The sequence below is a fragment of the Martes martes genome (assembly GCF_963455335.1).
Source record: "Martes martes genome assembly, chromosome: 4".
In the NCBI taxonomy this organism is placed as follows: domain Eukaryota; kingdom Metazoa; phylum Chordata; class Mammalia; order Carnivora; family Mustelidae; genus Martes; species Martes martes.
This window is the reverse complement of record NC_137891.1, coordinates 41,997,732-42,069,820: the sequence shown is the minus strand read 5'-3', so window position 1 is coordinate 42,069,820 and position 72,089 is coordinate 41,997,732. Positions and strand designations below refer to the sequence as shown.

General features: G+C 42.5%; 1 protein-coding gene and 1 long non-coding RNA gene across 6 annotated transcripts; one reads left to right on the top strand and one right to left on the bottom strand.

Annotated features, from left to right (window-relative positions):
• Positions 1–15,322: 15,322 nt before the first annotated feature.
• Positions 15,323–24,311, top strand: PDP1 (pyruvate dehydrogenase phosphatase catalytic subunit 1). Of its 3 annotated transcripts, XM_080800467.1 has the most exons (3): positions 15,329–15,486; positions 16,309–16,343; positions 20,204–24,311. In XM_080800467.1, exons 2-3 carry the CDS (start codon positions 16,313–16,315, stop codon positions 21,859–21,861), a joined length of 1,689 nt encoding a protein of 562 aa, XP_080656593.1. In that variant the 5' UTR covers positions 15,329–15,486; positions 16,309–16,312; the 3' UTR covers positions 21,862–24,311. The 3 variants fall into 3 exon arrangements, with proteins under 3 accessions (XP_080656594.1, XP_080656593.1, XP_080656592.1); XM_080800468.1 differs by lacking the exon at positions 16,309–16,343 and having other exon boundaries at positions 15,323–15,486; XM_080800466.1 differs by lacking the exon at positions 15,329–15,486 and having other exon boundaries at positions 16,242–16,343.
• Positions 24,312–51,718: 27,407 nt separating this feature from the next.
• Positions 51,719–55,496, bottom strand: LOC308340953. 3 transcript variants are annotated; one of them, XR_013966649.1, is made up of 5 exons: positions 55,357–55,496; positions 54,645–54,752; positions 53,276–53,372; positions 52,999–53,105; positions 51,719–52,393 (listed from the first exon to the last, which is right to left on the bottom strand). It is a non-coding gene; the product is annotated as an uncharacterized lncRNA (long non-coding RNA). The 3 variants fall into 3 exon arrangements; XR_013966648.1 differs by having other exon boundaries at positions 51,719–53,105; XR_013966650.1 differs by lacking the exon at positions 52,999–53,105.
• Positions 55,497–72,089: the final 16,593 nt, after the last annotated feature.

The following is a 72,089-nucleotide window of genomic DNA, read 5'->3' as shown; positions in this document are numbered from 1 at the left end:
TGCACCCACAGAGTCTCACGCTCTGGGTATGGAAGGGACCTTGGACTTCATTTTGGTTCATGGGTCCCTCCGTGTGGCCCAGGCCTGTTTGGGGGTTGGAGAGACAGGAGTGGAGAGTCTTGTAGAATGAATTGTGCCCTTCTCTCCAAAGAGATGTCAAAGCCCTAAACAAACCCCAGTTCCTGTGAAAGCAACCTTATTTGGAAATAGGGTTTTTGCCAATGTAATCAAGTTTAAGATGAGGTCATCAGGGTCATTAGAGCCCTGATTCAGTATATGTGCTGTCCTTAGGAGAGGAGGTACTGGGAGAGACACACAAGGGGAGTACACCATGTACCACGCCGGAAGAGAGGAATGTGCTGTGACTGCAAGGTGAGGGGTGCCAAGGATGGTGGGAGAACCCCCAGCAGTGAGGGGGAGGCAAGGGAAGGGTTCTCCGCTCCGGGCTTCAGAGGCCACCTGGCCCTGCCAACCCCGTGAGTCCCCATTTCTGGCCTCCGGAACCGTGAGAAAATACATTTCTATTGTTTGAAGCCACAGAGTTGGTGGTATTTTGTTACGGCAGCCCTAGGAAACGAAAGCAGAGTTTAGGCAAACTGCCCGCAATCACAAGGCTGGTGATGATAGAGGACACAGAGAACATAAGCCCTGTGATTCGCACCGCAGAGTTCCGCCCACTGTCCTGGGCTCCATGCCTAAGTTGTAGGCATGTGTGCTTTCTTGCATCTTTTGGGTTTGTTCCAGATTTCTGTAATCATTGCTCTCAGATAGACTTTCCTTGTTTCCTCACTCTCCCTCTGAAAAAAATGTGAAACCTACAGATCATTTGAAAGAATAATACAGTGAACGTATGTATTCCCTTTGCCTGGACCCACTGATAACCATTTTGCCATGTTTGTTTCTCTTATTTTTGTCTTAAACCACTGGAGAGCTGCAGACTTTAAATTTCCCACTCAAAGCTTTCAGCGTGCATTTCCAGAGAAATGCGTAACACCAAGATGAAAGGATTACATAATAAAAAGACTACATTCCACTTTCTCCAACTTTGTCCCAAATAACATTTACAGATATTTCCCTCGTTCCCCCCACAGTCACCCTTGCCCTCTCCTCTTCTCTCCTCCATTTTTGGATTCAGCACTCCATCCCTCAGCTGTCTTGTCTCTTCGGTGTCTTTTAATTCGGAGCCTGCTTTCCCTTTTTGGTTGTCGTCCCATCATGGCATTGATGTGTTCGAAGAGTCCAAGCCAGTTGCCTTGCAGAAGGCCCCATGGTCTAGATTGGTCTGTTCATTTCCTCATGGTCAAGTTACACATTCTTTGGTGGGAATACTTATTTCTGAGGTGATGCTGAGTCCTTCCCATCGCCTCTCACTGGGGAGAACATGTCAGTCAATAATCACAATCATTGATGATATTAGATCCATTGAAGCTGGTGATCTCTGCCAGATGTCCCCATTATAAAGGTACCATTCTCCCCATTGTAATTAACGAATAATCTGTGGGGGCTATTTGAGAGAAGACTCATTCTTAACTACCTAAGAGAGTACATCCAGAGCTAAAAACAAATGTTGACTGGTATTAGATATCACTCCGTAGCTGAAATATAACACCTAACATGTCATGCTTGATTTACCACAGGTTTTTTACTTGGGTCGTAGGGGGGTTAAGGTTAGAAGAAACTCTCCTTCTTTACAAACCACCAGCCTACAGAAATCTGAAGGTCGTTCTCGTGGCTTTACCAGCACATGTAATATGATCCAGGCTTTGGCCTCAGTCGAAATTTCTTATTAATACTTACACTGAAACTTAAGCAAGCATACCAAAAAAGTTAAGTATATCAAAGAGTAAAACCCTAGGTAAGTAACCCCAGTGCTTCAAGTACAAAACTGCATTTGATAAGGATTTGCTTCTCAGCATGTCAGTTTTCATGGGTAACGTGGAACATATTTTATTACACTTGTGGCTGGGTGGCATTTTCCTTGTTGGCTACCACAACGAGCGTAAACTTGAGAAAGCAGAACAAAAATAGATGTGTCCGCAAAGCCATTTCAATCATTTCTGAGAGGTCAAAAATACTCACTGCTTTAGCTGGAAGTCAGTGTTTGGGTAGTTAGTAGAACATGAAAACCTTCACCTGAGTTTCTGAGTGAACATTACACATGGCGATCGTGGTACTTTAGCCACCAGACCACCCTCAGGGCGTTCCTACGTCCCAGGAGGGTCCTTTCTGGGGGAATTCTTGCGTTCTTTCTGTATCGTTTTCCCCATGAGACTGCAAATTCCATGAGAACAGAGATTTAGTCCTGTTTGATCTCCAGGGCCCAGAACAGTGTCTGGTACACATTGGGTGACCGTTACCTATTGATTGAGGGAATTAATGACTCAAAGTCATGCTCTTTAGGGTTAGGTCAATTCAATGTTTTGTTCTATTTTGTTTTGTTTTGTTAACAGATTTATTTATTTATTTGAGGGAGGCAGGAGCAGAGAGAGAGAGAGAGGACGAGAAAGTCCCAAGTAGACTCCATACCAAGCCCAGAGCCTGATGAGGGACTCAATTCCGCGACCTGAGATCATGACCTGAGCCGGAACCAAGAGTCCAGCGCCTAACCAAATAGGTGCTCCTATTCAACCTTTCTAACCAAGAGACAAGACCCCCTCCACCCCCTTTTAATTTATTACATTTGTTTTCAGGAGTATGTGAGTAAAGACAGGCTTCTTAGCTTCTCTATCTCAACCTCCAACAGCTTAGTCAGTCATTTCCAGGCTTCCAGACACTCCCCTTGAGTCAGATCAGGTCATGATTCCACTCCCTCAGGACCATGTATCTCTCTCTTTGTCTCTCTCCAACTCTCTCTCTCTCTCTCTTTTTTTCACAGCAGGAACCAGGAAGGACATGAAATATTCCACTATTCCATCATCACTGGTATGTTTACCTCCTTCCAATATTTCCATTGCCGAGTTGCTGAAGGTCACGGAGAGAGAAAAGTCTGAGGATTGTTAATAGAAAATACAATTTGCCTATTTAACATTTTTTCTTTATATGATTTTGTCTAGAAATACCATGATTTAATTTTTTATTAATTTGCTTAAATATAGGACAGTTAGCCAAAATAAGTGACCTGTCCTAGAGAGTATTTTTCTCTTGTTCATATGCAGATGCTCTAGACAGAAGGAAGCCAAAAGAATCAATTAGTATGCATGTTCACTTGAATCAGGACCCTCCAGATTCAAAGATGGAAGATAGTGCACAGGAAAGAAGGAGGGGGGCAGAGAGGGGGTCTCCTCTCAGAAGGAGATAGCAATAATAAGAATAGGAAGAGTGGTAATTTATGTTTATTGCATGCTACTACTTCTGTTTACAACTCCTCTATGGAGTAAAAATGATTATTCCCATTGTAGAGAAGAGGAAACTGAGGTCTAGCAATTTTATAACTTGACAGTTGGAGGAAGCTGGAGCAAGAAGCTCGTCTGACCTCAGAGTGCTCTTACCTTACGAAGGGATTGCTTCCAGGTGCATAGTACAATGAAAGCCTATTATGTACAAGTGTTGTCTGGCAAGTTTTCAAGGAAATCTTTGATCATTTCTTAAAGTGTTTTTGCTGGGAGGCACTCGGGGCAGGTAAGCTCTTGTAAAATCTGTCCCAGAGTTCAGATGGGGGAATCCCTATATTTTTCTAAAACACCATTTGATATTATCCAGTCCTTTTATCATTTTTGTCATTCTCCTCGAATCTCTCTTCAAAGAGGACCCATTCCTTAAAATTATGGCTACGGCTCAATTCTTCAGAGGCATCTATTTGCAAAGAGATGAAAAGCTTTGCTACCAAAGGTAAGTGCAACGACAGGTAGTGGGCCCAGCCGGCCTTCAGCGGGGTGGTGGTTAGGGTCCCGTTCCTGCTGACCTGCTCAGACACAGCCAGTGGCTCACTCTTGCTCCCATCTCCTGGCAAACAGCTAGGGGGAGAAAGGCCCGTATATACAAAAGTTCTGATTTTTTTTAACCAAATACCCAGAAAGAAGTAGAATCATCAAGACTAATCTTATGTAAACTTCAGAAGACTTTATGGGGATAAAAATCCTTTTAAAACCAGTGTATATGTTGGTGACAGCAGCTTTCCAAAGCTGTAGTTCAAATTCTGCACCACTCTGGACACAGGTTTTCTAACTTCCTCCCACACACCCACAGATATAGACAAGAAAACATTCAAAATCAGCCTTAAAAAAAGCAAGCATGCGTATTTTTTTCTTTCTCATGAATTAGTTGACCCTAACACAGATGTGGTTAAACCACCCATAGGCAAATAGCAGGAATTCCTTTACACAGGAATGTATCTCTCTTCCACCTCCAGCTCAAGTGTAACCAACCATCCATACTTGGGGCTCCTAATCTTTTGACTATCCAGTACCAATAAATGGATGAATGAGTGAAAATGAGGATTGATGTGAGGTTGTCAAGTTTTATTTATAAAAATCATAAAGTCATCTTATGTAATTTCATTAAAATAACATGACCTTGTTTTGTTTTGTTTTCCTCACTCTGCCACAGATTGTAAGAATTCTATTAGTGACTAGCACTGGCCCTGGGACCAGCACCTGGGGACCACTGGTCTAGGAAGAGTCTTCCCTAATATTTTCTTCCGCCACCAGGCAGAACTAAACTCCTCCTTCCATCTCTTTAAGCATTTTGTGAATACATCTGCTATATCACATGGTTTCATAATTATTCCTGTTAATGTTTATCTAGCAGCTAGACTACAAGTTCTTAAAGGCACAAGGATTGTGTCTTACCCTTTTATCCATTTACAGAATGTAGCACAAAGCTTAGAGTGTTGTCAGCATTCGAGGAGAATTTATCAAAATAAGTTGTACGTAAGTCAAATGTAAAGAGAAAGCTCTTGCCCTAGACAGAAGTAGTTATCTTATTTGTAAACTGGAATACCACATCAGGCCCTGAAGGTAGATCCCAGAGGTAAAGAAAATTTTAAGAGCCCTGAAATACCACTAGCACATAGTAATGGCTTACAAATTTAAATTGAAGATGAAATAATTAGCACCACTGTTCTGAAAAATCATCTTGGCTAAGAAATTGGCTTGGGGTTATGTTTAAACATTGATAGTGACATCAGTTTATGCATACTTCAAATGAAAATGGAATTTCCAGATGCAGAATAGAGTAGGAATCATCAAAAGGCAGGGTAAAAGCTAGCAGCAAATGGAATCCTTTGTGTTCATTTATCCAGGTGGTTTACTGGTAAGTCATGGATCTGTGTTCTGAATACTGAACACTGAGCCAGCAGTTCCCTGAATCCAGGAAAATAACATGTCCTAATTTCTTTCCCTGACAAAAATTTGGCTACAGTTCAACAGTGCAGTAAAAATATGTTCTATAAAAATATCTTTATGGATTTTCTTGTTACATTGACATGAGGGGTGGAATCACCAGAAACTTCTATCCTCTATACACACACACCTCCCATGAAGCAAAGAACATAAAAAAGTGAAAGGAATTAAAGTTATAATCAATTGTTTCTTGCATAACCAAATCCAGAGAAGGTAAGCATATATAGAGTGGTATCCAAAAGTTAAATCATTTAGTGTTAGCTTAAGAATCAGATTTGGATTTACCTTTAGCAATAATTAAATAGAGTTACAAGGCTACACAAGTTTTATGGATGAAATTGTGGCAGTATTGGCAGTGGTAAACAGACTCAGCAGAAGAAAACTAGAAACCCAGAATAGTGCTGCTCACTGGTGCTCATTCACCTAGCATTCATGATGCAAGGAGTGGAAACAGTTCTGGGGGCCACACTTGAGCATGAACCCTGTGCTTTTGTAAAACTGGCATCCTGTGGACTCAGCTACATTGTCTACTCTGTGTGGTTGGCAGCCTCCAAGATCGCCCCAGTGATCCCCACCCTGGAATTCATACCCTTGTAGAGTTCCCTCCCAAATGTTACCAGGGTTTGCTTGCATGACCAACAGAATGTGAGGAAGTGACCATATATCATTTCTGAGGTTAAATTATAAAATATATTGCAGCCTCATCTCAGCGTCCCCCTCAGATCACTGGCTTTCAGGAAAGCCAGCCCCTACGTTGTGAACAGCCCTATAGAGAGACTTATGAAGCAAGAAATGGAAATGTTCTGCAGTAGCATGAGAGTGTGCTGCAAGCTTGACCCTAGCCCCAGTCAAGCCTTCAGATGGTGGCAACACACCCAACAGCCTGGCTGTACCCTCATCAGACTCTGAGCTAGAACCACTCAGCTAAGCTGCTCCCAGATTCCTGCCTCTCCGAAACCAAGTAAGAAAATAAATGTTCGTGGGCTCAGTTGCTCATTCCGAGGGTGATTTGTTACCTAGCAATAGATAACTAATATACCCACTGTAATCTTCGGCGACTTAGGTAAGTTAATTGAGCCTCTGCTTTCTCATGTATAGAATGGGGACTAATATACAGAAAAATATATTTGTTCTTATTCTCCTTTGTTCCAGAATGAATTTAGGACTACTTTCAGGGATGCATAAAATACAAGGCAGCATAAATTAAAAGAGGAGGGAGGATAGAAAAACAAGGGTTGGGATATAAAAAGAAGTGGAAAAGAGGCTAAAAAAGTAATATTATGACACATATGCTATAACTGGACCACCATCGTGGCTCTGAAACACTGGGTACCTCCTCCTATCTCCTCCCTCACCCTGTCACATACACACAGACACCGTCAGGTGTTTATGCAATTCAGAGTCGCAGAATGTAAAAAAAAAAAAAAAATCCAATTACTGAAGAAACATATAATTATCCTTAGTACTAATAGGGATGAGAATTTTTATAGGGCGCTGCCCTAAAGCAGACACTGTGTGGAGGGCCAGCTGAGAGGCCTTCACCTTCACAGGTCATTTAATGACACAGCGTGATCCATATCGAGTGTCTGCTCCCATGCAGGCCAGTGATGGGCTCCCGACAGTGGTGCCTGCTATCACTATTGCCATTCAGGGCAAAGTCTTACCCATATAGCATGTCGCCTCTGAAACTCTTGCCCTTCACAGACTAATACTCTTGGCTTTTCATCCTCACAAATATTAAAAACAGTCCACTTTCAGCCATGAACTTAACGGAAGCCGTTTTTGGAAAATCTTGAATCTTCTGAATATTTTCCCAAACTCCTTCCATCTGAATAAGAAAGAAACTCAGTGGGCATAAATGTCCATCCTCATGGTCACCCGTGCACAAAGCTTTGGGCCTCTTGGGTACAATTCCTTTCCTCCCTCTCTCATTTACCTTACTACCAAGTCCTGATGTTTTCAGTAATGTCTCTTCCCACCTGTCCCTTCCTTTAGATTCTTGCTGCCAATGTCTGGCTCAGAGTTTTAACTTTTTACTCCCATATGTAGCCAATAGCCTGTATTAGGGACAGAAACGTCCCTAAGCCTCTCAGCTTGTCCTCCACAACCTGGGAAGAGGTTGGGGGAGGTACTCAATATTTTGGTTTGTAGATGGCACTCTTCTTTATGTGTCCTTGCATGGGAGAGAAGGTAGGGAAGCAAGCTTCCTGGTGTCTCTTCTTATAAGAGCACCAATCCCATCATGAGGGCCCCATCCTCATCCATTATATGAATTGGGAGAATTGGGAAGGGACAAAATTCAGTCCATACTAAGCCCCTAGCTATCCCCCATCCAGCTGTGACATACATGATTGTCAGAGTACTTTTCTTTCATCACAATTTAGTCAAGTGTCAACCTGGGTCCAGACTGCAGGAAATCATGACCCAGCTTTCTGCCCCAACTCTAACTTCTATTCCTCACCCAATAGAGCACCTCCACTCAGATTTGCTTCATCCCCTCTTTAGGCCTTTCCATATTGTGAAGTCTAGAATATACCACCCGGCACTTCCTTTCTGGATTCCAATTCTACTCTTTAAACCTAGTTCAAATCCTAGCTCAGAGAATTGAGTCTCAGTGTTGGAGAGATAACTCTGCCCAACCCCAATCCCATCCAATATGCAATGGGTACCTTCTAAACCAAGAAAAATGAATATGAAAGGCTCAGCCTAGAAAAAGGTAATGATTCATACAGGAAGACTGGAATGTAAATGATTATAGTTTAAGTACAATGTTTGAGACATGAATAAAGATTGGGGAGCTCATTCTTTTACACTATTGTCTGGATTTTATTTGGATACCTTTAGTAACAGGAGACTCATTACCTCAAGGGGCAATTACTCCATTTTCAGAAAACTATAACCACATAAAGTTAAAAGACTGAGTTTAAATCTGATACACATTCTAGCATTTTCAAACTCTGTAATTTTCAAAGATAAATCTAGCTTTCTTTTCATATGACTACCACTTAAGTGTTTGAAGATCACACCATCCATAACTCTAAATTTCTCGTATGTTCCCACTCTAGGCTCTTCACCCTGTTGGCTGCCTTTCTCTGGCTCCACTGAAGATTTTTTATGCCCTTCAAAGTTTGGTGGGGAGTCACCAAGGCAGAATGGAAGGAAGCTATCACCTCCATTGTTCTCATGTGTCTTTTGGGGAAGGAAGAGGGCACCCTTAGTATATTATTTCTTATAGACAATCAAAATTTCCAGTGCTTCTTTTTTGCCTCTCACACACCTAAGTGATCTTTCATTCAAAATTCTGTAGCATAAACTTGATTAGCTCATATTAGGGCCTGTTGCATACTGGCTTCTCAGTTAATTTCCTAATGAGATTTTTTTTTTTTTAAAGATTGTATTTATTTATTTGACAGACAGAGATCACAGGAGACAGAGAGGCAGGCAGAGAGAGGAGGAAGCAGACTCCCTGGTGAGCAGAGAGCCCGATGTGGGGCTCGATCCCAGGACCCTGGGATCATGACCTGAGCCGAAAGCAGAGGCTTTAACCCACTGAGCCACCCAGGTGCCCCCCTAATGAGATTTTTAATAAAATTGTCAGTTATATATAATTATCAGTGCATTTTTAATTAATTAGTTTTTAAAAAGATTTTATTTGGGAGAGAGAACATGAGTGGGGGGAAGGGCAAAGGGAGAGGGACAAGCAGACTCCCCACTGAGCAGGAAGCCTGATAGAAGGCAGGAAGCTCAACCACAGGACCCTGAGATCATGACCTGAGCCAAAGGCAGATATTTAACTGGCTGAGCCACCCAGGCACCCCATTTTAAATTTTTTAAAACCTAAGCTCTCTACCTAAACAGATTTCTGGTGGGTAAAAGATACTTACACTAATCATATTTTTATTTCATAAGTATATGACTGAATGAGCAAATATTAAGGGAGAAAAGTGCCATGATAGGCAGAAAAATGCCCCTCCCTAAAAGATGTCCACATCAGAATCCCCAGAATGTGTGAATTAATACTGTTGTTACATTGCAAGGGGAAGCTCAGGTTACAGATGGAATTAGGGTTGCTAATCAGCTGATTTTAAAATAAAGAGATCATACTAGATTATCACATTGGTCCCATAGAAACCCAAGGGTCCTTTAGAAAGGAAAGCAGTGGTGGAGATCAGAGTCAGTTAGTGATCTGAAGACAACACTGTGTTCACCTTGAAGATGGAAAAAGGAGCCATTAGTCTGGGAAGGCAGGCAGCTTCTGCATGCTGGGAAAGGTGAGAAAACAGCTTCTTCCCTAAAGACTCCCGAAGGGAATGCAGTTCTGCTGAGACTTCGATGTTAGCCCAGTGAAACCCATTTCAGACTTCTGACCTCCAGAACTGTAAGATATGTTAACCACATCTCTGGTCATTTCTTACAGTAGCGATAGAGAACTCATTTAAGGGCTACGACTTGGTACCATTTGCCAAGCATCATTTGGTATTTTCATTGACATTATCATTAATCTTTACAATATGCCTTAGACTTTTTTGAAGTTACTGGGTAAATTCTGAAAAATTACCCAGCTACTAAGAAGCAGAGCTAGGATTTGAATTCAGGTCTCTCTGACTTCAATCTATACCCATTTCACAAAACCATGACACCTTAAGGGATAAAATCTCAATCCAGATATTGTACCTGAGTAATTATCTAAATATCCTGATTAGCGTGCCAGAGCCCATTGTTCCTGGCAGAAACTGAATACAGAATTCAATAGCTATTACTAACACTCCACTTTGATTTTTATGTCTTCTTTTTCTCCTTGAACTTTTCTCCCTCCAGTTGATACTGCTTAAAAATAAAAGTAATGTTTTAAACTGAACATAATTTATAGCGTTTGAAAGATTAAACTGTTTGCTTTGTACCATATAACTATGGTTTTATTACTAGGATATGAATAGAATACATTAGGTATTCATCTACAAATATTAATATCTGGCTTCCAAGAAAAATATGCTTTGCTAGCCACAGCTGGGGCCACTCAGAGGTGGTGATACACTAAGCCGTACAGAATATATTGCTGGTCACAGACACAAGCATGGATGAAAATTCTGCAAATACATAGTTTGACCTCAAATCCATAATGGAAACGTGAAGCTTTCTTCAGTTCTTTATCACAATATATTCATCTGTTGCAACATGCCACCTTTTTCTTCATTTGAAATGAGTTCATTAGGGTACCTGGGTGGCTCAGTTGGTTAAGTGACTGCCTTTGGCTCAGGTCATGATCCCGGAGCGCTGGGATCGAGTCCCGTATTGGGCTCCCAGCTCCACAGGAGGTCTGCTTCTCCCTCTGACCTTGTCCCCTCTCATGCTCTCTCTCTCTCCCTTAAATAAATAAATAAAATCTTAAAAAAAAAAAGAAATGAGTTCATTCATTCATTATTGAGCACCTATTATGGGTGATGGTACTTAGGAGAGCAAGCTCTGGGATACATGGTTCTATTACTTTCTACTTCTGTAACCCTAAGCAAAGTGCCCTAGTTGAGACTCATTTTCTTCTCTTGAGAAATGGAAGGAATGATAACACCTACCCTATATGAATGTTATGAGGCTATGATGAGACGGTGCAGTTAGAACGGGGTAAAATTAAGCACTCACTACCTGTTAGTTCTAACTGTATGCCAAGCCGTGGGTTTTTATCGGTGCATAAAAGAGACATGGTCCCTGCCCATGAGAGCCTTACATTCTAGTAGTTAAGGGGTACAGATAAGCAAAGAATTATAGCTTTTAAGAAGTGTGCAAATCAGCAGCTACCATTTTTGAGTGCATAGAGCTGGGGCTTCTCCCGAAGTCTGCAGACTAGTCTAACCTGCTTCAAAGACACCAAGAATCAGCACCTGTTGTATAAAGTGCTCTAGACCCACCCCAGTGTCTCAGTTCCCCTCAAGCCCTTCCTCCACCTTTCACCCTCTGTGCTCTGGGGAATCCATCTATAGACTCACACTGAATGAAAAATCAGTTTGGCAGATCGTCTGATGGCTAGACAATACCAATTGCCTGCACGCATGTCAAACTTAGCATTCTAAGACACCCCCACCACTAACAGGGGTTGTTGAAAGATGTGCTACTTAGGTCCCCAGAACTCAGACTTCTTCCTACAGCACCTGACCCTCTAATTAAGCAACCACAGATACACACTTTTTATATTCTTTGTCATGTTAAATTAATGCACAGAAACTTCTTGCCTACTGGTCAGAAGACTTTGGTCCCTAGTTTTGCAAGAGAATGAAGTTTTTTTTCCCCCTCAAAGATACTATTGCTTCATGAATTCTGATGACAACAGATTACTTTTAAAATATTAAATGAGATAAATGTGAAAACACCTTTAAATAGCCCCTAGTCCGCAAGACATGAGCTACAATACATATTCTGTGCCTTTCTTAGAGGTGATTTCTCGGATCTCCCTGCATAACTCCAGATAAATTCAAAGAAGAAATCCTAGGATGGTGATAAAAGATATACCTATTGCTTAAGCACTCTGTAAACACTTGCTGATTTCCTATTCAAGATCTGGAGGGGAGGGGGAGATCTGGAGGGAGGGAGGATTTAAAGAGGAGTGTGCTGGACTCCGCATCTCTTCCCTGATTGTTGATTTTGGCAAAGGCAAAGGTAAGTCACTAGCCAGGGGGCCGACAGTATCTCCCACCCACATGCAGGTCTATTTTAAGCTCCCTGATTGGTACCACTGAGACTCTGCTGGACCATCTCCATGTTGTCACTGCTAACCTCCAATACTCCCAAGGGCTTGAGCATCCATCCACAAGAACAACAGGCCAATCTGGTTCAGCTCTTGCTCCTTTTCAGGTTTATTCTAGGGCAACAAAATGAGTGTCAAGGATCTCATTCAAGAACTGTTGTTACATTACTGGTATAACAGAAAGCATGTGTGTGGACAAAATAAGTCTTTTTTGCACAGCCCTTTCTTTGGTACCAGACTATTTTTGAAACCCTTCCTCTCTCTTTGTCAGCCAGGACAACCCAGAACTGTCATAGAGCTTTGTTTCTATGCCTTCCAATGTCCAAGTGCCAACAGGTGTTCTGGTGGCTAAAACAGTCTGTGGGGTCAGAGCAGCACACCCAAGGACTTGCCCTTGCCTGATCAGATGACCATGTGATAACAAACAGCACTTTTGAAGCGAGTCTGAGTGGCTAAACCGAGACCAAGAGACAGGAAGAAGATCAAGGCAGAGAGGGGACAAGGTTGAGAAACTCAACAATCTCCCTCAATGGTACAGGTAGTTGATTCCTCTGTGACACTATGACTTTATTTATAAAACACCCCTTAGTCCTACAACTTTGCAGCAAGAAAACAAAACTTGCACCTCTAAACAAATTTATTTCATGGCCATTACTTTGGGGAGCCTTTATTCTGATTTCAGAAATACCTTGACATTGCCTTCAATACTCATGACAAATTCTTTTGACTATACTTAGTGGTGGCAAATACTATTTTTTTTTGACAATGCGTGTCATTTTCAGAAATAGCAGGTCATTTAGAACTAAGAATAGTAAGAAGAGGGAAATCAATGCTATTTTGGTTTAAAAACCAAGGTGCTGGTTATAGTAAAACAAGCTGGAACTTCCTGTGCAGACAAAAACAATTTGAAAAGGTAATTTTAAAAGTGCTCTGAATAATGGCAATATTGGTGTGGAATATAAGTATATGTAACCAAGGTAACAACTTGAAAAGGTCATTGATATGGATGGATACATTCTGGAGTCTCATTACTTTTGCAGTCATTGGGAAAAAGTTTAGAGACAACAGACAAGCCTAGTATAAACTTCACTTCTGAGACCTTAGGCAGAAACTTGTAAAGATCTACTCTTACCTTCAGTTAACTGGTCACCACGTCTACAAAGTAGGGGCTAAGAGGCAGTGACAGTCCTCACGGATATTAACTGATATCCTAAGGTTCTAAGACTTTCCAGTCTATTAATAACTTCTTAGTATCTAACTAAGAACATATCACATTTAAGAATCTAGATCTTTCACTCTTTAGGTGTCCTAAATTGAAAAGACGCACACTTATCTGGACACATGTCAACAATATTAATAGCTAATACTTTCTAAAATTTTATTTTTAAGTAATCTCTACACTCAGTGTGCAGCTCGAACTCACAACCCCAAGATCAAGATTCACATGCTCTACAGACTGAGCCAGACACTTGCACCAATAATAGCTAATACTTATATAGACTTTACGACCTGCTGTGTACTTTAACACAATATATATTTATATTGGCCTACGTAATACAACCCTGTGTTATTACTATTTTTATTCCTATCTTACACACGAGAGAACTGAGCCAGAATGAGGTTGCCCAAGATCACATAGTAAGCTGCAGAGCTGAGGCTGGAACCCAGGCAGCCTGCTTCCAGATCTGCTCTTACTCACTACGCTAAACCAGATTCTACTGTTTCTATGAACCAAGAAAAAACCAGATAAAAAAAATCATATACTAATAGGGAAAAGGACCATTGAAGAATACTTAAAAAATTATGAGAAGCTCATTTGAGAAGTAAAAAAGAAAGGGGGAAGTGAGGCAGATGGGTGGTCTAAATGCGGATGAAGTCTACTTAAAGCAGCTACAAGAGTTTTGTGGGCAGGTTGGAGCCAAACAAAAAAGTTCTCCTCTAATTTATTTAGAGACTAGAGGAGGCAGCTGAAAACATCCAGAATTATGAAAAACCTGTTCTTGGCACTGTTTTGTGTATATAAAGTTTTTTCTTTACTACATACAAATCAAATAATGCAAAACTAATAGAAATAGAACTCCACAATGCTATTAACATGCGGTGTTTATATCCAGCTGACATCACTTTATGAACTTTGTTGGCTAGTAAGCAGATATGCTTAAGAAATCAAAGTAAACTTTAACACTAGGCAAGGTAAGCGCAATGATCAACTTGCTGTCATCTCCAAGGAAGCTTTTAGAGGCCACTATCAATGACTGAGTTCCCATAAAGAGGGGATATGTGCTGATAGAGACAAATGAAGAAGCCCTCAGGCTGTCTTCTGCTTAATCACAGAACGCCAATGCCACCGCAAACCTAACTTTACCTCACAGAAACAGAGTCTCATGGAGCAGAAATGACTTGGATGTTGGTCCTCTGACTCCCAAGTCCAGGGCTCTTCCCACTTCTGTAGGCTGCATTCTCTTTCCTTGTAACCAGGGAAAACGAGACAGACAATACTGATTTCAAAGCCCTTCAGAGCACACACCCACTCTACAGGGAAAAGAATTCCCTCCTCACAACTTCCTAGACCGGCTTCCTCTCCCTAGACCCCGAGCGGTGTCCAGAAAACATTATCTGAGTTAATGTTTCTAAAATCTGCAAAAGAATGCAAATATATGGGGCAACAGATACTTTGGGACTGCCGTGCCTTATATTTTAGGCTAGGGCGAAACGGTGGGAATTCCGTTCCCTGCTGGGTTGAGTCGTCCCGGCAGCCTATCCCTACGAAGCCTGGGCCCACCAGGAAAGCGCAAGGAGGTTCAGCCGCCTGGCCGCCTGGCCACCTGGCACATGGCGGGTGCCAAGGATTCGCGGAAGCTCCTCCAGCTGGGAGCAGACGGTCCACGGGGACCCCAGCTTGTGGCGATGCTGGGGCGGGCCCCAAAGCTTCTTCCCTACCCCGCCCGTCGCCAGCCGCTTCAACGCCGCCCCCCCTAGCGGGTCGCAGGTCCCCAGCGCCACGAAGCCCCACCTTCCACCCTGCTACAGGCGCGGTCACGTGAGGTGGCCCGTGGAACCAATGAGCGGCTCGCTCGGAATGGAAGGGATTGTCTGACCCCCATGACGTCACAAAGCTGGCGCGGAGCGCGCTGTTCTTCCGCCCCCCCTCCCCGCCTCGGGCTGGGCCAGCTCTGCTCCTCTCCGCCCACTCGCCCTTGCGCAGCCAATCCGGAGGCGGGAAGTGCTCCGGCCAGGACGTTCGGGCGGGGCAGGGTGGCGGCCCGGCGGGGCAGGGAGTGGGCCAGCTGGGGGCCTGGGGCCGCACTCCGGGGAGTTAAGCCGGGCGGCCTGGAAGGAGTGCGGGCTGGTGCTGCCGCTGCTGCGGCCGCCTCCTCGTCGGGAAGAAGCGGCTCCTCCCCTGCGTGCCCGGTTCGTATTCCCTGATCCCAGCCCCGAGCCGCCGGGTCCGGAATCCCCTGCTACCCGCCCAAAGTTGTGAGGGGGTTGCCCGGCGCGCGTGGGGAGTGGCGGCCGCGGGCGTGCGAAGGGCGGGCCGGCGGCGGCCGGAGCGGGGGGTGGGGAGGACGAGCCCCGGAGCGCTAGGTGCGCGCGGGGGCTTCGGGGCTGCGGGCGGGCGTGGCGGCGCCGAGGGGCAGCCGTGCGGGCTCTGGGTTGGGGGGCGGGCCGGCCGCGGCCGCTGTCAGCGCCGGGGGCGCCGTGGGGTCCTGCCGGCGGGCTGGCTCCGGGGAGGTGCGGCGGCGTGGCGTCTCTGCCTGAGGGTCCCCCGTACGCACCGGGGGGTCCGGGGTGACCCCACCTGCGCGGTGGACCCTGCCTTAGGCTTCTGGACCGAAGCCGGCGTAGCGTGGGCCGGGCGGGGTGGGCAGCAGGTGGAGGATGTCGGGGGCCGGTGGGCTCCGCGCCCGGGCTGGATGGAGGGGCCGGTCCCGGGGCGCATCTCTGCTTGCTTCTGGGTTCCAGCTGCCTCGGGCAGCGTCCCTGACTCTCTCGCCGGGTGGGTTTGTTTGGTTGGTTTCCTTCTCTCCTCCCCTTTCTCCCTGCTCCATTCCCCCCCCCCCCAGCCCCATTCGCGGGGCTGGAGCTAGAGCTCGCCCCTCCTCTGTGCCCGCCTCCCCCGCCGCCGCCTCCTCTAATGAGCATCTCTGCCTTGCTTTCAATGGGCCGGTGCTGCTGTCGCTGCTGCTGTCCGCGCGGGTTGTGGATGTTGTCGGCTCCGTGTTGTGATGACAGGAGAATGTGTGTGTGTCCCGGGCCCAGACGAATTGGTAGGTATTCACTTAACTACCTGCGTTGGGTACCCAGGAAGGATGGTGACTGATTTTGTGCGTGGATGGTTTTAGGTGGGTCGCCGTGGAATTGAGGGGTGAGGTAGATAGAAAAAGGGGACAAAGGGGTCCTGGACCCGGATAGCTTTGATTACCTTAGTGAGTGCAATTTTCAGGTGGGGACAAAGGAAACTAATCAAACAAGTGCTGGCTTGGGGCTTAGGGTCTTCTGAGGGAAATCGCTTTCTTCATTCTTGTACAGATAATGGGAGCTATGAAATGGCTAGGCATTTCCAGAAAATGCTGAGAAACTGAAAAGTCTTTATACAGGATGTATAATGAAATTGGATTACATAAACTGAGGTTCTGACACATTTAATGACTAGTAGAGCTCATTTTTTTTTTTTCATTTACACCAAAAGCTTTAAAAGCTAAAGAGCCCCGGAGTTGGTGCAGTATCAACAGCATTTTCTAATTAATATGGTCCGTGAGTTTATTGAATGAAGTGGAATCATTTCTTGGCACAGGCTCTGCCCAGCATATCAGGAAGAATGGATAGGTCTCTCGCCTGTTTCGGATTGCAATGCATCTTTTCTTATTAGTCATTGGTAACATGGGCCAAATTTGCCCAGGACTAAGATGCTGCATATAAGGTGGCAGAGTCTGGACCATGGGATGGGAACTTTTCAGTGAAATTGTGGTCAGAAATCACTTGAAACTATGATACGCTCCAGTTTACCGACACTGTACCTTGTTGCTGTTCTTAATTGTCTAATCAAGAGTTTTCTACCTAATTAATTTAGTGAGGTTGTCGGCAAAAGTTTTGATCTTTGTGGGGTTTTGTTGTTTTTGAATCACAGGATATTCGGAAAGATACTCAGTTTTTGAAGGCCCACTTATGGTTTAAAAAAGCATTTGGAAGTACTCTGACTTTTAAGGATATCTGATCTGATGGAGAGAATATGTCATTTGTACTGGTGGTGATAGAATATTTATTAATCACAGAGCAGGGTTTTCATGAATTCCATATTCTCTAAGAATTTGTCTTTTGAAGGCATTTTGGGAGTTGGGGAATTGGGATACAGTCTCAGTCCATATGCTAGGCTCCTGAATAACTGAAAGATACAGTTGATAAATTCCACTCTGCTTTTTTTTTTAATCTTGAGAAATTTTGCCTTGAAAGAAAAATGTATTATCTGAGTATTTAAGTACTTGCTGCTTGAATTTATGTAGTATTCAGAGCATCTGCTTCATGAATCAGTTCTTTTGCCACAATCTTTCATTCATTTTGCAATCAACTACAAAAGCAAAAAAAATTGTCAAAACAAAGTATTAAAGGAAAGTGCAGGTTTCTTGGACTTGTTATTCCTTGATTAGACATCACATAACCAGACGCTGTTACGCATCTACCAAACCCCCCTTGCAAACACATACACACATGTGCACATACACACACAGTAGTACTTTGATTCAGTCTACATTCCATGCAGAAAAAAAAATTTCTTCTTTCTGTAAAAGTCTTAAATTTTAAAATAGCACAAATGCAAACTTATCTAAAGTTATAGAGAAAATTTCTCTTAAGATGGGCATCTGTTTATATTTTTAATAATAGAAAATCTTTATACAAAGCATGAAATGAGTTAATGTGCTTTCTGCATGCAAATCTAACAAGAGATATGGTTTATGTCTGCAAGCCAGTGTCATGTGGCTGAACATCTGAGCACATCTCCTGGCTCAGTCATGTACCCTTAACCTTTGGATGACTTTCAGTTTGAAGTGCAGTTATTTAAATGGTTAGTCTTGATAGGATCCTGTTCTTCTGGAATTTCTATTTCTCATTACTGCATTTCAGAATGCTTCTTTTGTTGTTGATGTTATTTCCAAAATTCTAATCATTACTTTCTGTTGCCTATGCTTATCTTCAGTTTTTTTAAGTAAATCCCTTCTTAATTAGTACATTTAAAATAATGGTAGTTTCTATCACTTGCAGAAGGGGTTCTTTTGTATGCCCAGCTTATGCAGTGCTTGTTACAGAAGCAAACAAGAATTGATTACTATTCAGTGTTTGATTTTCTCCGCTCTCCCACATCCCACTTTCACTTCTCCAATTACTTGTTAAAGGAGGGTATCTGGAAGTAATGTAACTTATAGCTAACAATCTCTGAGCTATTTGTACTTTCTTCTTCCTATAATGAGTTCAAACTTAAGAAAGAATTGCTGATACTAAGATTCAAGTGGTTTTCTGTATTCTTTTTTGTTTACTGCATGTGTTTCCTTATTGAAGTATTTCTGGGGCACCTGGGTAGTTCATTCGGTTAGGTGTCCGACTCTTGATCTCAGCTCAGGTCTTGGTCTCAGGGTCCTGAGTTCAAGCCCCGGGTTGGGCTCCACGCTAAGCATGGAGCCTTCTTAAAAAGAAATAAAGTATTTCTAAAGTCTATTTTGCTATAGGCCAAATGAATTTTTTGAAGCAATGCTTCAAGAATTCAGGGGAAATATATGTTAGTGAGAAGAAAGAGAGGTGTTTTGTGTGTGTGTGTGTGTGTGAATTATCTAGATTAATGATACACATTCATAAAATTTTCTAGGTAAATATTTGGCAATATTTTCAGTGTCATACAGTATAATTTTTATTCTTGATTAATATTTGTACTTTTTTTATACAAATCTTAGACTATTATTTCACTGTTCTTTATTGCTTACTGAAGGCAAATGGATACTTTTTTTTAAAATGTAAGAGAAAATATTTTTCTAGGGATTGAATTCTACTTGGGATCCGTAATGGTTAAAAATAGTATTTCTATAGCTTTCTCTTACAGCTGATTAGCAGGACAAAATGCTAGCAAGTAAATTAAATTCCAGAACTGAGAGCATTTACATTACTAACAAAGTCTTAGAGCTACTTGTATATTTAAACTTTTCTTTAATCACAAAGGGTACAGTAAATTAAACAAACAAACAAAAATGAAACCAGCATTTGATTTCAAAGCGTCACTTCAGCTAACACTTATAAAAGCATAGAATCCCAGAGACCTTCAGTAGCATCTGCTTCTCTATGTTCACTTACAACCTAGGGAAGTGAGGCCCAAAGAGGTAAACTGACATTTCTAGGATCGTTTGGCAGGTTGGCAGCAGACCTGTGTTCGTAAGCTCGCCAAATTGTTGCAGTGGTCTAGAGAAGCTTGGTTTGCAAGACCATCTACTGGGGTGCAAGAAGGGAATACTGGAATTCCTATTTTTATTTATTATGTAAAATTTTCTATATATGTTACAATGAACATTATCCTAACATAGTGATATATATATGTAACTTACAAAATAATTCATGAATATATATACATATATATATGTCAGGGATGCGTTCTAACACCTTTTTGGTGATAGCCATGTGTAATCAAATGTTAACAATTGAACACAAGTCCAGAAGTGGGATTTTCATTGATGGGAGGAGTCCCTGAGCAGTATGGGAGATCCAGGGCTTTCTTAAGGGTAGAGAGGGAGGAGGGTGATTGGCCAGGTAGACTGCCACTGCATAATGTTATGTAATCTTCAGCTCCGCGGCTTTTCCCAGCCAAATCGACTGTACATTCTGTACAGTCTGCACTGCACAAAGAAATATGAGGAAAAGAGAAAAGGAAAGCTACGCTCCAGTCCTGGCTCCATGAGTGACTGAGGATTGTGCTTAGCAGAACATACCCTGTAGACACAGTGCACGGTAGGCGTATGAAATACAGTGCTTCCGAGCGCAGGGCTTAGTGTGTAGACTCACCTGCTGCATATACGTTATAAAAGCGAGACTAGGTGAAGTGATGTGAAATGTAACTCCTCCCTTTGTGCGTGTCTGTGTGATTGCTGTCTAGGAATCCCCGTCAGAAGCTCCAGCCTGCCGCTGTTTTCTGATGCCATGCCAGCACCGACTCAGCTGTTCTTCCCCCTGATCCGGAACTGTGAACTGAGCCGAATCTATGGCACCGCGTGTTACTGCCACCACAGACATCTGTGCTGCTCGTCTCCATACCTGGCACAGAGCCGCCTGAGATGCACGCCACCCCCGGCATATGCTACCTTCTGCCGGCCGAAGGAGGGCTGGTGGCAGCACACCCAAGGACGGAGATACGCTTCTACACCGCAGAAATTTTACCTCACCCCTCCGCAGGTCAACAGCATCCTGAAAGCAAATGAATACAGTTTCAAAGTGCCAGAATTTGATGGCAAAAATGTCAGTTCGGTCCTTGGATTTGACAGCAATCAGCTGCCTGCAAATGCCCCCATCGAGGACCGGAGAAGCGCAGCCACCTGCTTGCAGACCAGAGGGATGCTCTTGGGGGTTTTCGACGGCCACGCAGGCTGCGCTTGTTCCCAGGCGGTCAGTGAGAGACTCTTCTATTATATTGCCGTGTCTTTGTTACCCCATGAGACTTTGCTAGAGATTGAAAATGCAGTAGAGAGCGGTCGGGCCCTGCTGCCCATTCTCCAGTGGCACAAGCACCCTAATGATTACTTCAGTAAGGAGGCATCCAAATTGTATTTCAACAGCTTGAGGACTTACTGGCAAGAACTTATAGACCTCAACACTGGGGAGTCTACTGATATTGATGTCAAGGAGGCTTTAATTAACGCTTTCAAGAGGCTTGACAATGACATCTCTTTGGAAGCTCAAGTTGGTGATCCCAATTCTTTCCTCAACTACCTGGTGCTTCGAGTGGCATTTTCTGGGGCCACCGCTTGTGTGGCCCACGTGGATGGTGTTGACCTTCATGTGGCCAATACTGGTGACAGCAGAGCCATGCTGGGTGTGCAGGAAGAGGATGGCTCCTGGTCAGCAGTCACTCTCTCCAATGACCACAATGCACAGAATGAAAGAGAACTAGAACGGCTGAAACTGGAACACCCAAAGAATGAGGCCAAGAGTGTGGTGAAACAGGATCGGCTGCTTGGCTTGCTGATGCCCTTTAGGGCTTTTGGAGATGTAAAGTTCAAATGGAGCATTGACCTTCAAAAGAGGGTGATAGAATCAGGCCCAGACCAGTTGAATGACAACGAATATACCAAGTTTATCCCTCCTAATTATTACACACCTCCTTATCTCACTGCTGAGCCAGAGGTAACTTACCACCGACTAAGGCCACAGGATAAGTTTCTAGTGTTGGCTACTGATGGGCTGTGGGAGACGATGCATAGGCAGGATGTGGTTAGGATTGTGGGTGAGTACCTGACTGGCATGCATCACCAGCAGCCCATAGCTGTTGGCGGCTACAAGGTGACTCTAGGACAGATGCACGGCCTTTTAACAGAGAGGAGAGCCAAGATGTCCTCGGTATTTGAGGACCAGAATGCAGCAACCCATCTCATTCGTCACGCGGTAGGCAACAACGAGTTTGGGACTGTTGATCACGAGCGCCTCTCCAAAATGCTTAGTCTTCCTGAGGAGCTTGCTCGGATGTACAGAGACGACATTACAATCATTGTGGTTCAGTTCAATTCGCATGTTGTAGGGGCATATCAAAACCAGGACTAGTGAGTGGCTCTTACCCTGGCAGTTCTCAAATGAAACAGATTTCAAGGGCAGATAGATTTGAAAAAGATACTAGGATAATAAACATCTCTAGTGGGTCATTCTAAGCATTCACTCATTTGATACCCTAACTGGTCAAGTACTCCAAATTGACTTTGCAGCAGGGTGGCAGGATCACAAGAGCCTCCTTCTGCCTAGCTCGGACCTCACAGCACCTGCCCTCGCGGCAAGTCAGTTCCTCGTTGGCAAAACATCTTGTGACATTGGCTTCTTTTATCAATCTCAGAAAATCAAGATGACCTGGCAAGTAGGATCTTGAATAGGCCCAAAGCCAGGATCTTGCTGGGCGTATTCTCTGGTAAAAGGGAAGAAATATTACTATTCACACCTGCAGACCCTTTTCATCACTAAGATTCTAATGCACATGAGAATGTTTATTTACTGCATGATTTCCTAGATAATAGATCTATGCATTATTCGTAAAAATTTATTTTAGCCTGAAGCGGTTTTCAAATCCAGTACTTTAAGCCATAAATGACTGAGAACCAAGCAATCTGAATTCATCAGTATTTTGTGATTGTTTGACTGGAATGCTTCTTAAATGGAAAAACAAACTCTACTCCCTTCCCCACCCCTGGTTATGTAATGTAATCAAGATATTTTCTGCTTTGCCACGCACTCAGAGACGACAATGTTTTTGGTTTCGTCCACTCTTAAATTGATGTTAAAAAAAGAATTTTTTCAGTTTGTAGTAATGAAATGATTTTATTTCATTTAGTTTGAAATAAAAAGATCCAGAATAAAAAAAGAAGAGACTGTTCAATCCTTGTCATTTGTAGCCACAGCACAATCCTGCTTATCTTGGAATCCTGAAAGGCTTGGCATGCTGTATGTGGTGGGTAGACTGCTGCCAGGAAATCATACTCCCCATTCAGTAGTGATAAGAATGTTTCCCACTTTTGGAATTTCAAGGCTGACATATATAAAATAAGTTTAAATATCAAATTGGGGAGTAAGGTTTAATATTACTTTTGGGTATTGAGGCCGGGGAGGGAGTTTTTGTTTTTCCCCACATAGACATAGGTCCATTAAAATATTTGGTTTAAAAATGACTAAATGCTTTAAACATATTAGAGCTTATAAATAGAGATCTTAAGATATATACACAAGAAGTTTTAAAAGGTAACTGTTGTGCATGCCTGATGCTTAATAGATCCCTTAGTGGCATCAAGTGTTGTTTGCAGCAGTCTCTGTAATTATATGCAGTCCCTTCTAATGCTGTATCAAAGTAAATGAAAATAAATATATTCAGATTGGCTTTTTGGGAGCTTATTTGATATGCATCAAATGGCATTTGTCCTGTGTTTAATGGTGATCTGTGTACAGCTGTGCATATATTTTCATCACTTATTCTAGCATCACTGTTAGAAGAATGACTATGACTATGTTTGATATTCACATAGATTTTAAGACAACATGTGATCAGCTTTCCCTTGTATAATTAGTTGAGGGGTTTTAGGAGTCCTTCCAATTTCTGTAGAATATGAACTAGCTGTTCAAGGACTTCCTCTGGACTGTGGACACTAAAGCAACGTAGAACTGACGGTAAAACTTGTTTCAGCTGAAAAACAGACTCAGGCAGATTGTTGCTCAGAGCAGCATATAATGTTTGTTTTCTGAGTTGTCCCCCCACCCCAACTTTTTCCCTTAATCAGCTTGGAACTTTTCTTCTAGGCAGCATTTTGGAAGGGGGAATGCTGTACTATATATTTATTTCAAAATACTTTGACAGATGTCATCTTTTAATTGAAGTATATGTAGACTGCTATAGCAATTAAAACCCATTTTCAGGCTACTATTTTAATTTCTCTCGAACACCGCCACTGAAGAATTCCATATTATTATATACTTCATAGTCTCGTTTCTTTTTAGTACAATATATATAAATTCAGCTTCCAGTGGTCACTATCAAAATAGTAATTGTTTTATTGCACAAGAAACTTGGTCTGCAGTCCAAAAGCTGGTCTTCTCTCTAGAAACAAAAATGCAGTGTGGAGTTGACATTGTGGAAATAAAAATAATTGGATGCTAGAAATTTGAATGTACTATCTAAAAGCAGTTGTGATTTTACTGTAATTGGTTGTCACTGTGATGTGATATTTAGGCTTAAAGTGGAGAACACATGTAAACTTTCACAGTATTTAGCCTTTCTTAAACTTTTTTTTATTATGGAAACTTTCTAATGTGTATCAACCTCTGTATTTATATTTAATCAGTGGCTCATGGTATTTATAATACGCCCTTAACTAAATGGAATGGTGGTATGTTTCACAGTACTTGGAAAAAACCTGTGTCTTATAAAAGATGTATCTGTACGAAGACATGTGAAAAGTTTGTATTCTTGGTCACAGAAATGCCCACAGTGAATTAAAGCTTCATATCTGCTCTCTGAATGGCCTGTGTTTTTGTTTTTTGTTTTTTTTTAAGATTTTATTTATTTATGCATGACAGAAAGAGATAGCGAGAGAGGGAACACAAGCACAGGGGAGCTGGAGAGGGAGAAGCAGGCTTCCCTGATATGGGTCTCTGTCCCAAGACTGGATCGTGACCTCAGCCAAAGGCAGAAGCTTAAACACTGAGCCACCCAGGGGCCCCCTGTGTTGGTTTTTAATAATAGATTTATTAGATGCTGTCTACAACAGTAGTTATACTTGGAATCCAGTAGATAATTAGTACTTTAAAAAAACCACATATAATTTATATTCAATAAAATGCACAGATTTTAAATACATAGTTTGGGATTTGGTGACCACAACCCCAATAAAGGTACACAACTTTTCCGTTATGGAAAATTCCCTCATGCCCCTTTCCAGTTCTTCCACACGTAATTATTGTTCTGAGTTACACTACCACAGGTTAGTGTTGCTTATTCTAGAAATTCATATAAATGAAATCATAAAATACGTACTCTTTTGTTAAGTTTTTTGAGATTCATTTATGTTGTTGAGCATATTCATAGTCTCTTCTTTTTACCAAGTAACATTCTATCGTGAATGCATCACAATTTATCCATTGTCGATGGGCATTAGCAGCCCCTCCCTGTCCTCTTCTAAAGCCAACTTTTAGATTAGCAATTGTCAGAAGTACTCTTGTTGAAGTGTGGCTTTAACTTGGGAAATACAATTACAGGGGAGTTTTATGTTCTATTCCTCAAAGGCAGGAGGACTTTTTAAAAAACTGCCCTTTAAAAAACGGTTGGCAGGGGTGCCTCGGTGGCTCAGTGGGTTAAAGCCTCTGCCTTCGGCTCAGGTCATGATCCCAGGGTCCTGGGATCGAGCCCCACATCAGGTTCTCTGCTCAGCAGGGAGCCTGCTTCCTCCTCTCTCTCCGCCTGCCTCTCTGACTACTTGTGATCTGTCAAATAAATATATAAATAAATAATCTTTAAAAAAAAAAAAAAGGGTTGGCAGTCTTTCATGCTGAAAGTTTGAAAGGATTAAGGAGTGGTCATTTGCTGTTGACCTCTCTGTACCTCTCCCACTGAGAATTTCGTTGAGTTAATTAAGTTCATTAAGTGATTGAGCTAATGACAGTTCTGTAAGAAAAAGGCAAATTATGCCTTGGTTTTTGATCGTCTTGGTTTATCAGTCAAAGTGCATGCCTGACTATGGGTTGTTTTTAGCTTTGCCCTTGGGTACAGTGAGAGTGTGGAGCTAACTTTATTATCCTTGATCAGTAGTTCACATACCTTTTTGAAAAATAGTAACTTCAGAAGCCAAGTCCTGGACAAGCTGGGTAAAGGAAGACATCTTAATGGCATCTGAATTGACTTGTTATAGTAGGAAGATCTTTTCCTTTGTTCTTTTCAGACTTTGAAAGCCAAGCTTAATCCTACTAAGTCCCCTCTGCCCAGATCTTATGGCAAAATGTATACCTCAGATTGAGTCCTAACAGTATGCAGCACTGTTGTCTAAAGAGCTCTTAAGTTACAAGTCTTTTAACTGAATGTATTAAGAATGATAAAATTCGTGTATTTCGTGTGCCATTAATAATGGTTATCCAGTGCACATATTTTAAGGACCCATACAATTTGGGCTTGATTATTTAGCAATATTTGAGTTCAGAAAATGTGTGCACACCTCGTTTTAAATTTTTCTAGTAATGTTTGAACAATTATTAATTTGAACAATTATTAATTTGATAATTTGACCAATTATCTTCTTCATCCACCAGGATTTTCAGTTTTTTAAGGGGAAGGCCCAGGTTTTTTTTTTCTCTTTTTGAGCCAACACCGTATAAATATAAAGTGGATGTTCAGCCTTTACTTTATTTTGCATTAGTGATAACCAAAATAACAGCAACCTGAGTGAACTTTAAGTTGAAGTTCTGTCCTTCATTCATCAGAAGTTCTTAAACCAGATGAAGAGATATAATGTAATCCTGTAGCTAATAGTTTCATTTGATAGTTAAGATTCAGTGATTTCTAAAACTTGATCTAGTTTCCTGTTGCAAAGAACTCATATTTAAAAGAATTAAAGTGCCAAATTGCAAATTAGCCCCTGTACAAGTTTAGCCCCCCTGGGGACATGGCTTCCTGTATCCAAGGGGAGAGATATCAAAGACTGAATTGTCAAATGAGTCATTTGGACCCAAAAAGCTAATTTAGATCCCCTAGTAAAACTTGGTTAAATGTTCCCCATCCAACCCTGGATCCCTGTTACTCCATATGCGATAGGCATAGAACGGGAGAAGTGTTCTTCTGGGGGCCCAAGAACTGTAGCTGCTGTTTGAAGGTATTGGGCACCTAGCCCTAGAAGGACAGAGTATTTCCTCTTGGTTCACCCTACCACCCCATGGGGTGGAGGGGAGAGAGTTTCTCATCTAAGACCTTTCCCTAAAGGCTCACACTTCTCTGGTTTTCTAAGCCATACTTAATTCACTGGCCTGCTGCACACACTCGACCAAACTGTACAACTGAATTTCACTTCAGTGCAAGGATTTTTGTGATCACATTTGGCCTTTTAGAAACCTCAAACCTCGGGCACTGAGCAAAAACAAACAGCGGGGAAGAATCAGCCGAAGATTTTATCTCTCCTGCAATAATTACTCAGTTTGTCTCCTTGAAGGACAGGAACTGTGATTGGCCGGCAGTGTTTTCTAGGAGGCCTGCCTTCTGGCAGAAAAGCTCTAGTTGAATGGGAAATCTGACAAGAGACCTGGGGGGGGCGGTTGGGGGGGGGCAGCTAGAAGGAAGAGAATGGTGTTAGCAATCTCTGTAGTGATTAGAGGCGGTAATGGGGGCAGGGAGCATCAGATCCTCTGACATCTTGGACCAGTGACTGACTGGGATGAAAGCAAAGGAGAGGAAAGCAGCAGCAAGCTAAATTGTAGGCTGAACCTTTATGAAATCGTGTATTTTCTGCCGGGACAGCAGCAGTTGAAATGCAAAACAGTCTCCATTAGCATGGCCATTTTGTCTCAGCTCATTAGACAAGATGGAAAAAGAAAAGTCTTTGAAACTGACCATATGCAAAGGGCTCTGTGGTGCCTAGATGGACAGTTTGCTCAGAAGGACTTTGATTAGCGATATTTTCTCTTGTTCCAAATCTGGGCATAGGTTAAACAGCCTAATTTAGCCTGATGAAAACAATCTGGATCTTTGAGTCCTGGTGTCAGGAGAAATAGAGCCATGAGACGAGCAACCAGAGAGAGGACATTGCTAGAGCATGCCTGTGATCCTGTCAGATCCCTGTGGCTCTCGCCTAGAGAGACTAAGATGGCGTCAGGTACAACCAGAAAGCGCACTGACCTTGCAGCCTGAGCCATACTAATAGTCACCACACTAGTTTCTTTAGCACTTACCATGTGCCAGGTCCTGTGGAAAGTACACCACATACATTTCTCATCTAAATCTTGTGTTTGCTAGTCTGTTTGGCCCCTTAACCTCTTCTCTAAGCCATCATGCTGCTGGGCCTCTCCACGGAACCAGAATGATCTCTTCAGGACTGAGAAGACCTGAGGACTAGCAAGTGGCCATAAGCAAGTGACCCTTTGAGAAGCAGAGGCAAACGAAAATCCTCAGAAAAAGCAAAGATTGTTGTAGCCCAGCAGTTGGTCTAGCATATAAAGAATGGAGCCATCCATAGGTGGATGGAGTGTGCCAGGCGGGCATAAACAGAACCGTAGTTTTCTAGGTTAGAACTAGAGGTGTGTCTCACTTAGCAGGGCATTGCAGTATCTAGGCATGTGGTTTCTCAGTTCCTCAGTTTATTTGTTGAAATATTTATTAAAATCTATTACAGTCTAGGCGCTAAAGATAGGCATTGAGGGTAAAAAGTAGTCTACCTCCCAGGAGCTCACCTTCTGCTTGGAAAGGTGCATGCATAAAAAAATAATTACCCTTAAGTAAGGATGGTTCAGGAATGGAAACAAGTAAAAGTTCCAACAGTAATCCAGAGAAGAGAGTAATTAATTCTGTCCTGGTGTGCCAGAAGTATAAGGCCGACCCTGGGGAGGCAAGGACATTTCATTAGAAGGGACAATGCTTCAGCAGAGATTTGAAAGGTGAGAAGACGTTTGCTAGGCAGAAAAGGACCTGGAATGACATTCCTGGGAGAAGGACATGTGTTAAGACACAGAGACATGAAGCCATACTATGTGTTTGAAGATCTCTGAGGACCTTTAGTATGACTAGAACATTCGGTGTGAGGGAGGACCATGGTCAGAAATGAGGCAGAAAGATAAGAACTGCACAAAAAACTGTAAGTAAATATACAGTGACTGCAGCACCCCTGTAGCCAGTATACGGTTAAAGACAGAACTACTTGAGAAGGTAAACACTGGCTGAGACAATCATGGGATGCAAGAGTTGCTGGGAGCAGGATTAAGAGAAAGGAGTATGAAACAAGGTCAGCCAGAGCAATGCCAGGCTGAAATCTGACTTCTAGCCACTTGTAGGTGGAACTTGATTAATTCTTTTTTTTTCAATTTTTTATTAACATGTAATGTAATGTATTTGCTTCAGGGGTACAGGTCTGTGATTCATCAGTCTTATACAATTGACAGCACTCACCATAGCACATACCCTCCCCAATGTCCATAACCCAGCCACCCCATCCCTCCCCACCTCCACCCCCCAGCAACCCTCAGTTTGTTTCCTGAGATTAAGAGTCTCTTATGGTTTGTCTCCCTCCCCGTCCCATCTTGTTTCATTTTTTTCCCCTCCCTATTCCCCACAACCATCTGCCCTGCCTCTCAAATTCTTCATATCAGAGAGATCATATGATAATTGTCTTTTTCTGATTGACTTATTTTGCTTAGCATCATACCCTCTAGTTCCATCCACATTGTTGCAAATGGCAAGATTTTAGGTTTTTTGATGGCTGCATAGTATTCCTCTGTGTGTGTGTGTGTGTGTGTGTGTGTGTGTGTGTGTGTGTGTGTGTATGTCACATCTTCTTTATCCATTCATCTCTTGATGGACATCTAGGCTCTTTCCATAGTTTGGCTATTGTGGACATTGCTGCTATAAACATTCAGGTGCACATGCCCCTTGGGATCACTACATTTGTATCCTTAGGATAAATACCCAGTAGTGCAATTGCTGGGTCATAGGGTAGCTCTATTTTCAACTTTTTGAGGAACCTCCATACTGTTTTCCAGAGTGGCTGCACCAGCTTGCATTCCCACCAAGAGTGTAGGAGGGTTCCCCTCTCTCTGCATCCTCACCAGCATCTGTCATTTCTTGACTTGTTAATTTAAGCCATTCTGATTGGTGTGAGGTGGTATCTCATTGTGGTTTTGATTTGTATTTCCCTGATGCCGAGTGATGTTGAGCACTCTTTCATGTGTCTGTTGGCCACCTGGATGTCTTCTTTGGAGAAATGTCTGTTCGTGTCTTCTGCCCATTTCTTGATTGGATTATTTGGTTTTTGGGTGTTGAGTTTGATGAGTTCTTTATAGATTTTGGATACTGGCCCTTTATCTTTCTCTTGCTTAGCCACGGATGTCTTGACTAATTCTAAATCAGGTAAGATCAGTGGTTAAGCAAGAGAACATCTGCATAATTTACATATGGCCTTTAGTCATTCAGTGTCTACAGTGACATTTAGTAACCTGCTATGTAAACTTAGTATGTTTAGTTCAAATAATCATATTTTTATCCCTTTCAATCCCTTGGGTAACATAATGCAGGATCACTGAACTCTATTCAGGTTTGGGACAACTTGACAACTGAGCTTGGGTGACCTAAATAGCCACTCTTCAAAGTCTTCGACCATTATATGTGGATGGCATTGCCCATCACCAGTTTGTTCAGTCCAATCTAGCAAGTGTTTCTTGGACATCTTCATTGTTTAAAATCCTTGGGATATTCAGTAACCAGCCTCTAAGATGGCTCCCTGTGATCTCTGCCTCCTTGTAGTTACACCCTCTATCACCTGCTCCCAGGTTTTGTTGGTGTGACCAATAGAACACAGCAGATGTGATGGGAAGTCCCTCCTAAAATTGGGTTATAAAAGAACCACCGCTTCTGTCTTGGTCTTTGTCACTCTCTTTTTAATTACTCTGTGAGGATCCATGATAAGAGCAGCCTTTTAGAGGGCCCATGTGGAAATGTACTGAAGCCTCTTGCCAAAAGTCATATGCATGAACTTGGGAGCAGACCTTTTTATTCTCTTTTTAAAAAATATATTTATTTTTATTTAAATTCAATTAACATATAATGTATTATTGGTTTCAGAAGTAGAGGTCAGTGATTCATCAGTCGTATATAATACCCAGTACTCATTACATCACCCAGTTACCCTATCCTCTACCCGCCTCCCCTCTAGCAGCCCTCAGTTTGTTTCCTATGATCAAGACTCTCTTACCGTTTGTCTCCCTCTGATTTCATCTTATTTTGTTTTTTTCTCTCTTCCCCTATGATCCTGTGTTTTGTTTCTTAAATTCCACATATCAGTGAGATCATATGATGATTGTCTTTCTCTGATTGACTTATTTCATTTAGCATAACACCCTCTAGTTGCATCCATGTTGTTGCAAAATGACAAGATGTCATTTTTTGATGGCTGAGTAGTATTCCATTATATATATGTGCCACATCTTCTTTATCCATTCATCTGTCAATGGACAACTGGGCTCTTTCCATAGTTTGGCTATTGTGGACATTGCAGCTCTAAACATTGGCAGATCCTGCAGCCCCATGCAAGTCTCGAAAGGCTATAACCCTGGCCAACAACACGACTACAAGCTCATGAGAGACCCTGAGCTAGTATAATGGCTGATCTCAAATTCCTAACTCTCAGAAACTGTAAGAAATAACTGTTCATTGTTTTAGACACTAAGATTTGAAGTAATTTGTTATACTCTTGAGAATCGTACATTTAGTCACACAGACGTTGCTCATTCAACTGTTCCCTGGAAAAGGGATGTCCCTAACTTGAATATTTTTTTTTAAAGATTTTATTTATTTATTTGACAGAGAGACAGCAAGAGAGGGAATACAAACAGGGGGAGTGGGAGAGGGAGAAGCAGGCTTCCTGATGAGCAGGGAGCATGGCATGGGGCTTAATCCCAGGACCCTGGAATTATGACCTGAGCCAAAGGCAGACGCTTAATGACTGAGCCACCCAGGCACCCCTCTAACTTGAATATTATCTGGTAAACAAGGTGTGCAATGACCAAAGAAGTCATATGTTTAAAAGTCACTTGGACTAAAAAAAAAACCCAAAAATGAAAAGAGGAGATATATTTGTATGCAGTTTTATGAAAAGATTTCTGAGATACAATGAGTGAAAAAATTGAGTTGTATAATATCCCAATTATGTTTGATTTTCTAAGCTTGATTTAAAAATAAATTTAAGGCTTTATTTCTATCATATAGACAATAAGATGTGCTCATTGTGGAAAATTAGAAAATACACATAAGCAGACATAATTAATAGATAATCAAGTTCAACCATTATATTGCTAATCAGTGATAACATTATTAACAACTCAGTGTACATCAAGAAACATGAGGGGGGCCTAGGTGGCTCAGTTGTTAAGCATCTGCCTTCGGCTCAGGTCATGATCCCAGGGTCCTGGGATCGAGCCCCAAGTCATGCTCCCTGCTCAGTGGGAAGCCTGCTTCTCCCTCTACCCCTTCCCTTGCTTGTGTTCCCTCTCTCACTGTCTCTCTCTATCAAATAAATAAATAAAAATCTTAAAAAAATTTTTTTGGAAAAGGAAAGAAACAATATAATATAGTGGAACTAACACTGGCTTAGAAACAGGTTTCTCTAGTTATGTGTCCCCAACTGACCACCTCATAGAAATTATTTTACCTCTTGGTGCCTCAGATTCCTTATCTATAAAATGGAGATAACAATGATACTTTCTTCATAGGCTTTTTGTAAGAATTATGTACAGTAATGTATATAAGTGCTCTGGGAGCTGTTTCTGCTATTATCCTTCCAGATCTTTTGATATGCATATATATATTCCAAATAAAATTTAGATTATACATATTGATTTGTAGTCTGTTTGTCCACTTAATAATATATGATGTATCTTCTTAGATATCCCATGTTCATGAATTGGAAGGATTAATATTGCTAAAGTGTCCATACTACTCAAAGCAATCCACAGATTAATGTAACCCCTATCAAAATTCCAATGATGTTTTCTTTAGAAATAGAAAAAAAAATCCTAAAACTCTTTTTTTTTAAAAGATTTTATTTATTTATTTGACAGAGAGAGAGATCCCAAGTAGGCAGAGAGGCAGGCAGAGAGAGGGGGAAGCAGGCTCCCCGCCAAGCAGAGAGCCCGATGCGGGGCTCGATCCCAGGACCCTGAGATCATGACCTGAGCCTAGGGCAGAGGCTTAACCCACTGAGCCACCCAGGCATCCCAAAAATCCTAAAATTCTAATGGAACCACGAAAGACTCCCAAAGCCAAAGCAATCTTGAGCAAGAAGAACAGAACTGGAGGCATCACACTTCCTGATTTCAATATATATTACAAAACTAGTAATCTGAATAATACTGTACAAGCCTAAAAACATACATATAAACTAATGAAACATGATAGAGAGGACAGAAATAAATCCAAGCTTATACAGTCAACTCATCTTCAGTGAGGTTGCAAAGAACACACAATATAGAAAATAGAGTCTCTTCAATTAAAGAGGATGGGAAAATTGGATATCTACATGTGGAAAACGAAATTGGACCCTTGTCTCACAACATATACAAAACCCAACTAAAAATGGAGTTAAAACTTAAGCATATGAACTGGAACTGTGAAACTGCTAGAAGAAAACAAGGGGAAAGGCTTTTCTTGACATTGGTCTGAGCTATGATTTTTTGCATATATGTCCCCCAAAGTACCAGCAACAAAAGCAAAAACAGACAAATGGGATTGCATCAAACGGAAAAGATTCTGCAGAGCAAAAGGAACAATCATCAGAGTGAAGAGACAATCTACAGAATTGCAGACAACACACACACACAGAGGAATGTTATTCAGCCTGGAAAAAGAAAGGAAACTCTGCCATTTGCAACAACCCAGGAGAACCTGGAGGACATTATTCTAAGTGAAATAAGCCAGACACAGAAAGACAAATATTACATGATCTCATATATGGAATCTAAAAAATTCAAACTTGTAAGAGCAAAGAGTGAAAATGGTGGTTGCCAGGGTCTAAGGCTTGGAGAAGATAAGGAGATGTTGGTCAAAGGGTACAAAGTTTCAGTTATGCAGAATGAATAAATTCTGAGAATCTGACATATAGGATGGTAACTATAGTTAATAATACTGTATTGTATACTTGAAATGTGCTGATGTGAGGGATGTGTTAATTAGCTTGATTGTGATCATTTTGCAATGTATGCATATACCAAATCATCACTTTGTGTACCTTAAATATATATGTAAAATAAAATTAATATATGACAAATATATTTTAATTAATTTTTTTAAAAGATTTTATTTATTTGTCAGAGAGAGTACACACAAGCTGGCAGAGAGGCAGGCAGAGAGAGAGGAGGAAGCAGGCTCCCTGCCGAGCAAGGAGTCCGATGCGGAACTCGATCCCAGAACCCAAGGATCATGACCCAAGCCGAAGGCAGCGGCTTAACCAACTGAGCCACCCAGGCATCCCATTTTAATTAATTTTTTGAAGGTTTTCTATTTCATGTAACTTTATTTTTTTTATTTTTCTTAGTGAACATATAGTGCAATATTGGTTTCTGGAGTAGAATTCAGTGATTCCTCGCTTACATACAACACCCAGTGCTCATCACAACAAGTGTCCTCCTTTATACCCATCACCCATCCCCCCACCCACCTCCCTCCATCAACCCTCAGCTTGTTCTCTATCATTAAGAGTCTTTTATGGTTTATTTCCCTTTCTCCCTCTCCCCCCACCACCTTTCCATATGTTCACCTGTTTTCTTTCTTAAATTCCACCTGTGAGTGAGATCATAGGGTATTCATCTTTCTCTGAATGACTTATTTCACTTAGCATAATACAACCTAACTCTATCCATGTAATTGCAAAGGGCTAGATTTCATTCTTTTTGATGGCTGAGTAATTTTCTATTGTATATGTATACCACATCTTCTTTATCCATTCATCAGTTGGTGAACATTGGGCTCTCTCCATAGTTTGACTATTGTTGATAATGCTGCTATAAACATTGGGGTGCATGTACCCCTTCTAATCTGTATTTTTGTATCCTTTGGGTAAATACCTAGTAGTGCAATTGCTAGGTCCTAGGATAGTTCTATTTTTAACTTTTTGAGGAACCTCCACACTGTTCTCCAAAGAGGCTGTACCAGTTTGCATTCCCACCAACAGGATAAGAGGGTTCCCCTTTTTCTACATCCTTGCCAACACCTATTGTTTCTTGTGTTCATTTTAACCATTATGACAATTGTGAGGTGGTGGCTCATTGTGGTTTTGATTTGTATTTATCTGATGATGAGTGATGTTGAGCATTATTTCATGTATCTATTAGCCATCTGGATGTCTTCTTTGAAAAAATGTCTATCCATGTCTTCTGCCCATTTCTTAACTAGATTATTTGTTTTTTGGGTATTGAGTTTGATAAGTTCTTTACAGAGCTTGGATACTAACGCTTTATCTGATATGTCATTCACAAATATCTTCTCCCATTCTGTAGGCTGCCTTTTAATTTTGTTGGTTGTTCCCTTTGCTGTGCAGAAGCTTTTTATCTTGATGAGATTCCAATAAGTCATTTTTGCTTTTTCGCCTTTGGAGACATAGCTAGCAAGAAGTTGCTATGGCAACTGAGTTCTCCTCTAGGATTTTGATAGCTTCCTGTCTCACAGTGAGGTCTTTCCACCATTTTGAATTTGTTTTTGTGTATGATGTAAGAAAATGGTCCAGTTTCATTCTTTTGCATGTTGCTGTCCAGTTTTCCCAACACCATTGGTTGAAGAGACTGTCTTTTTTCCATTGGATGTTTATTCCTATTTTGTTGAAGATCAGTTGATAATAGAGTTGAGGGTCCATTTCTAGGTTCTCTATTCTGTTCCATTGATCTATGTGTCTGTTTTTGTGCCAGTACCATACTGTCTTGATGACTACAGCTTTATAATGTAGCCTGAAATACAGAATCATGATGCCTCCCTCTTTGTTTCTCTTTTTCAGGATTGCTTTGGCTATTTGGGGTTCTTTTTTGGTTCCATACAAATTTTAGGATTGTTTGTTCTAGCTCCATGCAAAATGCTGGTGTTATTTTGATAGGGGTTGCATTAAATGTGTAGATTGCTTTGGGTAGAATAAACATTTTAATGATGTTTGTTCTTCCAATTCATGAACATGGAATGCATTTTCATTTCTTTGTGTCTTTTTCAATTTCTTTCTAAGTGTTCTATAGTTTTCAGATTATAGATCTTTTATCTCTTTAGTTTGGTTTATTCCTAGGTATCTTGCTGTTTTTGGTGCAATTGTAAATGGGATCAATTTCTTGATTTCTTTTCCTGCTGTTTCATTGTTGGTGTTTAGAAATGCAACAGATTCTCCATATTGATTTTATATCCTACTACTTTGCTGAATTCATGTATTAGTTTTAGCAATTTTTCTGGTGGAGTCTTTTGGCTTTTCTATATAGAGTATCAAATCATCTGCAAATAGTGAAAGTTTGATTTCTTCCTTACTAATCTGGATGCATTTTATTTCTTGTTGTTGTCTGATTGCTGAGACTAAGACTTCCAAGACTATGTTAAATAGTAATGGTGAGAGTGGACATCCCTATCTTGTTCCTGACTGTAGTGTAAAGGCTCTCAGTTTTTCCCCATTGAAGATAATATTAGCTGTGGGTCTTTCACATATGGCCTTTATCATGTTGAGTTATGTTCCATCTACTCCTACTTTGTTGAGGATTTTTATCCAGAAACGATTCTATAGTTTGTCAAATGGTTTCTCTGCATCTATTGACAGGATCATATGGTTCTTATCCTTTCTATTATTAATGTTGTGTATCACATTGATTAATTTGTGATTATTGAACCACCCCTGTAGCCCAGGGATCAATCACACTTGATCATGGCAAATAATTCATTTAATCATGTACTGTTGAATTTGATTTGCTAGTATTTTATTGAGAATTTTTGCATCTGTGTTCATCAGGGATATTGGCCTGTTATTCTCCTTTTTAGTGGAATCTTTGTCTGGTTTTGGAATCAAGGTGATGCTGGCTTTGTAGAATGAGTTTGGAAGTTTTCCTTCCATTTATGTTTTTTGGAACAGTTTGAGAAGAATAGGTATTAACTTGTTCAAATGACAAATATCTTTTAAAAGATAATCACATAGTAATCTATTTTTTTGGACATGCCGAAATATACAGAACCAATATCTTAATTTTTTTCTATTGCAAAGAACCTAAGCTAATATCTAGTTGTCTGATTTCTTTTTTACTAGACTAATTTCCATACTAAAAAAAATAGTAATTTAAATGGTTAGATTTGGACTGTTTTTCATTTTCTTTATTCCACCTTTGACTTAGCAGCAAAGACAGTTTCCATTCTTTAGTGGAAGTTTGCAGAATATGACTGTGATCCTACTTTACCGATTCTTTAAATACATGAATATTTTACAAACAAAACCTGCCAGCCTGAGACTGCCCCTAATCTCTTGCCTGTTCACTTCCTACTTCTCTGCTTCCTGGCCTGCCCAGGCTGCAGCCCCACCCTACTTTCACGTTATCTCTCTTGCTCACATCCTTTCCGTTCTCTGGTCAGAAGAGCAAGCTGGCTGTAACATCACACCCCTCATTGTGGTGCTAGGCTCTCATTCATCACTGCCCACAGCTCTGCCAGTGCTGCTTCAGCCAAGAAGAGGTCTAACTCAGTAGTGAGCTGCACCGCAAAATCCCCAGGAGCTAAGTAACCATGACCAACTGATTCTTTTTGGCTTCCAAGTTCTTGTTTCTTTTCTCTGGCTCCCAACCTAATCTGAACTGTATTCTCCCTCTGTGCTAAGACATCAAAGGCAAGGGCCAGAGATGCAATTCCTGAATGGTGGTGGGGGAGCTTCTCAGACCTGCTCCCCAGTGAAACAACCATAACTGGTAAATTTTTTTTTTTGTTAAGTCTCTGGAGATTGTCCTGATGGCAAATGAAGAATCATTTATTTAAGAAAATCTAATAAATCTCAGTAAGACCAGTGAGAGTCTATACCACTTAAGCTTTGACCTGCTCCCTGCCTCTCCCTATCCCCAGCTCAGTGTGACAGGAGCTCCACTCCAGTTTGGAGGGACCAAGAATATGAGGTTCCTTCCAGTGCCCTAGCTACCAGCCAAGGACCATGTGGTATCTTTCCTGGAGTGCAGGCTGCCCACATTTCTCAACCCCATCAGCCCTATGTTGCAGGGGCTAAATTCTAGGTGAGTGCAGCCAAGGGATTGAGGCCTCCCTTTCTTTGCTCAGTCCCTTCTTCTTCTTCTTCTTCTTCTTCTTCTTCTTCTTCTTCTTCTTCTTCTTCTTCTTCTTCTTTTTAAGATTTTATTTATTTACTTGAGAGAGAGAGAGAGACAGAGTGAGAGAGCATGACAGGTGGGTCAGAGGGAGAAGCAGACCTCCCATGGAGCTGGGATCCTAATGCAGGATTCGATCCCAGGACTCTGGGATCATGACCCGAGCCAAAGGCAGTCGCCCAACCGACTGAGCCACCCAGGGACCCTCAGTTCCCACTTCTAAGGCATGTAGATTCTACCCTAGGTGGGGCAGGTCAAGAATATTGGGCCCCGAATACCCTTGCTCCAACCTCCTTGTATGACAAAGTCTCCAGAAGACCAGAGTCTACTGCTCTTATCCATCACCGATTTTCAGCAAGGGTACCAAGACAGTTCAGAGTCTTTTCAACAAATGGTACTGGTACACCCATAGAGCCACATGTAATACAATGCAATTGGACACCTTCCTTACATTCTACACCAAAATTGACTCAATCTGAACATAGATCTATATGTAAGAAATATTTGCAAATCATACATCTGATAAGGGACTTGTATCGAGAACATACTAAGAACTCCTACAATTCAATAATAAAAGATAACTAGCCCAACTTAAAAATGGGCAGAGGATTTGAATAGATAATTCTCCAAGGCAGTTCCTCAAAAGGTTAAACACTACACTTGCCAAATCGCCCAGCAATTCCACACCTAAGTATATACCCAAGATAAATGAAAATATATGTCATACAAAAACTTGTACATAAATGTTCACAGCAGCATTATTTATAATAACCAAAAAGTGGAAATGACACAAATGTCTATCAAATGGTGAATGGATAAATCAAATGTGGTATGTCTGTACAATAGAATATCATTTGACAATAAGAAAGAATGAAGGGTTGATACAGATATAATATGGATGAAATGTAAAAACATGATGCTAAGTGAAAGAAGCCAGTTACAAAAGGCCACATATTGTATGGTTCTATGTCTACGAAGTGTCCAGAAGAAGGACATCTCTAGAGATAGTAGCTTAATGATTGTCTTGGTCTGGGGAGACAGTTAGAGGAACTGAGGTGTGACTGTTAATGGGTATGGGATTTTAGGGGTAGTGTGGGTGAAGAAAATGTTCTAAGATTGATGGTTGCACAACTCTGAATACACTAAAAAACACTGAATGGTACACGCCAAGTGGGTGAATTATAGGGTATATGAATCATATCCTAATAAATCTGTTATATTAAAAAATACTGTTCTTATAGAAAGAGGATAGCCAATAGACACAATGGAATTGAAAAAGCACAGAATTGAAAATGTATCCCTCTCCCCCATCTCTGCCTTCAGACCACCGCTTCTGTTTCCTTTGAGTCTAAAGCACACACCAAAATACTCAGAAAATGGAATTTCCCTTTCTTTTACATGGCTGATTTCGTTCCTCTTGTTCCCTACCCTGGGAATGATATCTTTCTCTTCCTGCTGCTGCCATGACAGGATCAAACAGGCCATTTTGTTTCTTTGTGTTCCCTTCTGGGAACACTTGAAAACTCATCTATTCCACGAAGCCCTTTCGACAAACTCAGGCGACATTAGAACAGCTTCTGGCAGATAGGTGACTTGATCCTGTTTTGTTGGGGAAACTAGTTACATATGGAATTTGAGGCTATTCATGTCTGCATATCAGCAGCAGCCTTTTAAGAGCTCGTGTGCATATGCACATCTGGTTTATTTGCTCTGCAGTTTCTTTTTTGACTGTTCACTTCTTAAACTCTTGGAATTCAGCTCATACAAGTAGAGCTTTATAGTCACTATGATTATATTCTTGGAAAACTGCCTCACACAAAAATCCTTCGTTTCAATTGAATTCTTCTGTCATAATTTGTAGATTATGAAGAACTTGGCCCATGATTGGCCTGGAGAGGCAAAGAAAGTACTTGAAACAGTCAAAGAGAATGACTCCATTTTCTTCAATTTAACCTGCTCGCACAAGGGCAATAAGACAGGCTCATTATCTTGTTTGGAGAATACTTAGAGTCACAACCCACTCAGTACAGAACGGATTCATATTTGAAGAAGCACTGTGCAAAAAGACATTTCCATTCTACTCACATCTCTAAATTCAAGTCATGATTCATGGGTTAATCTTTATTTTTATTTTTTTTAAAGATTGTATTTATTTATTTGACAGACATCACAAGTAGGCAGAGAAGCAGGCAGAGAGAGAGAAGGAAGCAGGCTCCCCGGCGAGGAGAGAGCTAGATTCAGGGCTCAATCCCAGGACCCTGGGATCATGACCCAAGCCGAAGGCAGAGGCTTTAACCCACTGAGCCACCCAGACGCCCCTCGTGGGTTAATCTTTAGACCCTCCACCCTCTACTCTTCTCTAACCCCCAGTAAATCCTAGAGACCTCATTCTCTCCTCAGCCCACCCATGGTCCCTCCCTTTTGCCTTTCCCTTTGCCAGCGCCCTCAGCCCTCTCTCCCCTGCCTTGGCAGGGCCATGCAGCCGGCAGTAGACACAAAGGAAGAGGCCAGTAGAATGTCACCCAAAGGATTTTGTCCAGTTGCCTTTCAGTCACATCGAGCTTCTGAGGTTTTGGATTTGATATTACTGTGTGTGTGTGTGTGTGTGTGTGTGTGTGTGTGTGTGTGTGTGTGTTTGTGTGTGTGTTTTAATTAGGGCTTGTAAAAGAAGTCTTTAAAAAGTGTGTTGTTGTTGTTTGTTAGCAAATTATCTTCTTTCTGTGACTAGCGGCGATGTTTTCCTCACCAGTGCCCCCTTCCCCTGCTCTTCACCCACATGTGGGTTTGAGCGTCACTGCCGTACCCTTTCCTCACATGCATCTGTATGTGTCAGGGCCCTTTCTGAAGAGGAGGCCTGCTCCCCACCTCCCAGTTCCAGCGCTCCTGCCCGGGGCCGCAGGCTGAGCACACAGACTGGCAGCAACGCCCACTGGGGGCAGCTGCTTCCTGACTTTGTCTCAGCTGCTCCGGGTTTGAGCCAGTTTGCGGATTATCAACTCAAAGAAGGAGCTTCCCTTTGGGTGCTGGCCTCTAGGTCCAGCCCCCATAATAGGAGCTCTGTGGAGACGATCTGGGCCCACCGCTGGTCTCTGCTGCTTCAACAGCTCTTACAACAGCCGGGATGGTAGCATAAAGAAAGGGGCTTCCGTGGCTTCTGTTCCCCACGTTGAGGTCAAAGTTCCTATTTGGTCACTTTAGGAGACAGTTCATACCAAGTTCAGCAGGTCTGACATCTCTGTCCTAAATCCAGTCTACTCTCCATGTGGGGCCACCTTTGCCCGTGTCCTGAAGAAGAAGTCTTCCCTGTCTTGACTCACTTAAATTCCTTTAGTTACTAGAGAAACTTCGTTGCTGCAGGAAGAAATGATTTCCCTCCTCTTCTGGCAAACTTAGCTTAACCTCCCTTGGCGACCAAGAAATTGAGCTCCCCATTAACGAGAAGAAGTGGTCACGGCTGGGAGGCTGCGGCCCCAGTCTGCCTCCTGCCTTCTTTTTCATGTGACCACTGTCTAAAATCCAGAGGGAGACAAACGATGCTCCCCACCGTCTCTCCACAAAAGATGCCGCATTGCCTCATTAGCATCTGTGAACTCCAAACGCACGACGGCAGTCAAGCCCTCTGATGTGATCAGAAAGTCCCAGGGCTGCCTAGACGGGGAAGAGCAATGCAGCCCAGCGTGCGCTTTGAAAATACGGTGTTCTCAAAAATAAATATAGACACTGAAGGAAAACGGTATTAGGTTTCAATTGCGCTATAAAAATGTATGTTATGTAAGATGCTAACGTTCGTGCTCAATCCTCTTCTGTCAGGACACCATTCCCTGGTTCTTTTTGACTTAAAAGGAGCTACTGTTAAGGAAAGAGGAAGGTAGCCCTCCCAGGAGCAGAAACATTAGCCGGGCGTCCTCGCAGGTGGGGGCGCGGGGCTTCACAGGTGCCCCACCCGTGAATTTTTTGCCATTCAAGGGACTCTCTTCTTGACCGGTTTTTCTTCTAAACCATGGCTTCCTCAGAATTCAAAACGTTCCAAAACAAGTCCTTGTATTCGGCCAATCCGTCGACACGTATTAAGTGTACGCTATGCCGCAAGAACAGAATTGAATCTAAAATAAGTTAAAAATGAGTGACTAACACTTCAGCCCTTAAACAAATGTAATCGGATTGCACAACTTGCTAAATGTTATCTTATTTATGCATTGGACTGTACTTACTCTGAGTAGAGGCTTAATATATAACTGCTTGATCTTTGTCCTCCCTGTCCCCCAGGTCCCCCGGCTGGGACTGGAAACAGAGGGAGAGCAAGAGGCCACGCCAAAGCCAAATCACATGTGAAGTTTAAGCATATCCCTTTGTTTATGGTCTCGCAAGTCCTTACTCAATTCCCACCCGTTCCCTAGAAGAGCTTGCTTACCTTCCTACTTCCTAGACGACACATGTATCTGTGTCTACTTTTCCCTCCTTCTCTCCGGTTTTAAAGCTTATCTCCCCCTCCCCCAGTCTTGATCAGATCCCCTTTCAGCTTTTCTTGAGTGGAATCACATCTTAAGGTGGAGATGAGATTCTTAGTTGGCACAGAGGCAAGAGTCCACCATAGTCAAAATTATTCTAGTAGATTTCTCAAATCACCCATAGCAGTACGTCAGACACGGCTATAGGAATATAGTTCTGCAGGGTAAAATGTAGGTCTGCGAGTATAAAGCAACAGTAATATGTAAGTACAAGGCATAACTGCATAAGGTATATACTCTACAAGGTACATAGTAATAAAGCATCAAAGTCCAAAGAGGGATTATACTGAGAAATTTAATTAAGTCAGGGTTTTGTAACACTTGAGCAAATTCATGAATATTCTGACTTCCCATTTTGGTGTCACCATCCAAGTTTTCGTGGATAAATTTATTAACTCCTCTCTAGTCCTGAGTTAGATCTTCAGTTTCTTCTTCCAGCTTGTGGGAAAGCCACCACTATCCACTAGTATGAACAACACATTTCACTATTTGTGTGTGGTTTGGAAACCCTAAATCATCCATATGTTCTTTGGTATGTTTTACCAAAAGGCTGTCCTGCCTGTAGGCAACCTCAGAGTGCAGGGGTCCACGGGATTTCCAGCATTATTTAAATAATTATTTATCTCTCTAGGTGTCTCTTTCTTGCCCCATTAGAAGACGAAAGAAAAGAAATCCAAAATAGCAAGGGCTTATGTGAGAGAGGAGTGTACTGCCTGCCGCCCCCCAGCCCCCAGAAGTCCAAGAGTAGGTCATGCAGGTGTCACCAGGCATCCAGGCCCCTTTTCCCTCACTGACCTGCCATCGTAGGTAATGGTTACCTCCTCGAGTTGCTGCAGCTCCACCTGTGAACCCACATTCCAGACAGCAGGCAGAAAGAAGGCAGTGTTCAGGAAAATTGTCCAAAACTTGGAAATAAATCAAAAGGATGGCCGTGTGTCCCACCAGTGTCATACTACAGAATTGTCCCCGTTCCCCCGAGGGGCATCTCAACTTGGAGAATGACTTACTCTTTCATTACTGTTGATTAGGGTTCAGACTCTAAAATTAGACGTTAATTTGTTTAAAATGGGGAAGATGCAAATGGGTTTTTCTCAGGAGAGATGGTTTTATTACCTTGAAGAACCATTTGCTTCTTTCTATCCAACTTAGCATTCTTATTTCAGGATTTCTTTTTAACCTCCTGGACCAGCTTTGTCATCTTGCTGGCTCCCCTCATTAATGAATCAATTACACTTTGGCGTGTGTTCAGACAATGTGCGGGAATTATGTTTTCCACATTTATATGTTTCATCCCTCAGAAGGACAGAGAGCTTTCTCCCGGCTGAATCAGCAATGTCCCTAAGTGTCCCACCTAAAATTTCTACTTCTATCTCATTGGCCAGACCTTAGTTATAAAGGCCACAACAGGCTGCAAGCGAGGCTGGAGAACAGCCTTTTTGCTAAGTGTATCAGCCTCTTGATTAAAGTCAAGGTGATCTTACTAAGATAGGCAGAGATCGAATAGCAGAGAGAGCAACTAACAGTGTTTGCCACAAGAACATAGATAGGTCCATTGATTCTACCCACCTTGAACTTGTGTTTTTGCCTCTCCCTCTGTCTTGGTTTGGCCCTAAATCCTTTCCTTCTTATCATGAAACATTCTCCTTTGTCCTCTTCAAAGTCCTAGAAAGAACATGGTCACTTGGCTCTACTTTCTCATTTCCTTTTCCTCTTCACCCACTTTCCTTGGGCTTTTGTTCGCCTCTCCCACAAAACCTGCTAGTGCCCAGTTTCAAAACAACAAATTCAGATCAGCTGCATCTTGCACAAAGCAAATATTTAATAAATGATTGCTGAATTATTCAGCTTGTTCGCTGGTTTTCTTAGTTATTCTTTCTTAGGACAGTGTTATTTTCTATTCATCTTCATTGCAAAAATTTTTTTTTCGTTTCATTATGGGGCAAATAGATCCTTCCAACGTGTTTATGAAAACGTAGTCTGCCAATGTCACTTTGTTCCTGTGCAAAAATACATTCTAACCTTCAAAACATTCACCCAACAGCACACTTTTGGAAACGATCTTTTTGTAGGCTTGAGTGAGTTTATTTAGTTCTCCCCTCTATCAAATAGAAAAAAGAAATTGGATGTTTGTTGCTAGTAAAGGCAGATTTCACTTAGATTGTTTCTAAAGCACAGCAGGCAGTTACAAGTTTACCTGTCTAACTCATCAAGGAAAACTATCCATTTTGAAATCCCCAAGGAAAAACAGGAGTAAGATCCTTGCTAACACATTTCCCTCTGTTGTTGGACTTCCCTCTTGATCTTTTCTCAAAACACAGATCTAGCTATTTTCAGGTTGAGTTTTTGTCCTAAGCCTGAGATCATAGTGTCCCAAATGTACTCTCTGCCTTCTGTAACCTCTGCCTGCCTTGCAGAAGGCTCCTCTCTGGGGATCTGGGGCTGGGACTTTGGAAGCCCAGGTGTTTAGGGATTGTGGGCAGGATGTAGCTATGCTGCCACATTGTGGCAGATTCCATTTGGTTTCAAATGCTGCCTCTTTTTTTTTTTTTTCTGTCTTGCTCTCTTGAGAAACCAAACCACTAACGTGAAGTAGTTTCTGAGTGAGGCCATTTGAGAACATGAAGGGGTGGTGGTGAGCTTAAGGGGGACCCAGAACTTTTCTTTCACCCCTCTCGCCCAGGGTTTTTTTGGGGGGGGGTCATAAGTGGAGGTGACAATGAAAGCTTGGAACTTTAGTAAGTGACCATTATCTGCCATATCTAAAGAGCATCTCCACCAGGGAGAATGCAAAACTCCCAGAGAAGCTGGTCTGCTTTTAGTCAGCTGGAGCTTCTAACCACCCCTGCCGAATTCTAAACAGAAGTTGCAAGTGCAGGATTCATAAGCTAGGTCTATCCCTCAGACATGATGTGTTTGGCTGATACAGTGTTCTTTGTTTGTATTTGTTTTTAATTCGTAAAAAGTGGTATTTAAAAGGAAGATTTCAGGTAAAAATCCAGACTTCTGGCTTCTTGATATTTTACTCCTGACTTGTAGCAATTGGTTGGAAACAAATAGTTGCTTTTACCTCGGGATGGAGTTAGCCCCCTTGCCCTCTGTCACAGTCCTCATCATTTCTCCCTGTGACGCAGCCAGGTTCTAACAAACTGAACGTATCCACGTCATAGCCCCCAGATCAAGAAACAGAAGATACCAGCACTACCAGCACTCCAGGGACCCCCCTCGCATTCCTGTTCAGTCATCACTACCACTTCTAACAACATAGATTGGATGCACCTGCATTTGTATTTTATATAAATGGGATCATATAGTAAGTATGATGTTTGCCCAGCCACTTCTATTCAACGTATTTATGAGATCCTCCATGTTATTGCATTCATTTTCATGACCATGTAATATTCCATTGTGTGAATTCCCCACCATTATTTATCCATTCTTGATTAATGGACGTTTAGGAAATTTTCTGGTTTTAGATCTTAAGAACCATATGGTTTATCGAAATTCTAGTACACATAGAAAAGAGATCAATAGGGCGCCTGGGTGGCTCAGTTGGTTAAGCGACTGCCTTCGGCTCAGGTCATGATCCTGGAGTCCCGGGATCAAGTCCCACATCAGGTTCCCAGCTCCACAGGGAATCTGCTTCTCCTTCTGACCTCCCCTCTCATGCGCGCTCTCTCTCTCTCTCTCACACACACACACACACACACAAAGATGTCAAAATGGTATTTGATAATGTTCAAAACCTAATGCCGGCTTAAAAAAATGTCTTAGTAAGACAGAAAAAGACTATTTACCAAATACGGTATAGGAGGGCATAAAGAAAGTATATATGGTACAGAAAATATAGATATTACTGTCTATATACAAAGTCATATAACAGAGGTATTGCCTCCGAAATGAAGACTAAACAGGGATTATTCATGTTCACTGCTCTTAAATAACATTCACTTGACTGTGAATGTAATAAGAAAGGCAAGTCCAGCGCACTAAGAAAAGAAAGGAAAGGAAGGGTTATTGGAAAAGAGATAAATGTATCATTATTTTCAGATGACATCATTTCTATCTGCAAAACTCAAGAGAATTGATTCAAGCTATTACAATTAATAACGGAATTTAGTAAAGAGTCAAGAGAAAGAGAAAGCTGAGGGGAGACGGACAAGGAAGGGAGGAAGAAAAGGACATGACAAAGGAAGGAAAAAGCAAGGGGAGAAACCAGTGGCTCCGTTTTGTAAACACCAAACTCTGAGTGCTCTTCGCTCTGTTGAAGTTCTGATTTGGCCACTGAAACTGCTCCTGATGGGTCTACTGGGTGCATTTCATGAGCCAGGGATTGTTTTGTGTGCTTTTTGGTGAGTGTGGGGCATTTTTGCCTTGCTGAGCTGGGACTCAGACATGGTGAATGCAGCACCATTTCCATCCCCACGGCCCAGAGTCTCTTGGTGCACTGACTCTCTATTTGTGCCACAGTGGTTGAAATTGGGGTTCAAGGTGAATTAGGGTTCAAGGTGAAGGATAAGCAGGGGTTATTTGGTTTTGGTTATGGTTTGTTTGCTTTGTTTTGTTTTGTCTCCTTACACAGGAGGCGAGAAACTTAGCTGTATTTATGGAGACATTTGGCGGGCTCACGGAAAAGTGTTATGCCCAGAGGTGAATAAATGGAGAAAAACTTTTGAGGCTCTGGGTACAGTCTGAGGGTCTGAGGACAGTGTGGGAACGAGTTTGAAGTGGGAAGAGTTAGGGAGGAGGCTATGGTCTTCTTCTCTGTGGAACCCAGCACTGCTCTGGTATCCACCAAGACATGGGAAACTTCTGGTACATCGGTAGGTTTCACCTTGCTATGAACATTGGCATTCTTATGAGCAGGAAAGGTTTTCACGAACCCAGTGACTTCTGGAGGCTGCAGAGCTCATAACTGGGAGCCAGAGAAGAAAAGTGGGAAGACACTGACTGGTTGCCTCCTGGAGACAGTCTGACTTGGAAAATCATATGAGCCCAGCCCTTTTGGACTCCGAGCTATCCATGTGGGATTGCTCACAGTGCAGAGTTCTTTGAAGTACTTGACTGTTGTGGCATGACCTTGGGACACAGAGACCAGCAACACAGGATCGACAGAGGAAGACCCAAGCTGCCAAAAGTGAAAGAAACTAAGATTCTCTGCTTGGGAATAAAAGCCTGCCAGTGTCTGGTTTTGAACTGCCTACAACCAAGTCCATGGATGATGGATGGGGACCCATGGTGGGCAAAGAGAAGGCCATGACTTTCCACCAGCCTAGAAGATGGGGGACTCAAACTGGTACTGATTAATTTGAGAAATGAATAAAATGTGGTCTTTCTTGCATTCCTCCGGGGTGGAGCCGTTTATACATGTGATATTACTTTTCATATTTATGATGTAGAGGCCAAAGCATATGCCTTGAATCACTTCTATTTTTGGAACCTATTCCTTGTGTTCTTTGGAAACATTCCTTGTAATGTCTTTACAAACTCTAAACATTTTTCATTGATTTGTGCCTAATTACAAAAGTGATCCATGTTAATTATAGAAAAAATTAAAAGATAAAAGCATTAAGAGGAAAATGAATCTTTTTTTTTTTTTTTTTTTTTTAAGATTTTATTTATTTATTTGACAGTCAGAAATCACAAGTAGGCAGAGAAGCAGGCAGAGAGAGAGAGAGGAGGAAGCAGGCTCCCTGCTGAGCAGAGAGCCCGACATGGGGCTCGATCCCAAGACCCTGGGATCATGACCTGAGCCGAAGGCAGAGGCTTTAACCCGCTGAGCCACCCAGGCGCCCCCAAATGAATCTTTTACAATATGATTTTTAATACCTATACATATTTTTTGTTTATGTATATTTGAATGATCCCCAAGGTGGGCTATGTAGTTTTTTTTCCTCTTATAATTAATACTGAGATCAACTGCACATTTTAAATTATTTAGTATAAACCCTAGAAGTGGAATTATTGGGCCAAAGGCTACATTCATTTTTAAGCATTTATTGCATTTTCCTAAATTTCTTTCCCTAGAGTTGTATCAGTTAACTATCTCAACAGCAGCTCACAAGAATGCCTATTTGCTGCACCCTTACTAAGATCAGGTATTGCCGTTTCTTAAATGCTGTCACCTACGCAGGTCACCGTCGGCTCTCATCTGGATGATTTATGACAGCCATTGCTCTCCCTGCTCCAGTCAATCTCCATATCTTGTCCAGCGTGGTTCTCCTGACCCATGAATCTGATCATGCCAGTTTCCTTCTTAGAACCCTTTAATACCATCCACAGGCCACAGAATGGACTTGAATGTCCTTATGGCCCATGAGCTTCTTCCTGTCCTGTTCCAGCTATTCCTTTGGGGTCGTCTCTATCATCTTGTCATGCGCCCCTATACCCCATATGGGGAACTCATTTGCATTTTTAGGAGTCATTCATGTTTCCCTGAACCCCACCCCCAACTCTCGGTTCCCGTCCCTTCCCCTCTCTTCACTTTCTAGTCTCTGTACATGCAACTCACTCAGGCAGGCACACTCCTTCCCTCTCTGGCAAGCTAACTACCTCCTCCCACACCAGTGCTGAGAAACCAGGCTCCCCCCCCCCCACCCCGTCTGAACTGCTCAGACCGGTGTTTGACATTAAACAACACCGCCCTCTAGAGGACCTCCTTGCATTCTGGGACAAGTGGACCCCTAACTCCTGAGTGCTGTGGGAACTTTACTGTTGGAATATTCAGGGATCCTGATGCCAGCCATAACCCAATTATTTCCTCAGATATTGCCTCTGCCCCATGCTTTCTACTCTCCTCTTGTGGAACTTCAAAAAACCCTGTGAGACTTTCCTACTGGGTCCTCAGATCTCTTACTCCTTTTTGTATTTTCCATCTTTTTTTCTCTGTGCTGCAATTGATGGTTTCTTCCCTCCCATCTTCCGGTTTGCCAATTCTCTCTTCAGCCACATACAATTTACTGTTAAATCTTTCTGCTGAGCTATTTATGTTGCTTATTGTAATTTTTAATTATAGAGATTTTATTTGGTTCTTTTTCAGTTCTGCACTGTTACCTTTCATTTTTTAAAAAGATTTATTTATTTGAGAGGGAGAGAGAGATGTGTGTGCAAGGGGGAGCAGAGGGAAGGAGAGAATCTCAAGCACACTCCCCACAGAGTGCAAAGCCCGATAAGGGGCTCAATCTCATGACCCTGAGATCATGACCTGAGCCGAAATCGAGAGTCTTTTAACCAACTGGGTCACCCGGAGGCCCCTGCCCTATTACTTTTTGAATGTAATTTCCAGGTCCCTGCTAAAACCTTTATTCTTGTGTTTTATTTCTATAAATATAGTAAGTATACCTGTTTTATAGTTTGCATATGATAATCATTAGTTCTGTGTGTCTATTTCTGTTGTCTGGTCTTTCTGCTCTTTTTAACTTACAGTTTCTGGTTTCTGAGTGTGTCTGGTTATCTTTCGCTATGTGCTGATCATTGTATTTGGAACACTGTAGTAATAATGAGGAACCCTCGGATGAGGACATATCTATCCTGGGAGCATTTTCACCTATTTTTGTTGTGTGCCTGGGGTACTACTAGTCCAGGGCTCCCTTCAACTAAGTTCAAGTCTTGAGTTTTTCTCAGCCACCTGGGCATGCTAACACTAGGCTGTGAGTCCCTGCAAGCTTTTCTTCCAGTTCACCTTATTCTAAGGCTCTGGATCTTTGGGGTCTCAGCTTAAAGAAAAGAATTTTTTTTCTTGCTTTTTTTTTTTTTTAAGATTGATTTATTTATTTGACAGAGGGAGAGAGCACAAGCAGGTGAAGTAGCAGGTAGAGGGAGAAGCAGGCTCCCTGCTGAGGAAGAAGCCAGCTGTGGGGCTCAATCGCAGGACCCTGGGATCATGACCTGAGCCGAAGGGAGATGCTTAACCAACTGAGCCACCTAGGTGCCCCAGAAAAGATGTACATAAAATATGTACACAGTACATATTTTTGGTAGGTTCTAGATTTTGATTTTTGTCTTCCTGAGCCTGGAAATCCACAGCTTGGTTTTCAACTGCTTTTTTTCTTTTTGGATCAGGAAATTCCCTCAGGGCAAGGGCAGCTTTGAATGCTGGGCTTACCTCTCTGGGTTCTTATCCTCGCCCAGATTTGAACCCAGCCATTACTCACTACCTTGTTTGTTCTTTGATGCTGGGTTTTTTGTTTTTTGTTTTTTTTTTTTAAATCCATCCAGTTCTTTGACTTGTCCTCAGTGGGTAGATTGGTCCTACTTACCTTAGCTTTCATACCAAAAGTGGTCATCTTTATTCCTTGTTTTGCTTGGACCTAACAATGCCGAAGGATAGAACTTGAACTTAGTTCTCAGTTATGGCTCAGATATGAAAAGATCTCTCTGAATGGTATATATGAACTCCCAGACGGAGGAAGGAGAGACCAAAGCCCCTTTTCAGCTCCTTAGATGGATGGTGGGGGAATGTGCACAGGTCTCCTTTAGAGAGCATTCATCTCAAGCAGTTCTCCTGGCCGCAGGCAGGTGGCGTCCCCATCTCCACTACTTGGCTCAGCTTCTGTGACAGAGCTGGGACATGCCAGTCTACAGCTCCCAGAATGCACTTCTGCTAGAGCTCTCTGGTCAGCAGCTGGCTCACGGCACTTCACCTATAGGAAATGCATTCCTTGTCATGGGCTGTGCCCCTCCCAGTCCCCCAGTCCCAGTCTCACTTCTTTTCCAATTGTGTTCTGACAGTCTCTGTGCAAATGTAGAACAAGGTGGGACAAGGGGAGAGGAAAGGATGAAAAGCACTCTAGCTGTCTATTTTTTGGGGTCAGTCCAGACCTTGGGTTTCTCAAGCAGATCAAAGGAAGTTTTCCTGTGGCAGGGTTGCTCTGGTTTTAGCATCATGCCATGGGTGGTGTTGTAGATTAAATAATGCCTCCCCCTGCCATTGCCCCCAATGTCGTTGTCCTAATCTCCAGAACCTGTGAATATGTCACCATAACAGCAAAAGGGACTTGCTGTTGTGATTAAGTTAATGACGTTGAGATAGGGAGATCATTCTACGTTATTTGAGTGGTCCCAAAGTAATGCCAAAAGTCCTTTATAAGAGGAAGGCAGGAGGGTCAGAGGGCAAGAAAGAGACTTGATGACAGGAGTAGAGGTTAGAGTAGTTTGAGAAAGGGGACATGAGACAAAGAATGCAGGAGGCCTCAAGAAGCAGGAAGAAGACAAACCATAAAAGACTCAATCTCAAAAAACAGACTGAAGGTTGCAGGGGGGAGGGGGGATGGGAGAGGGTGGTGGGGAAATGGACGTTGGGGAGGGTATGTACTATGATGAGTGCTGTGAAATGTGTAAACCTGGCGATTCACAGACTGTACCCCTGGGGATAAGAATACATTATATGTTTATTAAAATTTAAAAAAAAATTAAAAATTAAAAAAAAAAAAAAGAAGCAGGAAGAAGGCACAAAATGGATTCTCTCCTAGAGCCTCCAGAAGAAAGCAACCCTGTCAAAACCTTGATTTTAGGACTTCTGACTTCCAGACTGCAAGATAATAAATTGGTGTTTTAAGCCATTAAGTCTGTGGTAATTTGTTACAGCAGCAATAGAAAGTGGATCCAGGTGAGCCATCAATTTAATTTATTGTCTAGTTCCACCACTAACTATTATAGTTGGTGGAAACTGTTTTCAGACACTGGAGACAGGTCCAAGTTACGCTCTCAACAAAAGTTGTCATCGCTATTGAGAAGGGTTGAGGTTTTGTCTTTTTTCTACACCATCGACGCTGCTTCTTCTTCTTCTTCTTCTTCTTCTTCTTCTTCTTCTTCTTCTTCTTCTTCTTCTTGGTGTGTGTTCTTTATTTAATTTAACATCGCCGTCTCACTGTGATGTGAGAACTGCCCCACCTTTGTCAGAGTTTGTAGTATGTTCTCTGAGCAGGAAAGAGTCGCTCCCTCTTCCTGGTGATGGAGCAGGCTATTTACCTCCAACCAGCTCACGTCAGTTGTGTATGTTCCACGCGGAGTTCCCTGTTACTCACCAGCCCACATTTTGAGAGTCCCTTTGTGGAGATCAACAGAGGTAGAAAGAAAATATGAAAATACCTTAAAGGGCTATACTCATCCATCTGAGAAGATGTCTTCTGAGGTTCAGAGGATGGTCTGGGTATGTGACATGCGTGTGAAGACATGCTGGAGAATACAGGACCATGTGACGGGTGGAAGACACACACACCCTCACCCGCCCCGCTGCCACCCAGCCAGCCCTGTATCAACCACACCATCTCCCTGTGCTCCGGCTTGGAAATTCATTGTACAGTTTTTCTATTTACATAAATTTGTGGCTATAAAAATAAGAAAGACATGGTCCTTTCTCTTAAATTCATCAGGGAGACAACAGCTCCACAAATAATTACAGTGCAGCGTGGTACTTGTTATGGGACAATGACAAGATAAGCAAAGGACTGAACCAAGAGGAAATGGTAGAGGTATTCATTAACTAATTAATGAATTCAAGCTACTACCAGCAAGCTCTGTGTCAGAGCTTGGATGATCCCTTCCCCTGAGAAAAAGAAGGAGGAGGAGGAGGGGTATGGGGAAGACAAAGAGGAGCTGTGGAAAGAAATCTGTTACAGGCCCTAAGCCCATACACTTAGGACTTGCCCACCTCTGCCCCCACAGTGTCGATGCCAGCTCTGAACAGTCACAGCCACACAGACTAGACACACTGATGGTGCTAAGGAGGCGGCAGTGGTCTTCTGCAGGCTCTTCTCCCTGGGGACCCAAATTTAGGTCACTTGTTTGTTCTCTTGGTGAGGCCAGTCTTGGGGACTGTTCTGGGAACTGGGTGGGCTTTCTCTGCCACCCGTGTATCCACTTGGCTCCAGCCAAGGGTGACTTCCCTCTGTGCGGTCTGCTGCCTGGTCACTATGGGGTCTGCTCACCTTGTTCCTCGCCGTCCTCAGGGCCCACCCAGGACTCTCCAGAGCCACCTTCCACACCTTCCTGGGGTATGTGGGAAGCACAGATTTCCTCTTTGCCCTGTGGGAGCCAAAGAAGACCTGGAGATGTGAGAGGTTGGCTCAGACCTTCTCTGCTCAACCAACAGACCACACTGCCTTTTCTCCTTTCTTGTGGCCCTCCTGTATTGATGTGAGATATCTGGGGGGTTTATTTCCCTCTACAGTTAAGCAGAATGTTCTGGGCACAAGACCCTCTGTTCCCAAACCTCCAAGACTATCCATGATTTATTACTCACTCCCTCTTCCACCCAGATTCAACACGGAGGCAAGGGCAAAAGAGACGGATGCAATGCTAGCCTTGAAATTTTCTTGTTTTCCTTTTCCAATCCTTCCAAGACTCTCTTTCCAGACCACGAAAGGATCTGGTACTTCCCCTGGTCTCTGGTTTCCCAAATACACTCTAGGGCAGCGTTGGCAAACCGTGGTTTGTGTGGTAAATCTGATGATAGCCTATTATGTCAATGAAGTTATATTGGGACATGACCACTTACTTACTGTCTGTGAGCTGCTGACTACAACTGCAGGGCTGAGAAGTGGAGATAAGGACTATTTGGTCATTTAAGGAGAAAGACTGACAACCCCTGCTCTAGGCTCTGAGTCCTCTGGGTTTGGCCCCAGATACTGACAGCTAGTCTTTTTGAATCCAAAGACATTGACCCCAACTCCCACCCTTATGGCATTGTTCTTGCAGTTGAAGCCAGTACGCTTGGAACTCAAAGTCGAGAATGGAACTCTTCTCCTAGGGGTCCTTTGGTGTCTTCTCTTCCCTAATATAGTACGTCTGGCTTGAGTTTAACAATGAGAAAAAGAAGTGCCTCGATTAATATTTCAAAAGGTGTCTTCTCACTTTATCTCTGCCTTCCTGCTGGTTGCTTGTGTGGATTCATCCCTCAGTAGACAACGGGCTGGGACCAGGGCACCAGCTCTCTGACGCCCCCTGAGGCAGCCATTTCCCCTGAGGGAATCAAAGAGACACTGTCTCCTACAGAGCTGTTAGGTGGCCAGTTCCCCAGTGCGGGAAGCACTGAAGGTTGGAGCTAGAAAAAATGATGGTGTCTTCTTCACGCCTTCCCATACTCCCTCTGCTGTAATAGTGAACATGTAAGGTGTGGAAAGGCTGATGAGAAATTAGGAATGGCCTCGTCAGGAACACAGCAAGACCTAGAGTCCATTCTTCCGCCCTCTAATTTCCTGTTCCTGTGCTGCAACAGACCCTGAGAGCAGCCAGGCTCTGGGCCTCCCGTGCAAGCTTCTCAGAGCCTGGCCTCTCTCCCCTTAGGGCCCCACTCACGTGACTGCCAGGGATTAACCTCAGCAGCAGAAATGCACACGACGGGATTGGATCAATGATGATCTGGAGCCCCGAGTCTATGGATCCTGTGCTTCTGGGTGCATTTCTCTGCAGGTCATGGGGAAGAAAAAAGATGAAAGTCACCGTGGAACTACACAGGTATGACCGGGGTGAAGGAGCATTGATCTTAATGACCGCTGGCTCCTGCCACATTGCCCGCCACAGCCAGCCTTCTCTTCTCTCTCTCGGGAACTGGTTCTTAGACAGTGATCACTGTTGATGGCGGTGCTGGCTATGGTGCCTGAAGGAATACAGTGTATAAACCATAGCTAATATTTAGCACTTAACCACGTCCAGGGCGAATCTGAACACAGCATATACTGGGCTAGATGAGTGGCTCTGCATCATTGATGGGATCCAGTCCCACTCCTTCATGTGATATATGATATATGATGGTTCTTGACAAGTTCTCCCACCTCCTCTCCAGTTACACCCCCTTCAAAATTTCTGTTCAACCATACTTTTTGAACTTAAAAAAAAAACCAACAAAAATATATTTTATCCATTTTAGCCAATAAACCTTTGGACATAACATTTTCTCTGTCCTGAAAACTGCTTCTACCTCCCCAAACACCCCACACATTTACCACTTCCTAACTCCTATTTGCCCAATTAATTCTTTCTAATCACTCCAATTGCAGCTTAACATTACCTCCTCCAGGAAGCCATCCCAGACTCCTGAGTGCTATGATCCCAGAGCACCTGGTACTTCTGTGACATGCTTGTTCTCATACTGTGTTATAATTGTCTGTTTACTTCTATGCAAGCCACCTTAGACTAGACCTTTGCCCAGGTGCCTAGAACTCAGAAGGAATTCAGTAAATATTTGCAGAATAAATAAATGAACAAATGTCCAAAGGAGGTTTTGCTAACCCCATGTGCAGAACACTTACGTGGCTTGTCCAAAGTCAGTCGCATACCAGAACAGAGTTGAGATTCAAATGTAGAGCTATCAAATCCAAGTCCAATGTTCTTTACAGTGTCTCCTAAGGCCTGACATAAGCCTGGATGTTCAGACAGGTGTAGGAGAAACATGCCCTTCAGACAGAGTATCGTCACCCACCTAAATAATTGAAGAGAAGTCTAGAAGAAAACACACTAATAGGAAATCATGATCATCTCTGGGAAGATAGAGGGGGTTAGGAGGACTGTGGTATTGTTCAAAGTGGCCTTAAATCATACCTGTAGTTTTTCTTTTTAACCAGAAGAATGTATTTCTGTGTTTCTTATATAGTTAAGAATTAATTTTTAAAAATGAGCACCACGAAAGGATTTTCTGTACCACATTCTCTAGTTGATGAATTCTTCTATTAAAGGATTTGGAAATTAGCACTGATGTTTTACTTTACTGCTTATTCAAAAAAGAATAAAGAAAAGAAAAGAAAACAACCAAGAGACTCTGGCCCCAATTTTTAAAAATGCTTACCATTACACTCAGCACTAAAATTAATTGAATTGAGAAGATGGACTGTGGTAAGTGAAGTGTGGCAGTGACTAGACTACTTAATTTGTTAGTTTCTTTCAATTTATGACTCTTGGTCGTGGACGATTTATCTTTGATGCTCTTTCTCTATTTGTGTTTATTTCTAGTCATAAAGCATCTGGTCTGTGTAATTAAGGGGAGCTGAGAAAATATAATTAGCCAAACAGGCAGGAAGTAGATGGCAAATCTTCTTCATGACAGAAATGTATTCCTTCCTGGCTAAAGACCTTATTTTTTGACTCCCCTGGGGTCTGTGAATGCCCAAATCGCTCCCTTTCCTGAAGCCATTCCTTTAGAGCGCCCTCTGGTGGTTGGTCTGATAAAAAGTCTCTGCACAAGCTATTGCCTCATTCCTCAGCCCCCTTCCTGGTTCTGGATGCGTGTATAAAAATGCATAGTTGTTGGCTTAGGAATGCCCCTCGAGAATGTCTATGAGCACAGCTTAAGGTCTAGGTCAAGAAAAAGAGTGCCACAGGAAGAGCTCAAAGTAACAATAGTGACAACTTCTAAGTAATCATGAAACCTGGAGAAGTATGTACCATGCCATCCTCTACAAAGGACAGGGTGATTATGGGACTCCTCACGTCCAGACGTGGGCACCCTTGGGACCAGCCCCATGCCTGGATGGCACAGCTTAGTATCGGTACATGGGACGGACTGCATGATAGGGGATGTGATTGGTGTTACCGTTATGGGTCTGCAACAGAGAGGCTGTCATAGCCACAGGGAGGTGGACAGATTCATCTGAGAGGACACCTATGCAGCCTGAAGAGTGAAGTCTTTCTAAGGATCAAACTACTCCTTGGATGCGTTTTGTGAAGTGGTGAATAAGGCTGATCCGAAATAACGACCAGGCACAAACTGAACGCCCCCAACAGGCCTGACGGTAAACTGTGGCTTCATATGGGGCCCTTGTCAGGACAAGAACTCATATGTCATCATCCCATTTGCTGACTGAAACACTGGTGAGGCACAAGGCTTCTGGAGTTGACGTTTCTGGGCTCAAAGCCACTATCTTCCTGGCGTGGACCCTGGGAAAGTAGCCCAGCATCTCCATTCTGGGCTTACTCACCTGGACGGCGCAGTAAGATGAGGAGGACTTGCTGGTGAGGACCTGGCGAGTCAGCCGGAGTAAGAGCTTCGGGCGGGGCTCCTCACAGGACACTGAGTGACTGAGAACAGTTGTTCTTCATTGTCACCACACTAGCTCTCCCGTCCTTCACTCCTCTGGATCCTCAGGTTCTTTACAGTGTCTCCTAAGGCCTGACATAAGCCTGGATGTTCAGACAGGTGTAGGAGAAACGTGCCCTTCAGACAGAGTATCGTCACCCACCTAAATAATTGAAGAGAAGTCTAGAAGAAGAAGTCTCTCTAGAAGAAGTCTCAATTATCCCACATACCTGCCACCATCTTGGTTCTCCTGGGGCCCTGCCTGCAGTGTCTTGTCACCACCTCTAGAGCCCACCATCACGCTGCAGTGGACATCTCTGGGGGTGATGGCTTGACTCACCACTACCCTCTCTCCTCTAAGGCCCACAGTCTTAGCTCACCCATATGACCCTGGTCACTTAGGAATTGTCCCTTGACTTGTGCTATGCCAAGCAGCATCTGTCTTCTGTGTATCGGAAAAGTGGAATAAACAGGCTCAGAGGTTGTCTGCTGCCGGAGCCAAGGCATGCTAATCAGAATGTTCTAGATAGAAGGTCTCATGAGCTTATGTGACCACATCTCTGGCCACATCTTCTCCAACTTCTGAGACAGCTCCTGTTCTTTAAGAGTTCGACGGTGGATGCCTACCATTCAGAGAGCCTCTCCCCGCTCCCCCCCCACCCCGATCTTTAGTGAAGATTTGTGCCTCAAAGTGCAAAGTTCTCTACCTCTCCCTTTAAGTGGCAGGCTGCAAAAAGCCTCTCCGTTGATTCTTTCCGAGCTGAAAGTAGGTGTTTTGCTTGTAAAGCTCGAGCAGGCAGAAGAGTTGCCATCTGGAGAAGAATGGAGAACATTTGTGAAATGAGCATATCTCCTGTTTGCTATGGCATTGGGCATTAAAAAATGTAACAGATGGCTTCACTAGATGATTACGGACAATATGCAGAGATTCAAACGTGTCTGTTTTTTTTGCCTCTTCTCTTGAGTGCCACATTGCAGGACTTGTCAGGAGGCAAAATGGTGTAAAGAAAAGAACACTGGCTTTGCAGTGCCGGCAAACTCAGCCTGAAAATGTGTGCCCCATCGTGTGTTCTTGTGCAGCCTGACCCTGCTTCTCCTGCAGCCACATGGCTTTCCCCGGCACCCTCCTTTCCATTCCCACGGGGGTCACTGTGCTCTGTTATCTCGAAACCTCTGAAGCATGTTTGCCACTTACCAAGGGAGGGAGACTCTGCAGCTTGACATTCAAGGACTGCCGTGATACTATCCTGCACAACTGTTTTGTCTTTTTTGTTTATTTTGTTTGTTTGTTTTTTAAGTAGGCTCTACACCCAACACGGGGCTTGAACTCATGACCCTGAGTTCAAAAAGTCACATGCTCTACAGAATAAGGCAGCCAGGCGCCCCCTGTCCTGAACACCTTCTAAGCCATCTTTGCAGGTATGGCGTTATTCGGAGGCTGCTATGGCAGAGTAAACAAATACAGAAAAGAAAACCTGCGAGGACCAGCGTAAGGGAAGGAGCCCGAGGAGTGGGGCTGATTGGTGGCAGGTTGCTAGGCAACTGTGCAGTCGCGGAAGCAGCCTGGGCTGAGCCACCAATGACCAAGGCCAGTGAAAACTCCTGCATTTTGTGATTTCTGTTTTCGTTGGAAAGACCCACCATTTAGGGTGCTATCGGATGGAAGTTTGTATAGGCATGTGCCTCCGATAATTGATATGTTCAGGCTCAAGAAATTTCCCCCTGTTCGGTGATGAAAAAAACCTATTAATGACTTTGTTTTTATTGGGGAATGTGTGGGGGGTAGTTGTTGGGTATAGAGTGGGAAACATTTTCTAAGTAGCAAGAAAAGAAAAATGAAGTGGAAGTCATTATTCTGCTTTTCAGAATTAGTTTCCTTTCTTTCATGACAGTTGCCTGGAGACTTTGTTTATATGTATTTATAAAGAAATAAATACTGAACACAGGCCTAGAAATCCAAATGAAAAACATGCCACTCTCAGCTCTGAGATGCTGAGTGTTTGAGCTGTGAGACTAAGAGACCATGTTTGCCTGCATGCTTCTATTTCTATCTTTGCAATCTGCTGAAAAAGAAAAGTTACATACACGTACTCACGCACACACATACATGTATTTACACAAACATATGTGTGTGTGTGTGTGTGTGTGTATATATAAATTTTTTTAACAGGAATTTGAAGCAACTTGGCATTCTTCCTTTCTAAGCTGTTTTTTAAAAATCGCAATGAACAATTATTGCCAACAAGCACTCATTCACTCTTGGTAATGTTTGCAAACACTACCAGCACCTAAGCACAATTAGTTTAGAGAAGAGCACAGGAAGCACAACGTAAGGGTGGCTGAGAAGCCAATTTCTGCTTGTTATCCGCCTTGGCCCAGCTCAGCAGCTCAGGCAGATGAGGGCCAAGGAGATAGGCAGAAACCGACAAAGGCCCCAGATTTGGCATCTGCGCATCAAATGACTCATAGGTCAAACCCAGATTTTTCAAGCCCTTCTCGGGCTGAAAAAGTCCCAGTTTCCCTGTGCCTCACATCCTTTCTGTTTTCATGCTAAAGAACATCAAAAGAAATGCACATTGACTGATTTTCCTGTGTTTTTTTTTTCTTCCCTAGTTCTCAGAAGTTTCTCTCCTTCTCTCTGGTAAGCCTGCAGTTAATTTAGCATTTGAAATGTGAGTTTCTAAAACAAATTCCCATGAATGCTGCCTAGCCATGTTTGGTTTTGCTGTTCTCTTGAAATCCCCTTCTGGTTTTCATTAAGAAAAAAGAAAAGGCAGATGGGGACAGGGTAAGGGATTTTCCAACGTGTTTCCAAAACAGCTACTTCTAGACATCAACGTCAACAAGACAGGATATTCTAATATCACAGTAACAGCTTTCTAGGCACCCAAAAACAAGTCACGTTACAACAACTTTAAGAAAGATTGTCGACAACATGATCATTGCCTTTACTTCCTAGAGAAGTCAGAATTTTCCAAGACTAAGCTTTTCTGTCTCTTTAATGATAGTCAAATTTCGATCCTTGAGATGCTCGCCATTATTCCCAGTAGAGAGGAGGTGCCACATGACTTTAAATGTGAAGCTTATGATCACTGAGTATTCCATGTGCAATACTTGCTTTGTACTGTGTGCCTGGACTATATTATGCTCACCTACACATTCATTCGTTCTTCATTCATTCATTCATTCACTCTGTATTTGCAATTAGCAATGAAGATGGCAGACAGGATTCCTGTTCTTTTTTTTTTTTTAAATTTTTATTTATTTATTTGGCAGAGAGAGCGAGAGAGCACACAAGCAGGGGAAGCTATAGGCAGAGGGAGAGAGAGAAGCAGGCTCCCCGTTGAGCAGGGAGCTTGATGCGGGCCTCAATCCCTCAATCCCAGGACCCTGGGATCATGACCTGAGCTGAAGGCAGACACTTAACAGACTGAGCCACTCAGGCACCCCGTGGGATTCCTGTTCTAATAGATTTTACAGAATGGGAGATGATAGGAGAATGTAGAGAGTGATTAAGTACTTACAGATGCTCTTCGCTGTACAGAGAAGGGGCTGTTGTATATAATAGAGCTAATCTGGTTTTGGAGTGTGGAGAGACGTTGTAAAGATGGCCACCATCTCTTCCTCCTACACCTCAAAGCACTTGCTGCTCCAAGATGTGGAGTCTGTTTTCCCTCCTCTTGATCTGGGCTGGCCATGAGATTTGCTTTGATTGGTAGAATGCAGCAGAAGGAACAACAGGGGACTTCTAAGCATAGTCCTCAAGGGTCCTCACAGCTTTCATTTTCACCCTCTTGGAAGTCAAACACCATGTAAAGAAGTCCAGCTGGAGAAATCTTGTGGGGAGAGAGTGGCCATCCCAGCTGAAGGGCCCGACGGATTATGAGTGAGGCCATCTTGGATCCTCCAGCCTCAGGCAGACTGGTCCAGCCAATGACATTCGGCGCAGACATGAGCTTCCCTACCAAGCCCAACTCCATCACAGACTTGTGAGCAGATGAGTGATGGTTGTTCTAAGTCATTACACTTCAAGGAGGATTGTTAGGCAACAGCAGGCAACTGAAACAGAGGGTCAAGGAAGTCTTCTGGAGAAAGTTCTATGTAAGTCAAGATTTGAAGAGTGGGTGCAGTTCAGTGCTTCAGGAGGGGACTGGTGTTTCAGGCAGATGGAGCAGCCTGTGAAGACCCTGAGTCTGGAGAAGCATGGTGTTGCTAAGAGCCAGGAGAAGCCCAGTGTGGCCAGAATGTAGGGAACCCAGGGGAGAGTAGTGAGCATGCAGCCTGGAGGGGTAGACAAGGGTTAGACCATACAAAGCAAGTAAGTTACAAAGGAATACGCACAATGCTTCCCTTCATCCTCCATGGTTAGCTCAGCAAAAATGAAAGTAATATCTTTGCCCAGAGGAGGAAAATCCATTGCATGGACCTTGCTGGCTATAACGTAAAGACATTGCTGATTAAAAGTAAGGTCTGGTGAGAAAAGGAAGACTCATTTATCCAAAAAATATCTGTTGAGTACCAGTCGCCTTCATCGTGGGAAAAAGAGCTCAAAGGATGTGACGGCACATAAAAAGCCACATCAGAGATCCATACACACACATAGCTTCCAAAATCTTGAGGGGCCTGAGTGTCAGGCAAGCCTATGTCATCTCAGGCTAAGTCACCTAATTTCACTGAGCTTCATCTATAATATTGGAAAAATGACAGTCCCTTTATGGGACCATTGGGAGGGTTAAATGAGAAAAATCTGTATCAATTATCTAATTAAACACACGATAGGTATTCAAAAAATGATGGCAAATTATAAGAGAAAATATTGTACAGATGTTGTACAGAGCAAGGCAAAAACATATCCAGTTACACAGCAGAAGTGGGATTCAATCACGTAAGACAATATAAAAGTGCTATTCTTTTGCGTTTGTTACCGTATTTATTAGGAAATCCATTTCTGCCAAGGGACGTGGAATATTGTGAAAAAAAGTACAGCTTGAATGTTATTAGCAAAGCCTCCTGCTGAATCCTTCCCATTCTCAGGGACGTAATAGGTCATCAACACGTCTTTTTGATCCTGTTTGATACAGCAATGACCAAATGTGCAATAAGGAGCATAAACCAGTGGTGCTCGGTGTGTATTATGTGCCAGGCATCTTGTCCACATAAGGTCCTTTAACTTCCCCAGCAATCTCCAGAGACAGGTACTCATTTTCCCATCTTGCAGATAAGGAAGGCGAGTGTCAGAGAAATCAGTTACTGACTTTCCTCACACCCTATCCCACAACCAGAAAATGCAAGACTCTGAGCTCAAACCCAGGTGTGCCTGACTCCAAAGTCTGTGCTCTCTGCCCCAGGCCAAGCCTCTTCCTCCTCGGACACCCAGATTTAGAAGCTCTGTCACTTCTGGAGTAAGTCGTCCTAACTGCAGAGCTATAGCAACTCATGAGGGACCTTCAATGTTTCTTTACAATCTAAGTCAGCGTCTATGTTTTTAAAGCAGCAAATATATCAAAGTGGATGAACCCAAGGGAAGTAGATCATTTCTTGGGAGAAGTAGCACAATGAGCCACGACAGTCGGCTTACTGGAGACTGTGCTCAGGAAGAAGCCAAGGGGGGAGTCTTCTGGTGACAATCATCATCTTTTTGTCTGCTTAATTTTAAATTTTCTAATCTATTTAAGGCTTGTCCAATGGCTTTAGTGTCAGCCGGGATTATCTCTGAGGGCCATTGTAGCTCCAAGATTCTATTATCTCACAAATTCTGCCCTGTTGGATCATCAGAAAGGTCCTTCCAAGAGGTGGAAATGTCTCTGAGCAGAGCTCTGATTTCTCTAATTTTGGGTACAAGCTTGCACATATCTAAGAAAGGACACGCTCTAAGATGGTCAGACAGAATGACTTCTTCCAAGGAAGAAAGGAAGGAAATATACGTTAAATTTTGTTTTGTGTCAGGACGTAGGCTAAGAATTTTTCCTTATGTAATCAAGCCTAAATCTGACCACCCAGTCTTGTCAAGGCAAAATTCGACCTGAAAGCAGTTTAAGAAAACTTTCATCTTCATCACTGATGCCTGTTTGTTGCAGAATAGCCACGCCAAAGGTGGGTAGATATCCACTCATCTACGCATCAAAATACTTAATTGGCTTGAGATATGATATGCAGAGAATTGAGGAAATCACAGGAAAGGGCTGGGTAAACAAAACAGAGAATATTTCATGCCGTGGTGAGACATCCAGAGGCGAACCCCAGAAAATGCGACAGTATCTAGCCATCATGGGGGTGGGAGGGGAGGTGTGCACAAGCTTTGTTGGGACACCAGAAAAGTGGGTAAAACCAAGAGAGACGACACCACACCCTACAAGAAGCACCCAGAAGGGGTGACCAGGGTTTTCCTATCAGAAGCCTGAACCGCTTTGATAGGAGTAAGAAATAATGGTGTCCATAGTTTCCTCTCTGAACACTAAGGACAAGTAGGAAATGACACTGTGTGCAATGCAAAGGTTAGCCAGACGTAATTTAGTCCTAAAATTAATCCTGAAGTCAAAAAGCTACAGGAGAGTGGAACAAAAAGAATGGGAGCCTCCGGGACGCAAAAGAAGGCTCTTGCAGAGGAGAGAGCAGTTGCCTGAAATAGTCAACAGATGGAGCTGGGGGGCTGCGAACCCCTTTGATTTCAGCAGGGAGCCTATCCTTGGCGCAGAGAGCTGGGCTCCCTGCTGGTGGGAGCCAGTGCGTCAGTCAAAGGCTAATCAGATATTTGCACTAGCCACGCACAGCGCTGTTCCTGCGGTCAGAGAAATACGATTCCAGCCGAAGGAACGTGTGAGCCGCTGACGGCACGGTGAAGTGCACAGGCTCCGCGGAGGCTCTGACGCAGCACCGGGACAAAGCCAGCTCTTTTCTACCTCTGGTCCTTGAGTTTCTGGGTCATGGAGAGCAGAGGCTGGACCTTGAGAGGTCAGGTAGCACCTCGAGGGCTACTGGCTTTGGAAAGCACAGCAAATCTCTTCCTTCTATTTTATTTATTTACTTATATGCGTCTTATTTATAAATGATCTCATCTGTCCAGAATCGGCATTTTTTCTAACAAAGAAAAGGTTTTTGTCCATAAATGGAAAGAAAAATCAGCTACGGAGCCCGACCTAATGGGAATGAACTAAGGCCTTGGAGAACCAGCCTAAAATGGGTATAGGGCTTTAGCTCCTTGCAGGGGGTGGGGGGATTGGGGGGCGAGGGGTTTGGGGGGGAAAGTTGGACAACGGACAGCTGGACAGCTGCTCTTCCCGGGTGAAGAGTCCCCTTGGCATCAGGACAGGGTTGAAGCTCCAAGAAGAAGGGAACCAGCTCTGCCTTGTTTGACTCATTTTGTTTGCTCTATTCCTGGCATGGTGCCTGGCCAGTATTAGGTGCTAGCCCAGTTTGGGTCCCATAGACAGACGACGGCTGTCTAAGCTCATGCCTCTGAAAGAAGACACAGAGCAAACTTCATGTTTCCAAGGGCTTCCTGGTTTGAAAGATACTCCCGAAGCTAATCCTGGCATTGGTCTCCTTGAATTTTACCTTGGGAAATTTACCAGTGGGGGTTTCCACTTTAAGATTGGACAATCATAACGTCAAATCTAGAGGGCGATGGAGAATTCTTAAAGAGCCATTTGATTTTGCATTTGATGACACAGAGAAAACCCAACAACAAAACTACTTCAAGATTTTTCTTCTGGTTGGATGGGAATGGATCGGAAACATCTTTTAGGAAACACTGCATGTGTGTAGTGTTGACATTTCTTATCAATTTTGTTTTGATTTTTTAAAGAATTCTGTGAATGAGGTAGACCAGGCACTTCTAATCCCATTTTACAGATGGGAAAAACTGATATTTAGAAGCTCTAATTTTTATCCAGACCTACATTTAACTAGAGGCAGACCTGAAATTTGCTTCCATCTACAATAGCTTTTAATGGACCACCCAGTTTCCCAGCTCCCAGCTGGATTTGGTCTTAGTGGAAGGAAGCTAAAAATCAGTATGATGGCAGCCTCCCATAAAAGAAACTGGTTGTTGTGGTTCAAGTCTTCCTTCTTAGGAAATGTGTCTTCTAGATGTTTTCATAAAAAAACCCCAAAATTATATCCTATAGAAGTTAAATTTGAGTCACTTTCAACTTCTAAAGACTAGTTTTAAATATATGACCACTATTTCCCATGGATTTCTCTTCTGAAATACATATGAAGGAATGTCACTTTAGGAAAATAGTTATCTCTAAAAACTATATGAAAAGTTAGGGACAACTGGGTGGCTCAGTTGGTTAAGCATCAGATTCTTGATTTTGGCTCTGCTCATTATCTCCAGTCCCACATCAGGCTTCCTGCTCAGAGGGGTGCCTAGTCTGCTCCCTCCTTCTCCCTCTCCCCCTCCTTTCCCCACCAAGGAAGCACGAACACACTCAGACTCTCTCTCTCCCTCTCTTTCTCAAAATAAATAAATAAATAAATCTTAAAAAATAAAAAGAATAAAAAAAAATATGAAAAGTTGTCTTCTATAATTTGAAACAATTTGGCTCATGATTGACTCTCGGGATGGTTGAGGGGCACTTCCTTTCCAAAATATGCTTCTTAAATTTCATACATATTTACTTGCTTGTAAGCTTTGACATACACAAGATGAATTTGGCTTTATTTGAATTATTTGATTCACTTGCCAGCTGGGTAATTTGCAAAGTCAAGTTATAATCACATACTTTTATTCAGAAATAATACCTCTCACAGAGTCAACTTCCTCACTTTTGTTTCTCGAGAGATTTTTTTAAGAAATTGGCAATAGGATAATTCCTTCTGTTGGATTAATCATGTGTGAGAGGCAGCAGTGTGTATCTGGAAGGCTTATGGGCTTTGGAATTAGACTTAATTTTGATGCTAAATGTCACTAGTCTGTTCATTCATTCATTCATTTATTCATCTCTTACTCAAGACTATAGCTTCAGCCTCCTAAATGGACCCCTGCTCTATCTCTCTCCATCCCATCTTGCTTCTTACTACTAGGCTCACCTCTTTTCCTAGAGTGCACCTCAGATCACTTTGCCTCTTTGCTCAAGTACCATTCCTCACTCCCTGAAGCATACAAAGTAACGTGTGGCACCTCAGCAACGCTTCACCATCTGATTTCAGCTGACATTTATCTTATCTCTTTGCAGAACGCTAACCTCCTCCCCACACTCCTATAATTTACTGTCCAGTGGGGGAGGTCAACACTAATCGATCGTCACAGGAGTGTGCCTATGAATCAGGATCCAGGCTCTGAACGGCAAAAGAGGATACTATCAGGTCTTAAAACTGAGAGCCTTGTTCGGCACATTCAATGAGCTGCCAAACGGCGGGAGAGACGTGAACAGAGGGGTAGCGCGTGGTTGGTGTGACGACGGAGGAGACAGGGCTGTCCATTCAGGGCTTCAGGGAGTTCTCTGGTCCATTTTATTCTTTATCCTAAGAGCAATGGAAAGGCACTGGATGGTTTTAAATGTTGTAGGCAGGATCAAATTTGTATTTTTAAGAGCTGACCCTGTGGCCCGTTAGCTCCAGGAGAAGGAGGACTTTGCCTTTAGCTTCTGGCAGCTGTCGGAGTGCCTGGAACCGGGTCTTTGAAGACCAGCGCTCTGTAGGGAGCTGTTCGATGACAACCTGGAATAAAGGAATGAAAGCAGACATAAAGGAAGAAGGGGAGATGGAAAGAAGAGGAGCGAGGGAGAACCAGTTAAATCAACTGGAGCGAAGTGAAAGCCATTTGCCATTCAAGGTGTCCCTGTAGAAGAAGGAGATACTTCTACACGAGTATTCCAAGTGCGGGCTGCTGTTTCACTGCTGCTGCACCACGACTTGGCCGAGTCCCTGTTGGAATTTGGCTTCGGAACTGCCTCCAGAAACTGTTTATCAGTTACACATCTCAAATCTCACTGCTTCCCTGTTCAAATTTGGTGCAAACTCTGTTTTTTTATACCCCTTCCCATGCCTATATGTTTTTTTTATACATCTCTTTCTGTCGTTTGCTTGGATTATAAATTATATGCCTCTTTATATTGTTTGATTTGCAGTATAAACTTCTAGAAGACAGAGACCAGATCTCTTAAATAAACTTTGATAGGAAAGGCAGCTGTGTGGGAGCTGGGTATCCTGCAGGGCTTCTCCCATGGACTGCGAGGGGGGAAAGTGTCGTGGGTGGGGGGACATGAGGAGTTGATGAGTTGAAAGGGGGACCAGAGTCAGGGCAGGGCACTTCTTTAAGAATAGATACTAATGTGGAAAAATAGCCTTCATGAGTAGAATATGGAGTAGTGGTTCAAGCATGGGCTCTAGAGTCAGAATGCCTAGCTGAGGGGTCTTGGGTCACTGATCTAGCCTCTTTGTGCCTTGGTTTTTTCACCTATAAAATGGGCTGATAATACTACCTATCTCATCTCGTTGTTTAAAGATTATGTATGGAAGGCACTCAGAACAGGCTTGGCCTGTGGGGAGTGCTCAGTACTTCTCAGCTGGTTTTTCTATTACTATTCCTAAGCAAGAAGATGCCTGTGTTTGGGCTTCGTCCGATTTTAAGATCCTTTGTTCTGACAGTGTTCTGAAAGATTTGAAATTGTAATTATAATGTGTGATGCCCATTTTTCATTTATTCTTCTACAGATTTTTATTTTGATGGTCCACAGAAATGTAATTAGCATTGTGCAAATATTTTGGTTAGGACTAAAAGCTGCCTCCAACATTTAGTGCAAAGAAAAAACGTAAGAGTCATCACATTTTGAAAGTGGAATGTGAGAGCTCGTTGGTAACTCCTCTAACAAGTGAGAGATTGCGAATAAACAGTAATTATGTAGCAAAAACCGAAGTAACAGCTGCAGGGAGCATGGAGGCAAAGAGAGCCCGAAGGTTTGTGTAAGTGAAAGATGTAACCTGGTGGAGTAATTTATTATTTGGAACAACTGAAATACCAGCTCCATGCATATCATTTGAATGGGACGTTGAAGGAATGCAAATACTTCCATTTCATCTTGGAACATTTATTGCCTTCTGTGTTTACTTCTCAAAAATAGGTGTGATGTTAGCCAGCTGTGGTTTACTGGTATAATGCATAGTGATGGTAAAACACATGTATATTTGTTTGATATGGTCAGAATTTCCTGTCATTTCCTAGCCTGAGTATGGCAACAATTTTCCATTTCCTCATTGCTTTTATTTAACAGCAATTTTTGAAAGGGTTTTGACACTTCAAGTAAAAGATGTGAGAACAAAGAGCTTGAGAGGGAGAGAGAGAGAGAGACAAGGAGAGTAGGCAAATGGGTAAGAGATGAAAAAACAGAGCTGAGGCCAAGAAATGTAAAGATTAAGCAAAAATCTTGCAACTTTTTCTACTGCGGGTTTTTGCTGAAATCTTTTTGTATTAAACATTGGCCCAAGAAGGCATCAAGATGACCTCTGGTCCGAGACTGAATCATCTTTGTATGACATCTGCATGACTTAATTGTGCATGTCCTCAGGGAACAGAGCAGAACCTCCATTCCAGATCCAAGAGGACAAGCTGGGAACCTTTCCAATCCATGTGCTTAAGGATCTTGACATGGAAAGAGATGATACCACCTACCTCCCTACATAGCTCATTCTAGTTATTCATACTCCTAGAACTGGGAAGTTCTAGTCTAGAGCTATGGACAGTGTGAAGAACAGAGAGAGTGTTCAATGGGGGAGAGACATAGAAGTCCCCCAAATAAGGAAATTATAAGTGAGTTTGTTTCATGACTCCTTTTCTTTAGAAACCTGCCCCACGTGTGCATCCCTGGTATTGGACAACTCTAAAGAAAACGTCCCCTCACCCCTCACTTGTCCACCAAGAATTCAAACAGAAGAGGTGGAAGATCCTTCCACCTTGTCCCAATTAGTCCTCAAGAATCATCTTTTTATTTTCCGGCTTGACAAATTACTAAAATGTTTATAGAGAGATAAGTGCATGAATAAATGGTTTCCATTCCCCTTCCAGCTTAAGTTACAGTGAAATAGACATGGACATATGTCCATGGAGCTTAGGGCTATAACACTGTTAACACTGTATTTCTTCTGAGAGAAGCAGTAGGGTAGTGTTTTCTTTTCTACACCATCTGAGAGATGGATGAAAACAAGACTCAGAGATTTCCAGAAGAGTCAGAAAAAGAATGTTCATTCTTAGCCCATTGGTCTGTTTTGTAAATCAACCCCGGATGAATTGAAATCGTGACTGAAATTACCTGATTCACAGAGAAGAACTCTATGCCCCCTAGGTATAAAAGATAAAGCAGAAGAAAAAAAGAATCGCATTCTTCTTCTCTGTCTTGGTTCAGTTTTCCCGGTTCAAAGTCAGAGACTGATAGCTCAGGTAGGAGGGATGTGTGGGGCTAAACCCATACCCTCTGAACACTCAAAAAATTAACTGAAGGGTGTTTGCACTGAGCTGTCATTAGGCCAAGCAGAAACCATTACCGAGGCTGGGCTGGGAGGAGAGGTGGTTTGATTTATTCACTGTTTACAAGGCAAAAGCAAGTTGGGCACAACTAAGGCAGACTTACACTTTGCTGGGGTCTTGGCCAGCCATAATTATGAGCCTGTCATATTTACTCAGCTCATATTACTGAGGTTGCACCAAAGTTTACATGGTACAAGGTGCTTTAAATTTTTTTTCCCTAAAGTAATAAACTGTAGACATTCGTAAGTCTCTGTGTATTCAGATAGCAGATTTCAGACATAAGAACAAAAGAAACATCAAGCAACTGGTTTTTCAAGGAAAAGAAAATTGTGTTTAGCAACAGATAAAACCTTGCCTGTTATTTTAAGAAAAATCTTTGGTATTCTGTAGTTTCATTAAAACGTGTCTGAGCATGGGCTTAATGTTATTTATACTACTTGCAAATGGTTGTGTTTCTTGAATCTGCAGATTTGTATCTTTCATAAATTTTGTAACATTCTCAGCCATTATCTATTCAAATATTATCTTTCTTCCATCTTGTCAGTGCTTTCTTTTTGCCACTTCTATTGATTTATGTGAGACATCTTCGTTGTCCTCCATGTCTTTTAATGTTTTTATATTTGCCATCCCTTCATCTTCCTGGACTGACTGACTTTGGAGGATTTCCTCAGATCAGTCTCCTTGTTCACTAATTCTCTTTTTGTCTATTTTTAACATTGCCCATCAGTTTTAAAAGATACCTATATGCAAGAAAAGTATTCTATCCTTTTACAATTTTTAAAAATTTTTTGTTTATTTTTAAAATTTCTTTTCAGTGTTTCCGAATTCATTGTTTATGCACCATACCCAGTGCTCCATGCAATAGGTACAATTTTGAAATAACTTTTATTTTTGTTTTTTGATTTTTTGAAAGATTTTATTTATTTATATGACAGAGGGAGAGAGAGAGAGAACAAGCAGGGGGAGCAGCAGGCAGAGGGGGAGGGAGAAGCAGGCTCCCCACTGAGCAGGTAGCCTGATGTGGGTCTCAATCCCAGGACCCTGAGATCATGACCTGAGCCAAAGGCAGACACTTAACTGACTGAGCCACCCAGGCATCCTTTTGTATATATTTAATCCTTTAAATTGTTTCTCAAAATTTCTATTTAAGAATTTTAGTATTTGAAGTTCTAATTCTGTACTGTACATATGACTTTTGGTGACTCTTTTTCATAGCATTGTTTCCTCATATGTTTTACAGTTTTAGATTATGAACTTGCCTTCATTGGAATTTAATCTCTGTAAATCCCTACAGAGACCCTGCTAAGGGGTTGTTCTTCAAGAGAGGTTTTGCATTTTCTTTTGTAAGTTACTTGGAGCATCACTAAGTAAACACAACTTTTTATGCTATTATCTGAACTTAGAGTTTCCTAGATTTTGCCCATGGCATGAATTTGAACATCAGATAGTTATGCAGCTATAAATCCTCAGGGATATTATCTTTTCCTTTTAAAAACCTCTACCCAAAACTAATGGATGTTTTTTAAAAAAATTATTTTTAAATCTGCCCAGCTTCATCCTGGTTTCCTGTTGTGGTTTCAGTTCCAACTTCCTGTCTCTAGGGCTTAAGGCTGTATCTCCTGTTCCTACACAGGGATTAGGATCCAAACTTTTTCCCAGCAGCAACTGAAGCTTCAGGTCTCATGTTGACCTCACTGATTTTCATTTCCTTCATTACTTTATTACTTCATTACTTTCATTACTAGTGATTTCTCTGACTTTATTGTGAGCTCACTTACTCACTTAAAAATGGATTTCATTTAAAAATAGTGTAATTATAAGTATTTGTTCCATTTTATCCAGTGTTCCTCATGTTTAATAATGGGAGAGTTTTCAAACTATCTAGATGAGTACTTTCCTTCCCCATTAGCTTCTCATAACGAATTTTACAAAATCGTCTACTAACTCTATTAGTTTAACAATGCTTGTATCTATGATGGAGATATAAGGTTCTACGTGACCTTGGAAATGAACATTGTTCGAAAGTGCAGTTATGACGTTCTAGCTCTCAACATAAATGTCACATCTGCAGAGAAGACTTCCTTAGTCAACTCCAGCCCAAACCACGTCTACCTCCTGTTGTGGTCAGCTTCTTCAAAGCATCATATGATCTTATTTTTTAGTGCTTAAGATATATTTGTTACAAACCTCTTCCTGCTGGAATGTAAGCTCATGAGGTTGACCATCAGGTCAGTGCATAGGGATAGAAAATAAGTTACCCATACAA

Coding starts and splice junctions, on each gene's coding strand:
- PDP1 (XM_080800466.1), top strand. CDS start 16,280: ATGTTGTCGGCTCCGTGTTGTGATGACAGGAGAATGTGTGTGTGTCCC. Junction 16,344..20,203: donor TCCCGGGCCCAGACGAATTG/GTAGGTATTCAC, acceptor ATTGCTGTCTAG/GAATCCCCGTCAGAAGCTCC.